Consider the following 72,089-nt stretch of genomic DNA (forward strand, 5'->3'; position numbering starts at 1 on the left):
GACTGTAGAAAATGAGAATCATTATCTACAGATCCAAAACCCAGCTAGAAATCCAGATCTAGATTTTGTCTAGCAACTGGCCGATGGAACGGTTAGACTTAGTTTTGACCAGTCTAGATTCAGGACACCTTTAGAATATGATGAACCAAGGTCTATATCCCCAATAGATCTACACTAACCCTTTAGACAACCAACTATCCTTCTTAGAGATAGACCTGCATCCCAGTGTAGCTCATTTAGAAATCTAGCACCCTTTCCCAGATCTAGGAGAGACCTAGGACCAGAGCTTCAAGGAGTAAAAACCCAATCCCAGGTTAGTACCCCTTATTACACAGCCAAGCAAGACTTAGTTGTTGATCAAGAAGAAGACAACACTAGCCAAGATAGTCAAAAGCCTCCTTCACCATCAGGAACTAACATGCGAGATCCATTTTAGCCAGAAACTGAAATTGATCATCAGCTCATGGTGATAAGAAAAGAGTTCACCCCTGATATGGATGCCTTAGGCAAAGAGTTTGACCTAGAGAAGAATAGAGTCAAGAGAGAAGCCTATAGAGCCAACCATACTAGAGAACAAAAGAAAGAAGTTTTGGAAAAATGGAAAGAATTCATGAAGGAGATATCCAGCAATGTCCCTTTCTTTGAATACTTTGAGAACCATTTTGAATGGCATAAAATGTCTTGTGTCATTACCAAAACCAACTGGACCACAGAAGACAACAAAGGAAATAAGAAAGTTGTTCGGTCTAGTCATCCTCCCTAGGAAGCCATAACTTTCAACCACCGTGATAGTGATATAGTTGCCTCCCCCTTTAAGCACCCAACTAGTGAAGAAAAGGTTGTCAAGAAGGTAATAGAGCAAAACAACTATACCAACCAGTGTCTAGGTGTTATCGGTAAACAACTTGATAGGATAGACAACAAGGTTATCCTTTAGCCAGGAAACCCTAGTAAACCTATCCAGACCTTAGAAAAACCCTTAGTCAAGCTTCCTACAACCAGACAAGCCAGTCTTAGACCTAAGGATAAAATAGCCTTAGAAATAGTCTCCTAAAAACTTGAGGAACTTGTCAAGAAGGAACCAGTCACCCTTCACCAGACCACACCTCAACCAATAGAGACCCCAAACTAGCCACCCTAGAAGCCTATACAGCCTTTAACAGTTCTAGCAGAATCTCCTTAGAAAGTGAAAAGGAGATAGAACACTTAGAAGAACAATTTCGAGATTTACAGGTAAATAGGCTTTACCAACCTAGGGTAAACCCAACCAGCCTAACCAAGAATTGGTATCCCAGACCTACACCCCCTGACCTCCAGTTTGAGAAAAGGAATACCCAATTCGCAGTATCCATAGGTAAACTCTATAAATGAAACATAGATGGTTTATCAAAACAAGAAATCCTAAACAAGATTCAGCATATGACCATGGTAGCGAATAACTACCTAAATGATGGACACCCCCATACAAAGGTCATAAAGCTCATGACTTTAGGATTCATAGGAAAACTTCTCGATTGGTGGAATAACTGGCTAACAAAAGAGTCTAAGGAAGACATTGAGAATGTTGTTCAAAAAGATAAGAATGAGAACCCCATCTTTGACGAACGCATAGGAAGAGGTGTTCCCGACGTAGTCAATACCCTGATCTATACGATCATGAAACACTTCGTAGGTAAACCCAACAACATCACATCTAGGATTTACGACCAGTTGAGTAACCTTAGATGTAAAACCCTTGGAGAATACAGGTGGTATGAAGATGTGTTTACCACCAGAGTCATGCATAGAAGTGATTGCAACTCTCCATTTTGGAAGGAGAAGTTCATCAATGGCTTACCCACATTGTTTGGTGAGAAGGTCAAAGAAACCCTTGCTAGCCCCTTAGGTGTCATAGATTATGATAACCTAACCTATGAAGACATCTCTAGCACGATCCAGAGTGAAGGAATGAAGATGTGCAGAGATTTGAAAATCCAAAGCCAAGCCAGCAAGAGTAAAGTCAAGTACGAAGTAGGAAACTTCTGTGCACAGTATGGTTTACCTTCTGTCATCCCCAAAAGAAAATCCAAGTATAGAGGAAAAGAACCCTCTGAGAAGTTCCATAGGAAAAGAACAGCCTCCAAGTATTATAGAAAATAGAAGTTTAAAACAGATTATTTCTATAAGAAAGGAAAGTCCAAATCCACAGGAAAGTTCGTAACCAAAACATCAGGAAAATGTTTTAAGTGTGGAAAAAGAGGTTATTTCCCGAAAGAGTGTAAAGCTAAGGCAGAATTGTAACTGTGCTGACCTTGGGGCCTTTCATAATTTGGTTTCGGAATGGTAGACACCAAATAACAATTGGCAACAATGGATGGTGACACAGGTAAGATTTTTGCCAGATTGTGAGGGAAGGGTACTAAAGGGCCAGGGTTCTTTGCCTGACTAAAACTGGCAGTAGTTTGCTGTTTAGGCAATTTTTGGGGCTGGGGTTGTACGGGTCTTTTCCCGGACATCTTGGTTTGGACTCTGCAAAAATTCACGGGTTAGGAAGTCAAGGATGCTGTTTTGAGTTCCTTCTATGAAGTCAATATCAAAATCAAAAAATGAAAGGATGGCTTGCCATCATGCAAAAATTTGTTTTGATGCAATGTTTTGAACATCTTTTTCTAAAACATGTTTTGCAGATTTACAATCAATCCATATTAAAAACTTCTAATTCAAAAGATCACTTTGAAATTTTGAAATGTATAGTACTATAGATAAAATTTCTTTTTTAATAGTACTATAATTAATCTGAGTGGGAGTCCAAATTTCAGAATAAAAACAGACAATCTGTTCGGAGGAAGTGGGACTGACATGTTGAAGGAGGATGCCACCATAATCAATGTTAGAGGCAATTGTTTGGACAATTTTAAAGGAATTTTCTAAGGGAATTCCTTAACAAGGGAGTGTCTTGACATATTTTTTGATTTCCTAGACAACAGAGGTATGATCAGGGGTCCAAGAAGGAGGATTGGTTTGAAGTCTATCAAAGAGAGGTTTACATTTTTGTTTGAGATTTTGATAGAAATCAGCAATATAATTTAGAGATCCTAGAAATCTCTGAAGCTGGGTTTTATCTAGGATTTCATCTGGAAACTTATCTGCAAACTGAATGGCTCTGTCCATGGGTTTGATGACACCATGCTTTATGTCAAAACCTAAGAACCGGACACTAGTTTGGAAAAGTTTGATCTTTGGGGCTGAAACAACAAGACCATTGAGCTTGATGGTATAGAGGAATGCTCGAAGGTGCTTCCAGTGTTGTGTTAGGGATTCTGAAAAAATGAGTACATCATCAATGTATACAATAATATGACTGGAGAATGGATTGGAAATTTCATTCATGATATTTTAGAATTCAGAGGGTGCATTTTTTAGGCCAAAGGGCATTACATTCCATTCATAATGGGCAAAGGGTGTGGTGAAGGCTGTCTTGTACCTATCCGACTCTCTGATTTGTATTTGCCAAAAACCACTCTTCATGTCAAACTTGCTGAAGACCACAGCTTTGCTAAGCCTATTAACTAATTCTCTTTTGTTGGGGATCGGATACCTTATCCACTCTAAGACTTTGTTAAGGGGCTTATAGTTGATGATAGGTCTAGGGACACCTCTCTCAATCTCAACATTTTTCTGGACATAAAAGGCTAGACAAGACCACGGTGACTTAGAATTCCTAATGATTCCTTTCTTAAGAAGACCCTCTATTTTTGCTTTACAAATATCCATAAGTTCCTGACTCATTTGAATAGGTCAAGCTTTGGTAGGGATGTTCTTTTCATGGAAGTCTTTGACATAAGGGAGGGATACCTCGTGTCTCCTTCTATGCCAAAAGGCTGTTGGTAGATCAGAGCAGACTTCCTGCTTAAGTTTTTCTTCAAACTTTATGATTTCTGCTTGGTAGTTTTTGCAGGCTAGCTGTTCATCGATTTTCCTGTAACTTAGTTCATTGCTTAGGTACTTAAGGTGTTGGGTTTTGGCATTGATGAGGTTAAGGTTCTTGGAGACAGAAACTTCTTGGAGACTCTCTATATTAATCATACTTGTATGACTGACCAGTAGGCAAGATCTATGAAGTTCTATTAGCAATCTGGTTGTATGTAGGTGGGCCGACCCCAGTGAAGGCTTCTAGCCAAAGGAAGGAATTGGACGACAGGGGAGATTTTAAGGTTATGAGTTAGTAGAGTAGGTGTTCAAAGGGGAATCGTTGGAGATTCATGGGACTAGAAAAACAAAACTACAATTCCATTTTTTTTTTTTTTTTGTGGTTGCTCGTAAGCTAGCCCCCTTAAAAACCCATTACTTTATAAGGATTTGTTACGCGCGATATGCCGACAACTTACTACTGGGAATCGTGGGTGCCATAGAGCTTCTCTCTAGGTTCTAGGTTCCTAAGAAATTTAAACTTAATTGGTTGACCAAAAGGATGGGTAGTGATTCCTTCACTATTCGTGATGAAAGGGTACAACAAACACATGAAAGGGTTTCCTAAGATGACCATATCTGTCATGTTCTTGAATATATGTGTGTGTGTGTGTGTGTGTGTAAGGGTACATTAGTTTTATTCCCACACTTCAATTATCAAACTTATAATAATAATAATAATAATAATAATAATAATAATAATAATAATAACTACCTTCATCACATGCACTTTGCGTGTGCGATGACTCTTTTTAATTTATTTGTTTATTGGGTTTAGTGTCTTGATATTTGAAAGTGAGATAGAGATAGTGTCCCTCTATGTGATTTTTTTTTTCTAGTTAATTATTTCATTATTTGTACATGAGTTAGTGGTTGATGTGAATGGAAGAAACTATTTGAAATTGAAACTCTTTTTCATTTTTTTACCAACTCTCACGTGGAGGCATTGGAATTCAAATAGGAGAAGTAATCTCCCTAAAAAAAAAGTTATAAATGCAAAACTGTTTAAAAGTGAGATAGAGATAGTGTTCTAATATTTAGAAAAAAGCCTAAAACTTAGGAAAAGTAAATTACTCTTTTAACCAATTTGTGTTTTTTTTTTTTTTTTTTTTAATTTAAAATTATCTAACTAAAAGATATGAGTATTTTAGAAAGTTTAAGAATTTGTGTGAGGATATTTTAATACGCAAAGTGATGAAACCCAAATAAGAAATCATGTTATTAGTAGTATAGATATAGATAATCTATAAGTTAGTTTTTATAGAAAAAAAATTAAAAATCTCAAAGTAGAAATGGTCTCCCAAACATCATTTTTTTTTCCTAGTGTCTTGAAAATTGTTCTTTAAAAAGGGAGCCAAACACATATTATATAAAATTATTCTTTGAAAACTAGTTTCACATTGAATTTTTTGAAATTTGAAAAAAAAAATCCTCCAACCAAATAGGCCCTTAATATTTACTAGTTAAAAGAAAATGAGAAAGAGATAAAAGGGGAAGTTGACACTGATGATGATATAATATTAGGAACAATAGTTTTATTAATGTCTGTCTAAACTTTCGTTTGATATCTTCTAGATATTGATGGTGGGAATCGCGATTCTAATCTTTGGTTTTTCCAATTACTAGTTGTTTGAAAGATGATAAGTGACGAATCTCTATATACATCTTAGCCATTATAAAAATAAAAAACAAAAATTAAGTTTTAATATTTACTAGTAAAAATAAAGGGAGAGGGATAAAAGGGGAAGTTGAGATTGATGATGATATAATATTAGGGAAAAAATGGGGTAGGAAAAAAAAATAAAAAACAAAAATTGTGTTTTAATATTTATTTGTAAAAAAAAAAAAAAAAAAAAAAAAGCAGAGATATTACAATTGATACACTAGTAAAATAATAATAATAATGATGACCCATTCATATAATACATTGTGATTGATAAATAATTAAGCTATTACGATTGATACACTTAGCTAAATAAAATATTATAAATTGATACGTGATCTAAAAAAATATATTGGTAACGTATGTAGGTGACTTTGATTTTTTTTTTTTTTTTTTTTTTTTGAGAAAGAAGACCGTTCATTAAATAAAATTGAAGCGCGGCAAAATCAGCCTGAACAAAATATAAGGTGTGAAACGGAATATCCTCCATCCACACGATACAATTTGATTATTATTTCATTGAAAAAGAATTTTATTATATCAATGTGAATAAAAAAAATGTGTGTAACATTATTGGTTGGCAATGGCAAGTGGTAATTTGGAGACAGGCGGCAGTAGTGGTGTTACATATAATACATTGTAATTGATAAATAATTAAGCTATTACGATTGATACACTTAGCAAAATAAAATATTATAAATTGATACATGATCTAAAAAAATATATTGGTAAGGTATGTAGTTGACTTTGATTATTATTTCATTGAAAAAGAATTTTATTATATCAATGTGAATAAAAAGAAAAATGTGTGTAACATTATTGGTTGGCAATGGCAAGTGGTAATTTGGAGACAGGAGGCAGTAGTGGTGTTACAAATAAGAATGAAGTTGTGGACACTATATTTTCACTGCAAAACTTAGATGGTAAGTTATTAATGGTAGATAAAAAAGTGATGTCAATGGTAAGTTCAAATGAAAACCATAAACAGCTTAACCAAATGATTGAAAGATGAAAAAAGCCTTGTAGCTGAATTGGCACCTCCCCATGTACAAAGTGCTTGGGGGTTTAGTGGGGAAAGGGTTCGAGCTGCGGGATTAGTAGCATGTTGTATTTATTTCTCAAAAAAAAAAAATGATTGAAAGATGCATGTGACATTTCTTATTCAGAAAGCTACCAAATGGATTCACATTTATGTCTTTGAAACACACACACACTTTGATGTCAAATCCGGCACTTAAATTTTTTTTTCACTCTCTCTTTTTCTCTCCCTTCTAGATGTAAAACCCATTAAATTTTAAAATACATGATAGTGTTCACAAAAAATACAAAACATCCATCCAATAGAGCATTTTGCAAAAAAATTTACAACTTGTTATAGTTGATATGTAAATATGAGAAGTGTTATATTTACAACAATTTCACAATAAATCTTAAGCGGTAAGTTGTTAATGGTTCAAATTTGAACTCAAGAGTGATATCACTTTTTTGTCCACCAATAACAACTTGTCAAGCTACCACTTAGGATTGGTTTTAAAAATGTTATAAAACTGTTGTAGACATAACATTTCTTATATATATTAGTATATATACTTGACCACTATAGTAGAAGCTGGAAGAGAAGTAGACGAAAAAAAGAGGAAAAATGTTTAGCATTTCTATTGTACCGTTCTATTAGTAGAATGTTACTGTAGATCCATGCTACATTTTTTGGTATTTGGCACATTTTATGCAGGTGCGTTTTGTGTTTAGTGTGCTAAATACTAAAAATTTATCATTTAGCACATCTAATGCTATTACTCTAATATTTGGAACATATCTATACCATATATAAGATGATTTTCTTCTTTGAATTGGACTTTTATATGGTTCAAAAATACTCTCATTAATGAAGGGTAAATTCTATTAGAAATATGGTCATAAATGTCATATAACAAATTTTATTTTGAATTCAAAAGGAGAATTCCTAAAATTTATGATTTTTTCCCCTTCACGTTCATCTTTTTATTCCCTTAAGTTTATCATTTTTATTTGTTTGAAAAATTTCTTCTCAAAAAAAAAAAAAAATTGTTTGAAAAAAAAAATTCCAAAATATATAGATGCAAATTATTAACATTTGTCCAAAAAATTAGAAGAGCCTCTAAGGCTAAGCACACGCAATGCACATGCTTAGAGACTAGTGTGTGTGTGTATATATATATATATATATATATTGAAAAGAACAATATATTTTATTGATAGCTAGCACAAGAGTGTCTGAAGTTTCATGAGTCAAGCCAATTTGATCCAAAAGCCAAACCAAGATGATTTTTAAGTCCAGCAAATAAGGTTCATTATTTTGAATGATTTTTCGCTCCAATTCTAAAATTTAATGGATTATTTTCCCCAAGGAACACAAATAACATTTATTTTGAGTTTTCTAGGAAATATTAGAGCATTTATGTTTGAGTTACCCTGGGCAGACAAGCATTTTATTTAGCTTATGGTTTCTATGAGTGTAGTTTCACTTTGTTCATGAAAATTTAATATTTTAATTACTATTTTCGTTCGCCTATTCTTAGAGACTTATTCTAAACTTTTATATAATCTATTTGGCTGGAATGACTTTCAGAACATTAGCCTTTGTGCCTTGAGAATAATAATGTCTTCTATTTTAAATCTTATCCCTTGAATGAGTTTGGATGCTATATCTCTTAGGTGGATTCAATTGGCTGGTGACATATTTGAGTCCTGTATCTTTAGTCGAATTATTTAGGTGGTAATATATGTATCCTATGGCGTAATATATGTATCCTATTGGATTTACGTTCGTGATGAGCATATCTATCATTTCATTCTTATATGTTTCATTCTTTTATTCCATCAATACAAAACTTATCTATCCAGCCATACATTTTCGGTATTAATTTAGTCAGTCGATGTTCCAAAAAGTCAATTAAAGAAAGAATTGTATTAGGTAACTTTTGGCCTGCTTTTCTTTGGATATTAATTTATTATGACGTCGGCCAAAGTTGGCTTGGATGGTCCAAATGGTTTTTTTTTTTTTTTTTTTTTTTTTTTTTTTTTTTTTTTAAGGGTGAAAACTCGAAATGCTTTAAATTAAATTGGCTAAATTAGCCTGTAAAACAACTACAAATTGTGGTGAAACATCCTCCATCTACACAAGAAAGTCCAGTATGTCTACTGCATATCTAGCCAGACTGTAAGCAAGCCTATTACACTTTTTTCTTACATAAGAGTATTGTTATTGAACAAAATCGGATGCTAGTAGTTTTGAGTCATCTATCCAAGGTCCAATCGAAGACAGTGTGCGCTCTGTTTGAGTGAGTGCTTTGATAACCTCCATTGAGTCACCTTCCAAAACTGCTTTATCGACGCCTAGCTCAGTAGCAAAAGACAACGCTGTGACTGCTACTAATGCTTCAGCCTTTGAACCTGTGAGAGCATGTGGAATTTTCTTAGAGCAAGAAGCCAACACCGAACCTGAGCTATCTCTGATCACCACTCCGATGCCCGATTTATTTTCTCCACTAAAAACCGATCCGTCGAAATTGATCTTCACCAGGTCTGATGGAGGTGCTGTCTAGAATGTACGTGTCAGTCCTGGCCTGTCAGTTAGTGCTGTCTGTGTGGCTTGGCTTGCTGTGAACTCGATAAGCCACTCTCTAGCACGTTGAGGGATTTGGTGGAGTGCTGTGGCCGTGTGGTTCAACCGGACCTGGTTTCTCTGAGACCAGATTAGCCACACTGTCATGGCGAAAAGTTCAACATCCTGTTTCTGCACAATCATCCACGATAGTAGCTCTTTGAAGCTCAAAACTTGAAGTTGTCTCCGATATGCCCACGACTCAGTATCCTCCCAAACAATGTCTATCTCCTTACACAACCATAGAGCATGTAAAAGAGTTTCATGAGCTTCATGACAGCGGTCACAGAGTGGTTCTTCGATGATTTTTCTTCGCACTAAGTTGGCTTTTGTTGGCATAGCATCGCGACAAGCGCGCCACAGCAAGTTTCTGACTTTGTTGGGTACCTGGAGAGACCACAAATTTTTCCAAAGTTGAGTGTCCGTGGCTGAGGATTGTTGGTTGTAGGACAGATCAGCCTCCTCTTTTAAAAACCTGTAGCCTGACTTGCATGAGTATCTGCCATTGCTAGAGTGTGGCCATATCAAAACGTCCTCTGAAGCTATTCGACCAAGAGGAATTTTTTTAATAATGGCTGCTTCATCACTTGCAAAGATGCCATCAATTAGCTCTTCGTTCCACTGCCTTGTTCTCTCATCTATCAACACTGCCACCTTAGCATTTTCCATAGAAGAGATAGGATAGGATAGTACCTGTGGAGGGTGTTTTCTAGGCAACCAAGAGTGCTGCCAGATTTTTATTGATTCTCCATTTCCCACACGCCATCTAGCACCTCTTTGCAAAACCTCCCTGCCTTTGAGTATGCTCCGCCAAGCATATGAGGCTGATCTTGAGTCGTGGGCCTCCATGATGGAACAAGTAGGGAAAAACCTTGCTTTGAAAACCTTGTAAAAAAGAGATGATGTGTTGTGTTGAAGGCGCCAAGCTTGTTTGGCTAGGAGTGAGTCATTGTATAGAGCCAAATCCCGGAAACTCATGCCTCCCACCATCTTTGATTTGGTCATTTCATCCCATTTTAACCAGTGAATTTTTCTTCGATCCCCTCTTTGACCGCACCAAAATTTTTTGATTAAGGATTCAATGTCATGACACAAACCCAATGGGATTTTAAAGCATCCCATAGTATAGGTTGGAAGAGCTTGAATTACTGCTTTGAATTGATGCACATGTTCAGGATTTTTAATCTTCGGAATGAGTGCAACAAAGGTATGATTTAAGGGGTGAGGTAGGATACCTGAATTCAACCATGATAAAATTGAAGAGGTGACATCCGATTTTACAATGTTCCAGAAGTGCTGGAAAAAAAGTGGAGGCATCCCATCTGGACCGGGGGCTTTCATTGGTGCCATTTGCTTCAAGGCAGCTAAGACTTCTTCCTCCCTAAATTCACCTGTGAGGGTTTGGTTCATCTCCTCTGTTATAACTTGGGGCACATGTTCAAGAACTATGCTAGGAGGATCAAGTACGGTGGATGTGAATAGCTTTTGATAATAATCTATTACAATTCCGGAAATGTCATCTTGACCAACCCTCCAAGAATCCTGTTCATCACGAAGTCCACAAATTTGATTTTTTCGATACCTTCTTGTTGCTTTACTATGGAAGTACTTGGTATTCTTATCCCCCTAGCTAGCCCATTGAATTCTTGATCTTTGTGCCCACATTCTGGCCTCTCTATCCAGAAGCACACTGATTTCTGAGTTTAACTCCCTAACCCGAGTATTTATACCACTGATCATAGCCTTATTTTTTGCCTGAAGCAACAACTTCTTCTTCTTAACCAACTCTTGTCGGACATTCCCAAAAACGTTTCTGTTCCACCAATCCAAATCTTTCCCACATTTTTCAATTTTTGTAAGGATCTCCCTATTCCCTTCAGCCCCACTTGAATGGTTCTAAGCGGCTTGCACTGTTTCCCCATAGCCTGAGTTTGATAACCACATTTCTTCGAATCTGAAGGGTCTCTTTCGTTGAGGCAGATCTAATGGAGCAAAGACAACAAGTAGCAGTCTATGATCCGAAGAATCACACTGTAAGTGATAGACCTTCGAACCTGGAAATTTTAAGAACCACCCATTTGTAGCTAGACCCCTATCAAGCCTTTCCCAAATTGAATTACCATTAGCAAAGTGCTTACTACAAGTAAAATTCAGCCCCACATAACCTAGATCCATGAAACTGCATTCATCAATCACATCACGGAATAGTTGCATCTGATTGTGCGGCCTAATGGCTCCACCTACTTTTTCCTCTTGTTTTGTGATCTCATTGAAATCACCCAGACACAGCCATGGAACTCCCAGATGTGAATTTAGTTGTCGAAGTTTATCCCATGCTTCCCATCTTCTAGTAGTCTCTGGTTCACCATAAAACCCAATCAGTCTCCATTCTCCCTCCGTACCCTTATCAATGGTTGCATCAATGAAATACCTATGTGAACTTTCAACCTTCAAATTCACTATTGACTTCCAAAATAAAGCCAATCCCCCGCTTCTGCCTTCTCTTGGTACCACCCATCTATGGTCAAAATCAATGTTTCGTTGAACTAGTTCTAGCCTTGCATCGTCTGTCAGAGTTTCGGCTAAAAAAACGACAGAGGGATCTTTTGCCCGTATGATATCAACGAGCTCTCTTCCTGTACGTAGGTTCCCAAGTCCACGACAGTTCCATGCTAGGCAACTCATTGCTCTTGGCGGGGCTGATGATCAGCCTCCACTAATATAAAAGACACGCCACCATTGTCATGAAGAACCTGCTGACGCTTTGAGGGTAAATCTTCTTGGGACTCAATTGTTTCAACAATACGTTTTTTGCCTAAGTGACTTTCAACAGCTGTGTTAATTGTGGGCTGCCCAGGTCTAGCACGGCGGCACCATGTTGGGAGAACACGTTGCTGACTAGGGTTGATGAAATCCCTAATCATCTCATGGGAAGCACGTGATTCACTAATTGGGGCATATTGTTTCTCATGAACCTGGTCAACATTGTGGGCTAAGTGGGGTGAACGGTCATTAGGCCTTGAATGAGAGGAAACGTGGGAGATAAAATTGGAAAGTTTGCTATCCAATTCCTTTAATTGTGAATAATTCTGACTTATTGCTTCATCTGAAACAGCTGTATTAATATTCTCATTTATTGCGCACTGAATCTCGCAATTATCTCCATTCGGCTGTGCAGATAACGGTTCTGCACTAGGAGTAAATTCAGGTTGTACGTTACAGCCTTGCTGTTTGTGCACTGGCCCAAATGATTGAACACGATAACGTGCATTTCATTTTCAATGATGTATCCTTATACAAGTTATTATCCTCAAAAAAATAATTAAAAATAAAAATCTCTCATACATAATGTGTACAATAAGTCAATAACCACTAGATTTAAAAAAAAAAAAAAAAAAAAAAGTCAATAACCACTAGTCACGAAAATTACATACCAAACTTCAATGTAATTGCAATATTTATTTCAGGCATTATAACGTGTGGATTTCGCACAGCAATTGATGACTTCATCTTCAACCAAAATCCCTCATTTCTCACCAACGTTTTGAATACTTCTTTCTTGCACATTAACTTTAATTTTATCGTTTGCAACTGCACCCAAGGTTTTCGGCATTTGAAGGAGGATAGAAATTTTGCCCCCATCTTGTGTTGACCCGTCCCACCCCGCTTCACCTTGCATATATGGTAGGACAGGGATAGAGTGAGATTTTGCCCTGCACCTTAAGGTTGGATTGTTTAGGCCCTTTAGCCCCACCACACAATATGGTAAAAGAAAGTGGAAATTATTTTTGATAAAATAGGTAATGTGAATTTTGTTATGTATTAAGAGTTTGGATAAGGTTGTTATGCATTAGACTATAGTATTAATGACGTTGTTTGTATTACTACTAAATATCTAAATGCATAGATATTAACGTTCTGTTTGTTTTGTTGGAAAACCTTTTATAAATATAGTTTTTTATATTTTTCAGTGTTTGGTAGAACAAAAAAAAAAAAAACCCTGATCAATGGAAAACTATCTTTGGTTAACGGAAAACTCTAATAAAAATTAGACTTATTTTCTATAGGTTGTTTTCCAAATTTTTTTTTGGAAAACAATCTCTCTCTCACGCGTTGCATCTCCTATAAATATTATCTTCGTCTATAGCTATAAGAAACATAATTTTTTGGCGCCTTCTCTCTCTCATGGTAAGTTTTTTCACTTTTTCTCTCTTCCCTTTACTTTTTCGCTCCTCACACCTTTACTATCACTAACTCTGGTCTCTCCTCTTCCCATAGATATTTCTCTCTCCCTCTCTCTCTAACTGTCTCTCTTCTCTCTTTTCTCCATGTTTCTCTTTCCCTCTATAACACAATTCTTTGATTAGATTTTTTTTTTCCTTTACTGATCGGTTAATACCTTTGACTTGCAAAGGAGAACAAATTTGCAGTGGTAATTATTTCATTCCTCTCTACCAAAATCTCAATTCTTTACTTTGAATTTCAAGCTCAATTTTCTTTTTTCTCTAAGAAATTTTCAGTTTGATGGATTCCAGGCAGAAGTTACTTCTTTTTCATACGTAAAGTGCAAAAAAAAATTATAAAATAAAAAATAAAAAAAAATAAAAAATAAAAGAAGAAGAAAGAATGAATGAAGTAAAAAATGAAAATTTTAAACATAGTACCTATATTGCTCTAAATTGGTTTTATATGGGACAATCATTCCATGGACTAATAATATTGCTATATAATGAATGATAATTGTTTAGGAGAATTACATTTGTTGGCAAATACCATGTAGTGATGATATATTATACAGTACTTTTTTTTTTTTTTAAGGAACAAAGTACATTATGTAAACACATAATTTAGAGTAATATTGAAGACTTGTGGTGAACCATAGTAGAAAATTAGTATAACAACAAAAAGAGTAGACAATTAAAAGTTATTATTATTTATACTTATTGAAAATGTGCGTATTCCCTGTCAAATATATATATAGACAAATGGTTGATATGTGTGTGTGTGTGTGTGTGTGTGTGCGTACGTACGTTACTGTCTATATATATGAGTAAGATGAGTGATAAAGATTATGAAAATTTAACAACTAATTAATTTTGATTGTATCTATTGTCAAAATTTTAGTATGAAAACCAAATTTATTCTTGGTTTTTTATTTATAATGATTATATTAGTAAGTTTACATAATAAACATGTTTTAAATTATACAAAAAATATTTTAAAAAAAATTGCATACCAAACATCAAAAAACATTCTCAAGGTCGTTACCAAACACTAGAAAATGAGACAGTTTTCTAGAAATACTCTTTGGAAAATGAACAATTTTCTAGAAAACATTAATACTGAAACAAACAGAGTGAAGACTCTTCGTTCTGTTGTGATATTTTCTTTTTAAACAATTTGGATAATATTATTTCTTCCTTGCTAAAAATTAATTTTATTTGATATGATAAATTTATTTGTAAGTTTAAGTATAGTTATGTTAATGAAATGAGTTATACATACATACATATAAATAGAGCAAATTATAACTTACCCACCTATGGTTTGCCCGAAATTTATGTTACTTATCTGTGGTTTGAAATCTCATTATGCAAGTGTTTCGCTATATTCTTTTTATCTTATTTGATTTTGTATTTTTATGTTTTTTTTTTTTGGGTGTTTTAAGAGGAGAGAAAGATATAAAAATAAAGCAAAATTACATATTTAGCCATATTTTTAACAAAGCTGAGTTACATAACTCTAATTGAGCTAATTTCAAGTGGTTAAAGTATCAAGTTTAAAGCACAGGTAAGCAACTTAAATTTCGGCCAAGCTATAGGTGGGTAAGTTATAATTTGCCCATATATATATATATATATGATGTAGGGCAAGGTTGGTCTTCATAGGGCCCTAAGGGGTAGGGATGGAGTAAGAAAGTTTGCTCCATCATACAAGACGGAGCAAGACAAAATCATGCGGGACAAGAATGAAAACCCCATCCTTTAGCCCTGCCCCACCTCCCTTTGACCCATCCTGCCTCACTGCCATCCTAATTTGAAGTAGTGTTTGATGGTTGCCCAGGAATATTGGCAAATAATATTTGGAATATGTATATAATAGAGAAAAAAAACAATGTTTTATTGATCGTTAATACAATAGTGTCTGAAGTTTTAGCTAGCCCAATCTAATCTAAAAGCCCAGCGAAGATGATTTTTACGTCCAACAAATAAGGTTCATTATTTTGAATGATTTTTTCTTTCAATACAGATGATTGATGAGTTAGTTTACCCAAGAAGTCAAAATATCATTTATTTTGAGTTTCCGAAGAAATATTATGGTATTTATGTTCCTGTCATCCTCAGAAAACAAGAATTTTAATGTGTTTCAACTTTAATTCTATAAGTCTAATTTAATTTGACTTTGGTCAAGAAAATGTAATTTTTTATAATAAAAAAAATGTAATGTTTTAATTGCATATTTTTTTTCTCCTAGTCAAAGTTGTTTTAAGCTTTTACATAATCTATTTGACTGGAATGAATAAAATTGCCTATGGTGCTTTGAGAAGAAGGATTTCTTCTATTTTAACTCTTCTCCTTTAATTTGGGTGGCAAGTTTGGTTTTGTATTTGTTTAGTGGATTCCATTGACTAGTAACCAATTTCAGCCGTTATCCTTGGTCAAATTCTTCGGGTGGTGATATCTGTATTGGTATTGTGTTTGCTTTTTGGTGGTGAGCTTATTTATCATTTCATTTCTTTATTGTGTGTTTTGTTCATTCCATCTATCCAAAAATTATCCATCCAGCCATACATTTTCTTCATGTCGGTATTAGTTTGGTATCACCACACTTTTTCTCAATCACTAATGTCAATGTATATATATTTTTTTGGAGCAAATATGCCAAATGATGGGAGTGACGAGAATGCATTATCCTGACGAAGTCAACCTAGTGACGAGGTCATCCCTAGCGACGAGAAGCCATCACTAACGAGGGAAGGAAAGTCATTCAATGATGCCAGCAAGTAGCCTGGGCAGTTACGAAACTAGCAAAACAGATCGTTGGGAGCCTAATAAAAGCCCCATAATTGGGCTGGAGGCGTTACTAAAGAGAGGCATTAACACCTCAACGGCTAGCAATCAAGATCACATATATAAAGCCCTTACATTGGCAGCACAAGGTACACACATACTGATACTCTAAGAAAATAACTATCACTTTCTAGTTTGGCGAATTGCTTTACTGTTCTAACTTTGGCATCGGAGGCGTTGTGGTAGGCACCACACCGGTGACCCTTTTAAAGGATACACTGGTGCTGATGGGGAGTTCCATCTGCCTATTTCGACTGACAAGTTTACACTTCATCAGTTTGGCGCCGTTTGTAGGAAACGACATTCTCAAATTCATATTTGAAAACGTAGTTTCCATCAACCCTCTACATTCAGATGGAATCCAACCCAGATTCAGCAGCCTTGGCCCAGCAAGTTCAAGCCCTTGCAGCCACCATTGAAGAACTCACCAAACAAAACCAGGAAATGAAGCTACGGCTCCAGCAGGTTCAACAGGCTCAACAGGAAGAGAACCAGTCCAAGGGTAACCTGGAAGGAAAAGGGGATAGCCACCGGAGAGGTACCTCTCAGAGGCCAACTACTCCAAACGAGTAGAACTCGAATCTCCTTCGAGAAATGAGGAAGGAAATGGACGAACTGAGGAGCACCATTAAGGAGAAGACGGACAAAAGCGTAGACAAAATGGTAAAGGCTACGGATTCGCCTTTCACCGCAGCAGTACTTGAATGCCCCGTACCGTCAAAGTTTCGCTTACCTCAACTTGAGCCATTCGACGGACTAAAAGACCCTTAGGATCATCTTAACACCTTTAAGATGACTCTAGGACTTCAACAACCACCTGACAAGATACTGTGTCATTCCTTCCCAACCACTTTTAAAGGAGCTGCAAGAGAATGGTTTACGAAGTTGCCAACCTCGTCCATAAACAACTTCGATCAATTAAGTAGTGCCTTCTTGTGCCATTTCATAGGGGGGCAATGTCCAAAGAGGCCAGTAGACTACTTACTCACCATAAGACAGGGAGAGAATGAAACTCTGAGGTCCTATGTCAAACGATTCACCCGGGAGACTCTGGAGGTGGACGAAGCCGATGACAAGGTGCAGCTGACGACCTTCAAGGCGGGGCTGAAGTCCAGAGATCTCGTGGCCTCCCTCGCAAAGAACCCCTCAAAGACGATGGCGAAAATGCTCCTGAAGGCACAGAAGTACATGAATGCTGAAGATGCTTTAGCTGCCATAAAGGATGCTGAGAAGCCAGGCGACAAGGCTAAGAGGGAAGACGGTCATAGGGGGCAGAAGAGAGATCGACCAGATCATCGAAACAATGACGGGAACAGGAGGAAAGATGATAAAAATCCTCGGACAGTAAGATTTACCCCTTTGGTTATGCCTGTTGACAAAATTTTCACGCAGATCAAAGATGAGCATTATCTCAAATGGCCTAGACCATTGCACTCATCCCCCAATGTCCGTGACAAGAACAAGTACTGCCGGTTCCACAGATATCACGGCCACAACACGGAGGATTGCAGAGACCTAAAGGAGCAAATAGAGGAGTTGATACGTAAAGGGAAGTTACAGAAATATGTGAAGAAAGGAGAACACAGCAAGTTCAGGGACGACAATAAAATCCAGCATGATTCCTTCTCCCGGGATGACGACCGTCCATCCCAGCCTCCACACAAGGTGATCAGGGAGATAAACACGATCACAGGAGGGTCGATTTCAGGAGAATCGTTTAAATCACTCAAAAAGGCATACCAGAGACAGGTGAACAGCGTCCATGCCATACCTCCGTCCAAGTACCGACGAACATACCATGACATGTCCTTCAGTGAAGGAGACGCCATGGGAGTGAAGCAACCCCACAACGATCCCTTGGTCATAATGCTGAATACAGAAGGATGCAATACCAAGAGGATCCTCGTCGATAATGGCAGCTCCGTGGACATCATCTACCTCCCAGCCTTTCAGCAGCTAAGACTAGATCCAAAAAGACTGCGCCCTTTTGACTCTCCACTCCTCAGCTTCAGCAGAGACAGGGTCTACCCCATGGGCATAGTGACATTGACAGTGACGGTGGGGGCCTACCCAGTGCAGTTGACCCGACAAGTAGACTTCCTGGTGGTAGATTGTCCCTCATCCTACAATGTCATCATTGGGAGGCCCACGCTCAACAAGTGGAAGGCGGCGACGTCAACCTACTATTTGAAGGTAAAATTCCCAACAGATAATGGCGTCGGTGAAGTGAAAGGAGATCAAGTCCTTGCAAGAGAATACTATCAAGCCATCCTGGCTGGGAAGGAGAACCACACATGGATGATTGAAGAAAAAGAAGAAGACGGGATAGAGGCCTTGGAGACGGTGGAATTGGTAGAAGGAGAAGCGAACAAAACGACCAAGATAGGAACGACGTTGAGCCCTTAGATGAGAACAAGACTCATAAGGTTCCTTAAAGAGAATCTAGATGTTTTTGCATGGAGCCACGAGGACATGTCGAGCATATCTCCAGAAGTCATCCAGTATAAGTTGAATGTGGACCCAGAACGGAAACCCGTCTAGCAATGACGAAGAACCTTCGCCCCAAAACGAGATCAGGCAGTTGCAGAGGAAGTTACCAAACTCCTGACGGCAGGGTTCATCCGGGAGGTGTATTATCCTGAATGGCTCACAAACGTCGTCCTAGTAAAGAAAGCAAACGGGAAATGGAGGATGTGTGTAGACTTCACCGACCTGAACAAGGCATGCCCAAAGGACAGCTTCCCTCTACCAAGAATAGACCAACTTGTGGACTCCACAGCCGGGCACAAGTTACTGATATTCATGGACGCCTTCTCAGGGTACAACCAGATAAAGATGACTGAGGAAGACCAGGAGAAGACCGCCTTCATCACAAGTCAAGGACTCTACTGTTATAAGGTAATGCCTTTTGGGCTGAAGAATGCTAGAGCTACGTATCAGAGGTTGGTGAACAAAATGTTCAGTTAACAGATTGACAGGAACATGGAAGTGTACGTTGACGATATGCTCGTCAAGAGCAAGGAAGAGCTCACACATCTGGACGACTTAAAGGAAATGTTTGCAACCCTCAAAAAACACCAGATGAGGTTGAATCCAAGTAAGTGTGTTTTTGGGGTAGCCTCGAGAAAGTTCCTGGGATTCATGGTGTCCTAGAGAGGAATAGAAGCAAACCCAGAGAAAGTGCGAGCCATCATCGACATGGCCTCACCCAAAACCATCAAGGATGTTCAAAAACTCACAGGAAGGATAGCAGCTTTAAACAGTTTCGTCTCTAGGGCTACAGATAAATGCCTGCCTTTTCTCAAGACCTTGAAGTAGGCTTTTGCCTGGACCGACAAGTGCGAAGCGGCGTTCCAGGAACTAAAGCGTTACCTAAGCAGTCCACCTCTCCTAAGCCCGTCCAAAGAAGGGGAAAACCTATACTTATACCTGGCAGTGTCACCCTTGGCAGTAAGTGCAGCCCTGATCAGAGAAGAGGGCAAGAAGCAGCTCCTGGTTTACTACGTCAGCCAAGCCTTCCAAGGAGCTGAGTCCAGGTACCCAAGGATCGAAAAGATCGCGTTTGCGCTAATAGTAGCCTCGCGCAAGCTAAGGCAATACTTCCAGGCAAATCCTATTCTTGTAATGACGGACCAACCAATCAAGAAATCAATGAACAAGCCTGAAGCAGCAGGAAGAATGGTCCAGTGGGCAATTGAACTTAGTCAATTTGGCATCGAGTACCATCCCAGAACGGCGATCAAGGCGCAAGCTCTGGCAGACTTCATCGTAGAGTTCACTCTTCCAAACGAAGACAGGATTACCGACGAGGTAGATAGATGGACAATACAAACTGATGGTTCGTCAGCCCAGAGGAAGGGGGGAGTAGGGGTCGTCATAACCACCCCTGACGGAGAAGTGCTGAAATATAGGGTCCAACTAAAATTTCCGGCCACCAACAACGAAACTAAATACGAGGGGATACTGACGGGACTGAGGCTTGGAAAGGCACTTGGAGCTAAAAACTTGTTGATCCAAAGTGATTCAAAACTAGTGATCGGGCAGATTAGGGGAGAGTACGAAGCCAAGTAAGAAAGGATGCAGAAATACCTCAAGCTGACGAAACATCTAACTCAGGAGTTTGATATAGTGGAGTTCGTGCAGATCCCAAGGAGTCAGAATATGGGGGCTGACGAAGTATCGAAGCTAGCGTCATCAGAAGAAGGGGAGATTAACACAGACCTAGCGATGGAGGTCCAGAAACACCCTAGTATTGAAGAAATTGCAACATTCACCATCCAGAGCACAGACAGCTGGATGACACCCATAATATCCTACCTCCAGGACGGGCGCCTTCCTTAGAACACAGAAGAAGCTAAAAAGATCAAGAAGAGGGCGGCCAGGTTCACGATCCTTAATGACGCCTTATACAAGAGAGGCTTCTCTATGCCTTACTTGAAGTGTGTCGACGAGGAAGAAGCTAGATACATCCTAGAAGAAATCCACGGAGGAATTTGCAGCGACCACGTTGGCTCCAGATCCCTGGTGAACAAGGTAGTACGAGTAGGGTATTTTTGGCCAACCATGCAGGTAGACGCTGCTGAGATCGTCAAGAGATGCGACAAATGCCAGTGATATGGGAACGTGCAACGGCTTCCAGCAGAGAGACTGACGACTATAGCTTCCCCATAGCCATTTGCATAGTGGGGAATTGACATCGTCGGCCTGCTACCCCAAGGTAAAGGTCAGGTAAAGTTCCTACTTGTTGCTATTGATTATTTCATGAAATGGGTTGAAGCAGAGGCTCTAACAACGATCATTGAGGCTCGAATTTAGAGCTTTATGTGGAAGAATATAATCTACAGGTTCGGGATTCCCTTGACGATCATATCAGATAATGGGAGGCAGTTCGACAGCCAAGGCTTCAAAGAATTCTGTTCAAACCTTGGGATCAAGAATCAGTTCTCATCCCCAGGGCATCCTTAGGCAAACGGATAGACAGAAGTGACGAACCGGACGTTGCTCAAGATTATCAAAACCAGGTTGGACGATGTGAAGGGTGCCTGGCCAGAAGAATTACCAAATGTCCTGTGGGCTTACAGAACCACAGCCAGAACCCCGACAGGAGGAACCCCCTTCAGGCTTACCTATGGCACAAAAGCAGTAATCCCAGTCGAAGTGGGGGTAACGAGCATCAGACGAGGAACGTTCAATGAAGGGATCAATGACGATGAATTACGACTCAACCTGGACTGTCTGGACGAAGTAAGAGACAACGCATCCAGCAAGATGACGAAGTATCAAAAAAAGATGGCCGAGTACTACAATAAGAGGGTTAAACTTAGACGACTGGACATAGGAGACCTCATCCTGCGCAAGACCACCATAGCAACTAAAGACCCTACCTAGGGAAAGCTAGGTCCTACGTGGGAAGGACTTTACCGAGTCATTCATTACTCAATACAAGGAAGTTACCACCTGGAAACCATGGACGGATAAAGGCTCCCTCGACCATGGAACATTGAGCATTTAAAAAAGTACCACCAGTAGATGTAATAGATGAATGCAGTCATTCTTGAATTTAATAAAAAAATTATTCCTCTGATGTCTTTGTGCAAATAGGTCTAGTCAATCATAAGGCATACAAAAACCACGTAATAAGATTCCGCCTCGACGGATGTAAGTTACTGACGACAACCCCAACGGGTAAAAGACAAACTAAAAGTAACAAGATTCCGCCTTGACGAATGTAAGTTACCGACGACAACCCCAACGGGTATAAGACAAACTAAAGTAACAAGATTCCGTCTTGACGGATGTAAGTTACTGACGACAACCCCAACGGATATAAGACCAACTAAAGTAACAAGATTCCGCTTTGACGGATGTAAGTTATTGACAACCCTTATAACGGGTACAAAGTATATAAAAGCTAAGTGATAAAATTCTGCCAAAACGGATGTAAATCACTGAGAAGCCTGAAGTGACGAGATTCCTTAAGTGGATGTAAGTCACCAAAAAATGGCCAAGTGATAAGATTCCACTTTGACGGATGTAAGTCACTAACGAAGATACAAAAAAAAAAAAAAAAATATCCCTAGAACAAGCCGATGACGAAGACACGATCCCTAAGCCTACACAAATGGCAAAATCCCGCTTGACGAAATCAGGATACTGACGAATCCGCAAAGGAAAGGATAAAGAGAAAAAGAAGAAGGACAAGAACCCTCCTTAAGGATAAGGTGTGACGAACAAATCACCGACACAACTAAGAAATTTATGCTAAGTACAAGGTATGGACGAATTTAAACATCACAAACACATGCACAGTCATAGGCACAAGCATAGTCATAAAAACAGGTAAGTTCAAAATCATAAAAAGCCCAAAAACAGCGAGCAATTATCCTTGTTCTTCCTACAGACCCATGAAACAGAGGGCCAAGAGACATTGTTCTGAAAATAGATAAAAATATATATATACATCACCAAAAAGCCCAAAACATAACGGGCATACATAACAGATAAATTTTCCTAAGTATCAGGTTCGGGTGTCAGGAGCGTCAGTAATGGGATCGTCAGCAGCAGCAAGAGCATCATCAGCAATAGGTGCGTCATCAGCAACGAGGGCGTCACCTTCAGGTGCCGATGACTGAGCAGCCTCGTCAGCAGCCATCTCCTGATCTACCACTTCTAGATCCAAATTCGACAGATCAACCCCAGTAGGATGCTTGACGAGGTACCTACGTATGAGCTCGAAGCCCTTGAAGTACCAGCTAAAAAGCACTGTGGAGTACTCCTCGGTTTGCTGGAAGGTTTCGACGGACCTAGCAGCGATCGTCTTTAGCTTCTCCTTTGCCGCCTGTAGCTGGTCGTCCTTCTCCAGGTTCAGCTGACGCTCGACCCTAAGATCGGAATTCAAAGACTTAATTTTCTCCTTCAAAGTGGCAGCATTGTCCATCGACTCTATGAGGTCCTTCTTCAGCGTGGAGTTCTCCTTCTCCAAATCCTCCATCCTGGACGCCAAAGAAGCCACCTTAGCCTCTTGAGTGAGACACTCAGAAGCAAGGTGAAAGCTCTCCCCCAACACCTGACAAAGTAAATTAAGTGCGTTAGTAAAAAGAAGGGGTGGGGAAATTTAGGTGAAAAGAAACCAAGGAAAATGCATAAATGGTCTTACCTGCACGATCTTATGAACATGCTGGCTCGCAACCACGTTGAGAGGCACTCCAGAAAAGACTTTAAGGTCCTCAGCCTTCACAACGTTATGTACCCGCTCCACGGCCACACCCTCGTCGTCCCAGATGGACGAACCCACTCTCTCCTTCTCCTTCTCTTTGGCTGACAGTCTCTACCTTTTTTATGATGGGGTGGGGATCTCCTCAACTGAAGTGGCCAACGAAGCCACCCGTAGACTTTCAACTCCCGAGACGATGGGAGTGGCATCGGCAGAGGGGAGGACGGACGAACCTTTCCCCGTGATGCGAACTCCCTTTTTACCAATGTTCGCCAAGGGTTCGTCCTTCTTGGACCTCATCTTGGCGTACATATCTTCGTTGAACCTGGTCATCATCTCTGAAGAAAAAAAAAAAAAAAAAAAAGATAGAGAAACTAAGAAATCCAAAGTACACAAGTGAAGATCAGTACTGACGAGGTAAACACTTACTCTTCTTCTCCTCGATGTTAATGCTGCGCAAAACGTAAGGAGATGGGTTCGGGCCTAAGCAGTAGAAAGCAAGCGTCAGTGGGTTAAGGAGGTCGTCCCAACACTCAATCGACTTTGCGTATTCAATTGCCTTCTCAACACGACCCTGGTACTTGCTCTTCAGTTTGGGGCGTCTTTTAACTGCAAAAGAAAGTGAACAAGTGGTTAGTGACAACCAAATATGCAAAACGAAAATAAAAAAACGAGGAGAAACATGGACGCACCTAAGTTTGGGGTTCCCCACCGACGAAGTAACTTTGGGATATCACCCCAAGCCTCGCTAGAAGGGATCTCAAAATCATCTTCGGACACGAAAAAGAAACGTGATTTCCAGTACCTGAATGACGAGGCTAAACCCTTAATGATTCTAGTCCTCCTCGTCCAAGGGACTAGTTCATAATACCCATACTCTTTCGATTCCTTTAAACGGTAAAGGTGAACGAGCTCACTCACTTTGATCATATCTTCGTTGGCAGCCAGCCAAATCTCCATACAGTTGATAACTATCCTCCAGGAGTTAGGCATTAGTTGCCCGGGGGCAATGCCAAAATAACCCAAGAGCTCCATCACCAAAGGATGGACGGGTAGCCTAAGCCCAGAAGTGAAAGCAGCCTCATAGAAGCATACTTCACCAGGAAAGAAGTGGTAGGCCCGATCCTTAGGACCAGGCCGACAAACGCGGACTCGCGCAGGATACTGGAACCTATCCTTGAACCTAGCCACAGTGTCAGCATCCAGCCCACACTCCTTGTTAAGAGCGTAAAAAGCCCTAACCTGACGAGGGGTGGAGACAGCCGTATCACCCTCAACCGGGCCGCCGCTAGACGACAACCCAGTGTCTAGTTCACTGGATCTCACCTCCGACATCCTCCTCGTCTCTCCCTCAAACCAAGCCAATGACTGACCTAAAATTGGAGACAGTTCCCCTAGAACTACACTCAACCCACAACCTTCAAAAAGATAGTCCCCAATCAAAGGAAAAAAGTCCCCGAAAACACCCAAAGCCGCCCCAAAGCGAGCAAAAAAGAAAGAAACTGAAGGGCAAGCTACCCAAACCTCAGAAGAACTAACCATGAAAAGGGGTACACAATCCTAACTGCCCACATATCAAACACAAAAACAACAAAAGTAAAAGACAAAGGAAAAATCAGGAATTTATAAGGGGACCATTAAGAAAAAGGATCTGAAAGAAATCAAAGGAGTAGCGTACCTTGAAAAGCGGAACGGTTGAAGCCGGAAAAATTCGTCACCGGAGCAAGGTCGAAGTCACCGGAGCAGAATCGGAATAATCGCAGAAACAAGCAAGAGAGACAAACACTCGGAGCAAAAAAAATCAAAGTGAAGGAAAAAGAGAAGTTTTTGAAACCAAAAATCCAAGGAAACTGAAAAGTAGTGGGAAACCCAAGGGTCATGCCATCAATGCCTTCAATCAGTATGTGCCACGTGGCCACGTTGCATACCGCGCCGCCATCATGCATTAAATTCGAAACAAAACCCCAAGCGTCACAAACAACTCAGGAAAAAACCTTTCACCTTCCGTGGCCCTCATGGCACGTCACTAACGACCACAAAACTTGGGGGGGGCAACTGATGGGAGTGACGAGAATGCATTACCCTGACAAAGTCAACCTAGCGACGAGGTCATCCCTAGCGACGAGAAGCCATCACTGACGAGGGAAGGAAAGTCATTCAATGATGCCAACAAGTAGCCTGGGCAGTTACGAAACCAGCAAAACAGACTGTTGGGAGCCTAATAAAAGCCCCATAATTGGGCTGGAGGCGTTACAAAAGAGAGGCATTAACACCCCAACGGCTAGCAATCAAGATCACATATATAAAGCCCTTACATTGGCAGCACAAGATACACACATACTGATACTCTAAGAAAATAACTATCACTTTTTAGTTTGGCGAATTGCTTTACTGTTCTAACTTTGGCATCGGAGGCATTGTGGCAGGCACCACACCGGTGACCCTTTTAGAGGATACACTAGTGCTGACGGGGAGTTCCATTTGCCTATTTCGACTGACGGGTTTACACTTCATCACCAAATAATGATGTTAATGTTTCAATAGTGTAGTAAAGAACAAATTGTATTTGGGTAAGGCAGATGTGCCATAAACAGAATTTGAAAATGTCAAATCTTTGATGATTTCATCATATCTGATTGAGTTGCGAAAACTTCTGGATAATAGGAATAAGGTTATCAATTGCAACTTTTAGCCAACTTTTCTTTGGTTATAAATCTCTTATCCATATAATAAGTACAATATGTCAAAAACCACTAGTCATACTATATGCTATATTTATTCTCCTACGCATAAATTCATAACAAACTTCAATGTTTCTCAAAAATAAAAATAAAAATAAAAAACTTCAATGATTACAATATTTATTTCATGAATTATAAGTTTATAACATGTATAACTGTGGATTTTGTGACGAAAATGGGCATTTGCCTCTTTTGTCTAAAAGATATAGCAAAATGCCCACCCATGTTCTGAAATTATCTAGTGAAATAACCTTGTTTTGAAACTCGATTTGATGAAAATCAAGTAATGTGAGAATTTTACATGGAACTCGAGTTCTCTTTTTTTATTTTTTCTTTTTTTTTTAAAGTTTAATTTCACATAACTCGATTTTTTTAAAGTTGAGTTTTTCATTGAAACTCGATTTTTGAATTTAAAATAAGAGCATTTTGATAGATAGTTTTAGAATAAGAGCATTTTACTGAAATTTTTGGCAAAAAGTCCAAATGTCCATTTTCGCCTTCGATTTTGCACCATATGACTTTTCTCCAGCAATTGATGTCTACATCTTCAACCCATCTCCCTCCTCATCATCAAAAATCCAATAATAATCAATATTCCTGCACAACATCAAACACTGCCCCAGATGCCAACAACTTTTGGGGCAGATGCAAATAATAATAAAATTAAAGTTAACGTGCATGAAAGAATAGAGAAGTATTCAAAATGATGACCAGAAATTAAGGATTTCAGTGGCTCAAAAGGACCTCTGTGGCATACAAAAACAAAAGCAACAGCCGAACTCTGACTTTGTGAGGAAGGATTACAATGAGACAAAATAGGGAAGAGTTCCAAATCAATCACATGGAGAAGAGAAAAAGAAAAAGAAAGAAACCAAAAGTCGGAAGAGAGAAGAAATAAAAAACTGCGGAAGAAAAAAAAGAAAGGGATTTTAATGTTAGTAACGTGTGTTTTAAAGTCAGAGTTAATTTATTTAATGAGAAAGGTTAGCTGTTGTTAAAGTTTTATTAGTAGAGTATGAAGTAGATCACAATTGATGAGACTTTAGACTAAAAAAAAAAATTGACATTATTAGCTGTTTTCAAGAGGTATATTCAAATAGTATGTGTAAATACTACCAAGGATTTGTAGTCAAAGCGCTCGGTGAGAACACATGTTATACCTTTCAACATCAGCCAATAGATTGTATCAAAAAAAAAAAAAAAAAAAAAAAAAAAACGTCAGCCAATAGAACTAGTTAGCCCAAGAACATCTATAAGACCAGACATGCTCCTACCCAAAACCAACAAATTCTTCATTCCTAAATCCCCTAACAATGTCTTCAAAGTCTTCCTCATCTCCTTCCAAACTCCAATCCTCTTCCAGTGATGACTCTCCCCCAACAGAGCTCCCTTTAAAGCCAATCCCAGGCAACTATGGCAAGCCCTTTTTTGGTCCCATCAAAGATCGCCTTGACTACTTTTACCACCAAGGAAAAGACACCTTCTTCCAAACCCGAATTCAAGAACACCAATCCACTGTCTTCCGAATCAACATGCCTCCAGGACCATTCATATCCTCCAACTCTAATGTCATTGCTCTGCTTGATGCTATCAGCTTTCCCATCCTCTTTGACACTTCCAAAGTACAAAAACTAAACGTTTTAGTCGGCACTTACATGCCTTCCACAGCTCTCACCGGTGGTTACCGTGTTTGTGCTTATCTTGACCCTTCTGAACCCAAACATGCCCTTCTCAAGCGCTTGATTTTCTCTATTCTCGTTTCTCTTCACGATAAAGTCATCCCACTTTTCAGAAACTGCTTGTCTGAGCTTTTCGTCAACCTTGAAGACCAATTCTCTGACAAAGGCAAAGTATACTTCAACACCATTAATGACAAAATGTCTTTCGACTTTATGTTTAGGCTCTTTTGTGATCAAAACCCTTCAGATACACGCCTTGGATCAAAGGGTTCAACAATGTCGGATAAATGGTTGTTTTTTCAACTTGCACCATTGATGACACTAGGGTTACCAAAGTTGTTGAACTTTTTCGAAGATGTACTACTCCATACATTCCCATTACCAGCTTTTCTTGTTAAATCTGACTATAATAAGCTTTATAATGCTTTTTATGGGTCCATGGCTTCGATTTTGGACGAAGCTGAGCAAAGTGGAATTAAAAGAAATGAAGCTTGTCATAATTTAGTGTTCATGGCTTGTTTCAACACCTACGGTGGATTGAAAACTTTGCTTCCTGCTTTGATCAAGTGGGTTGGCTTAGCAGGAGAGAAGTTACACCGTGAGTTGTGTGATGAGATCAGGACCATTGTTAGAGCTGAAGGTGGGGTCACTTTCTCTGCATTGGAGAAGATGACTTTAACTAAGTCAGTGGTTTATGAAGCACTTAGGATTGAGCCTTCAGTTGCGTTCCAGTACGCTAAGGCAAAGGAGGATTTGGTGGTTCATAGCCATGATGCTGCTTATAAGATCAAGAAAGGGGAAATGATCTTTGGATATCAGCCGTTCGCTACTAAAGATCCAAAGGTTTTTGAAGATCCTGAGGAGTTTGTGGGCCATAGGTTTGTGGGAGAGGGAGAGAAGCTTTTGAAATATGTTTATTGGTCTAATGGAAGGGAGATCGATGATCCTACGGTGGAGAATAAGCAGTGTCCGGCGAGGGATTTGGTGCTGTTGTTGTCTAGGGTAATGTTGGTGGAGCTTTTCCTCCGTTATGACACGTTTACGATTGAGGCTGGGACGTTGTTGTTGGGTTCATCAGCCACGTTCACTTCATTGACCAAAGCTACGAGCATTTTATTTTGATCAAATGGGAGGGAGCTAAGCGATGGTCTTATTGGTGGAGACTAAACAGTATCCAACAAAGGATCTAGTGATGCGGTCGTCTAGGGTATCATTGGTGGAGCTTTCCTTACGTGTTTGGATTTTTTTTGTTTTGTTTTTACCGACTTATTTGTCGAAATTGGAAAAAATATTTAGAAAAAAAAAATTGTGTTAAAAAATTTGTATATAGGGAAAATGTGAGGTTTAAAAACTATTTATTATATATGCAATCAGTTATTGTTTAAGGGACATGAGCGTGGAAATGGACATAAGCGTGGAAATTTAACTTTTATATATATATTATAAAAAAAGTGTGGAAATTTAAAAATTAATTTCCCTTTCAAAATAACATGATAATTGAGCACTTGAGCACCATTTGTTCAGAATGATAGTTGTGCTTGTCAAAAATAGTATAATCGTATCTCAATTCTCAAGTTTGAAAATTTATTCTTGAGTATTGCTGAGAGTTTCAGATCCATTCAAAGGTCGTAAATTGGGTTGGTATTTTTATTTTATTTTAGGAGCATCTCGTAGATTGGTACTTTTTACTTGTTTGGGAAAAGCAACAATAGATCCCAAATTGGCTCATATAATGATGCAAAACTAAAAAAATGGGTGAAAAGTTTTTGGCTCACCAGGCTTCGATTCCCAGACTTGTTTTGTTATAAGATTAATTTTGATGGAGCTGTATTTGAAAAGGAAAACAGTGCGGAAGTGGGGTGGTAATAAGGAATGAAGCAAGTTTGGTCATGGCTTCCTTGTCCCAATAGATTCCTCCTCCTTACACAATCATTGAGGTGGAGGCTCTAACAGCAAGACGAGCTCTTGAATTTGCCATGGAGATAGGTATTGATCGAGATATTTTGGAAGGAGATTCTTAGATCCTCATAAAAGATTTGGAGAGTGGTAGCAATTCACTAGCCAAGTTTGGCCATATTGCCAAAGATGTTTAGTACCTTGCATATGTTTTTACAGATATTAAATTTTCTCATGTATTGTAATACTGTTGCTTATTCACTCATTACGTGAGCAGTTTTGTCTCCATATTTGTTAGTCTAGATAGAAGATTTGTCATCAAACGTTGAAACTATATTAAATGCACTGAACTTATTAAAAAAATAAAAAATTAACTTCAATTCCCGACAGGAAAACGTCATCTATGTCCCAACTAACCAAATAAGTCGTCTAAATTGCTCATAATAAAGATAAACGTTATGTTCAATGTTGTAATCTAAACTTTTAAATATGTTGAAATCTAAAATTTTAAATATGTCTGGAACAAAATTTTTTCAGAAAATACTAAAGTACTAGTGTGCTGACATTAACATTCTCTTTAATCAATTGTGAAGAATTTTTTCCAAACCATTTATACATCTCAGCCTATTATAGCCCCTTTAACCAATCCCAACCCTATAGCCCAGTTACACATCCTCCTAGACACCTACTCCAGACCTATTCCAGTAATAGCTTTGTGACCATCTTCTTCAACATATGAGACTGGTTGGAGCATAGCAATTTGCGTTGGAAAGGCTGTTACATCTTTCTTTTTTGGAGGAGCTGCCAGGAATTTTGTCTCTACTTCACCATTTTCTTTTCTGATAAAAAGAGGATTCTTTGATTGAATTGGTTTGGCTGCTTGATGGAGCATCTCATATTTCATAATCCATGATTCTGGGAAGAGAGAAGTCATCTGCTCTCAATTGAGTTGTCTTGGAACAAACGTACACATAGATGTCATTCCAGGATCAACTTGAATTAGTAAGGCATCATTAGATTGAGCCATGTCTGGGACCGCCATATCAAAAGCATGATTCTGAAGTCTATAGGAAAGCTGGTAGTGGAGAGTGGCAGCAAATGTGTCTTGCACCTGAGAGGCTCCTGTAATTTGGACCTGTACCTTAAGAGCATCACAAAGATGGGGGTCTTTAAGGGACATGTTAAAATTGGGGAAAAGTGTGACAAAGACTGTTCTCACATTTAAGGTGGTTTGAACTGTCCCTATAACTGAATTTTGGTATTCCAGGAATCTGGAATCAAGAAGTGAAACTCTAAAGACTACTGGGAGTCCTTTTCTTCCATGGAAAGTTAACGCCAACCTAACTGCTCCAAAATGAAGGTGTGTATATCCTTGTTTCTGCCATGGGATTATAAATTCTTTGGGAAGGGCAAGGGTAATGAAGTTTTCTGTTTCACTTGCTGGGATATTATACTGATCAAACTTGGAGGGTTGGACGTATTCTTTTACAGTAGAAGGTTGAGAAGGGCCTAAGAGTTTTTTTTTATGGATTTTTTGGAAGAGACTTGGGGTTTATCAAAAATAGTATAAGGATTTACAATAGGAAAGTTAGTAATAGGAATTTTACTATCTTCAGGTACATGAGAGATTTCATACAAGTAGTCTAACCTATTTGTAGTGGATCTACGAAGGGAAAGATCAAAGGCAGGTTTAGTGGTATCAATAACTTTTGAGGATGAACTTGCCATGACAGTTTCTTTCAGATAGAACTATATACCAAAGACCTGACAGGACTAAGATGCCAATTCTAGGCTGAAACGTCCATAAGGTAACTATGGAAAAGTAGGTTCTTTGAAATTTTTGAAGGCAAACCCCTTAGTGTTTTATTTGATTATCAAATCTAGTGTTCTGATGTGTTTAATACAGAGGATCCACAAATCAAGGATGCGTTTATATTTAGATTTTTTTTTTTTTTTTGAAACAGAAGCATATCATTCATTTACTCAACAAAATTAGCATCTTGGTACAAAACTTCTCTAGCTATTGGAGGAACATCTTCCATCCAATACATATCCTCAGTAATATCCCTAGCAAATTGGGCTAATACATGAGCAACCCGATTTCCCCCTCTTCTAACACAATCAATCCTTACCCACTTCAAATTACAAATCAAATGTTGAATATCCCTAACCACATTCCCTAGCAAGGATTGATCAATCTTCAGTGATGAACTAGCTGTCATAGCTGAACTATTATCTCCCTCAATAACTAATTCTGAGAAACCCGCATCGACTGCAAATTCAATCGCTTTCCTACAAGCAAGGAGTTCAGCTTCTGTACTGCAAAACACTTCTAGACCCTTAGCTGCCATGGCTGCCATAACCTCTCCTTTCTCATTGCGTATAATAGCACCAAAACCAGAACTGTTGAGGCTTGAAAACACTGCTGCATCAAAGTAAGCTTGAAGACCGGCTGTGGAGGAGGCTGCCAAGTATCCCGAGCTGGCTGTCTAGCTGATTCAGTTCTCATCTGATCTTGGGCAGTCCGAAAGTCCTCTAATAGCTCCCTAGCTTGAGTGATCAACCATCCCGAGTCATGGAATTTCCCTCCATAGACAACCCGGTTTCTTTGATTCCAAATTTGCCAAGCTTGCACCAGAAACTCTTCCATGTCATGTAGCTCAATCCGATCTAGCAAGTACTCTATTAGGTGGGTAAAATCAGCCAAACTCGATACCCCCTTTTGCAGAATTTTCAAGCTACCAGCCCACACATCCTTGGCCACTTCACACTCCCACAAAGCATGGATTGCTGACTCTGGAAATCTCATTCATATAGGACACATCTCATCCTCAATTATTTTTCGTTTTGACAGATTTTGTTTTGTTGGCAATATATCATTGCAAGCTCTCCACCCAAACACTTTAATCTTGTTTGGAATCCAAAGTTTCCATAATGCAGCCCACACTTCTTTCCCTACGCAGCCCCTTGAGCTTTCAGCTAAATTTCCACCATGCAATACTTCCCTCGCCACCTTATATGCAGACTTGACAGTAAAAAACCCCTTTTTATGGTGCATCCAAATTAAAGTATCTTCCACATCTCGTTGGCTTAGTTGGATTCTACAAATGGCTTCCGCATCCGCCTGCACAAACATGTCCAAAATAAATTCAGACCTCCAAGCATGCAACTCTTGATCAATTAATTCAACCACAACCACCTCTCGGACCTCCTCCCTAAGTGGAAACAAAGGCGCATTTGTTGGATAATTCAGTATCCATTTATCCCCAGAAACTTGAATAGAAAAACCATTCCTAACTCTCCAACAGCACCCCTACTTCAGAATAGGCAAAGCAGCTACAATACTCCTCCACACAAAAGAACAATTTGGGGATTCCTTAGCCTCTAATAATTGAGTTCTAGGGAAATATCTAGCTTTAAGGCATTGATATACTAAAGAACTATTATCATGCAGCAACCTCCACCCTTGTTTAGCTAACATAGCTAAATTAAATGCCCTTAAATCCCTAAAACCCATTCCTCCATCCTTCTTTGATCTTGTTAACTTCTCCCATCTTTGCCAATGAATTTTCCGTTCATCCCCCACTTGCCCCCACCAAAATTTAGCACACATTGCATCAAGTTCATCACACAGTTTTAAAGGAAGTTGAAACACACTCATGGTATATGTAGGAATCGGCTGAGCAACAGCTTTTATAAGTATCTCCTTACTAGCCCTAGACAACAGCTTCCCTTTCCAACCTTGCAACTTCTTCCAAATTCTATCCTTCAAATATGAGAATGCATGATATTTAGATCTCCCTACTAAGGTAGGTAGCCCCAAATATGAGTCAAAATGGTATACCTCCTGCACTCCCAAAACCCTTAGAATATCATGCTTCTGGCTAGCTGAAGTGTTACTGCTAAAAAAGACTAAGGACTTCTCCAAGTTGATGCATTAACCCGAAGCATTAGCATAAGTTTGAAGCACCTCAGAAATTACTTCCACTTCATTTTGTGTTGCCCTGCAAAATAAAAGGGAATGATCTGCAAACAACAAGTTAGAAACTTTTGGTGCCCCTCTGCAAATAGAAGCTCCATGGATTTTACCATCATTCTCTGCTTTTGCCAATAAAGATGTGAAACCCTCTGCACACAACAGAAACAAGTATGGAGAAAAAGGGTCTCCTTGTCGGATTCCCCTATATGGAAGCACATTCCCATAAGGTTTTCCATTGAGTAGAATAGAGAATGATGTGGTAGTAACACAAGTCATCACTCTCTCAATCCACTTTTCTGGAAAACCCAACTTCTGCATTACTCCTTGTAAAAGCAACCATTCGACTCGATCATAGGCTTTGCTGACATTTAGCTTCAATGCCAACGAACCTGTCTTGCCTTTCTTCCTAACATGCATAGAATGCAAAGCCTCATATGCCATAATAACATTATCTGTAATAAGTCTACCTGGCACAAAAGCACTCTGGGTGGGGGAAATAATATTAGGAAGCACTCGTTTCAGCCTATTAGCTAGAGCTTTAGAGATAATCTTATAGACAACATTACAAAGACTGATTGGTCTGTACTCAGACATTTTCTCTGGATTCTTCACTTTTGGAATGAGCACAATATTGGTATGATTTAAATCAGGTCACATGACTCCATTATTTAAAAAGTCTAACACAGCATTCACAACATCATTACCTACTATATGCCAAAATTTTTTATAAAACAAGGCATTCATACCATCAGGCCCAGGTGCCTTTGTTGGTCCCATCTGGAATACAGCTTCCTTGATTTCATCAGCAGTGAAATCCCTAGACAACATGTCTTGCATGGCTGGACTTACTTTAGCTGAAACAGTAGTTAAGCATTCCTCCATTTGATTACAAGAACCTGCACAAAAAAGGTTGTCAAAATAATCAACTGTTACCCTGGCTACATCCTCCATCTCTTCCACCCACTACTCCTGTGAATTCATAACACCCTTGATGTGATTTCTTTGTCTCCTTTGTGATGCTTTTGAATGGAAAAATTTGGTGTTTCTATCTCCATATTCCAACCATGCAACCCTAGACCATTGTGCCCAGTAAATCTCCTGCTTCAGCAATAGATCATCCAATTTTTTACTAACCACCTCCTCCTTACTTTCCTCAGTAGTGTCAACTCTATTGATTTTATCAAGCTGATCCTGAAGGGCTTTAATTTCTTTCTCCTCATGTTTAGCCTTTGTATCTCCCCATGCCTTCAAATCATCCCCACAAGCCCTTATTTTCGCATGTAAAGCTGCTAGACCCTCCTCCCCACTACCTGACAAGTTCCAGGCTTGCTGAATCTGTGCCTCACAGTCATCCCATAACAGCCAGCTCTCCTCAAACTTAAAACCTCGGTCTGCTCTTCTATTTTTCTTCCTAAACTTATGAACATGAATAGTAATAGGAATATGGTCCAAAGCATGAGGAAGAAGATGCACCACATTACTAACTGGAAAGTTATCTATCCACCCCTTTGTTGCCACAGCTCTATCAAGTCTCAGCTTGGTATTGGCATCACTGGGTCTCTTGTTAGTCCAAGTAAACGGGTAGCCTTTATATCCTAGATCCTCCAATTGACAAACTTCCAAAGCTTCCCGAAAAGCATCTATCTGAGCAGTATGGGGAATGGAGAATAGCATTAAAATCTCCAAAACATAACCAAGGCCCCTCCACAAAGGTCTTCAAATGTTCCAATAACTTCCAAGACTTGAATTTTTGCTGTGACTCCGGCCACCATTTATATTTAGATTTTAGACTAATGAGGGCCATGCCCCTGCCAAAAGTTTTAATTTATTTTTTACAAATACTAGAAATAAGCACATAAGAATGTGAGGTGCACGAATCAATAAAAAAAAAATTATATATGAACTATAAAAAAAATAGATAATAGAAATAGACTAAAAAAAACTACTTCAAGTTACGTGACTAAAAGTACTTTGTGTAAAACCAATTTTTTGAAATCGAAGTAGCATTCTAATTTTTTGAAATCTTCTTAATCTAGTTTTAATGAGAGTACACTATGTTAGTGATAAATTGTATTTACAGTGAATTACACGGCCAAATTATGTTCTATAACGAGACCTACATTTAGTTAAATATTGCAATCATAACATATAAAACCCAGATTTTATTATTAAAAAATAAAAAATTATGGTAGATAATTAAAGTAATATTGAATAAATAATAAACTTTAAAAAAATTAGAAGCTCTTGAAAGATTATATTATAATATCAAAATTAATAAAATAAATTTTACTAACTCCTTAAGCTTTTTTTTCTTTTTTTTCTTTTTGTCTTTTAGCTTATGTGCTTGTGTGTTACTTTATAAATCCTAACTATTTTTAGGTATAATTGTATTTTTGTCAACTTTCAATAAATAAGTAAATAAGATTTGATGAGTTCCAGTTAACTCAATTGGTAAAGTCTCTGATGGTTATATAAGAGATCTGGGATTCAATCCCCACCTATAACAAAAACTGATTTGATGTCTTAGTCTAATGATAAAGAGCTATCATTAAAAGCAGACGCCATAAGTTGAAATTTTCTTTCAAAAAAGAAAATAGTAAATAAGATTTGTTTAAAAAGGTAGGACCATCAAAGACTTTTTATTTTTAGAGAGAAAATATTTTATAATTTTCTTTCACAAGTATTAGGGTGACGAGTGGAAATTAATGTAACATGAATCCACCATTAACATTATCTTTATTATATGTCAATCACAGCGTACTACCTCAAGCATTGTTACAAGTGACAGAGATTGAGCCTCACCCCGGCCAACTAAACCTAATCCACAGTTTGGTATGCTAAGCATCATAACACATTTTCACACACCCCCCCCCCCCCCCCCCCACCCTCCACCCCACCCCCAAAAAAAAAAAATGTATCATAACACATGGCTTGAATTGTGTTGACATGAAAGTCTGGCTAAGAAAACTAAAGGCCCATTTTGGCTTTGTCTATTCTATTTGGTTTCGTCTCCACTACAAAAGGCCAATTGGGCTAATGACTGTATTCTAACCTATATTTACTCATTTGTATTCTAGCCAATTGGGCTAATGACTGTATACTAGCCTTTGTTTCTTAATCCCCTCTATATTTACTCGTTTTACTTTCTAGGAAAATAAAAAGAGACAAGAACTTTAATGTTTGAACTATTTATTTATTTATAGGTTTTAGTTAACTCAAATGGTAAAATTTCTGGGGGTTGAATAAGAGAACTAGGATTCAATCACTGCCTACACCAAAAACAAATTGATATCTTGATTTGATAATAAAGAGTTATCATTAGGAGGTGGACGTCATAGGTTGAAATTCTCTAAAAAATAAGAACTATTTATTTATTTAATTTTAATTGGATCTGGAAGTCTTTTCTATACGAAGGGTTATTGATGAAGTTGAGAAAATATGCTAATAAGGTTGGGTTAAAGGTTATGCAAAATCAATCATGCTTTAATTAAGTTCGTGACAATTGTTGTTAGCTTTGGATTTCTCAACTGGACGAAAATTTGCAAATCATTCTTTGTACCAAGGAAAGCATTCCAAGACATAGGTTCAACTAACCTTTAACTCTTTGTAGTTGCAAGTGCTAGGGATGTGTATTTTAGGTTTGACATACGCACATAGAATTAGTTTATTTGGAGGTGGTATACCATATATTGGATATATGAGTTCTTCCCTTTTAGGGTTTACCCTCATGCGAGGGGCAGGACTCATGTATTCGATACATAATGTATTTTTTTTCGTTTATTTGTGCTTTTATTTCAATTGATTAGATTAGTGGCCTCCTCGGCCCCTTGGAACAAGCTTATTAAAAATAAGTACCAAATAAACTAACAAGACTAGTGATTTGAAGTCTCTCTGCTTCACTATTTCCAAAGAAAATATAAGGGGGGAGTAGAGGGAAATTTTGCATAGTTCATTATCTCTTGAACTATTAATAAATGCACACTGTTTAATTCATACAAAATTTAAGCACCTCTTCTTCCTGAAAAATGTTTTGCTAAAACTTTCCTTCCTTAATTTGTGGGGGTCACTTTATTTTTGCAAAACTCCAGGCTTTTTGCTTTGTGCAGTTCACTTATTTCAGTATATTCTTTGAACGTTGGCCTTTGTACATAAAGATTTTGTAAATCACATTGTCCAACAAAACACCAGTTCATTAGCAAGAGGAGAATGTTGAATAAATAGTTTCTCATAATTTAAGAATTGTATTAAGAAGTGTGAGATTGTAACATGAGTGAAACCCACATAAAACAAAAATCTTCTTTTTAGTAAACATTATGAGCAATTCCTTCAAGTAGATTCACATACATTTGAACTCATGCATTGCCATGATGCGGCTTTTGAGATCAAGAAAGGGGAGTTGATCTTTGGATATCAACCGTTCGCTACTAAAGATCCAAAGGTTTTTGAGGATCCTGAGGAGTTTATGAGCCATTGGTTTGTGAGAGAGGGAGAGAAGCTTTTGAAGTATGTATATTAGTCAAATGGGAGGGAGATTGATGACCCTAAGGTGGAGAATAAACAGTGTCCAAGAAAGGATTTAGTGTTGTTGTTTTCTAGGGTAATGTTAGTGGAGCTTTTCCTTCGTTATGATACGTTCACGATCAAAGCTGGAACATTGTTGTTGGGATCATCAGCCACACTCACTTCATTAACCAAGGCCACGAGTATTTGATCTTGGTCAACTATAGATCCTTTCATTCATTACACATGTTTGGATTAGTTTATTTTATTTATTTATTGAAGTTGGATAAAAATGTATTTATATGTAGAAGAGGTAAGCTTTTCAAAAAACTACTTGAGTAATATATATGAAATTGGTTACTCTTTGATGGATTTTTTTTGGTTAAATAGTATGAGGGGACTATAGATAAGGTTTGAATCGCAAATATCGAGGCTGGAACATTATTGTTGGGATCATTTGTTACATTCATTTCGTTCGCTAAAGCATCAAGAATTTGATTATTGCTAATTATAAATCCTTTTATTGTATGTTTGGATTTTTTTTATTTATTTGTTTGTTTGTTTATTTACCTTATTTGTTGAAAGTGAGAAAAAATATATAGAAAAAAAAAAGTAAAGTGTTAAAAAATGAATATAAGAAAAAAGTAAGGTTTGAAAAAGAGCATTAGATTTTGCACCAATTGTTATATATGCAATTGAAAATTGTTTAAAGGACACAAGTGTTGGAATTTAATTTATAACTAAAATAAAATAAAATAAAAAGTTTGTGCTTTTCAGAATAGTATGATTATGATCGTATCTCAAAGATTTTATTATAAGTAAATAGATTAATTTTCTTTTGCAATTATTAAGGTGATAAGTGGAGATTAGTGTAACATGAACCCACCATTAACATTATCTTTATTACATGTCAATCACAACATACTATCTCAAGCATTGTGTCCAGTGACGAGATTGAGCCTCACCCCTCAACAAAACATAATTCATAGCTTGGTTTGCTAAGTATCATAACACATGGCTTGAATTGTGTTAACATGAAAGTCTGGCTAGGCAAAGGCCCATTTTGGATTGTCTACTATTTTGGTTTCGGGCTCGACAGCAAAAGGCCAATTGGTCTAATGACTGTATTCTAGCTTTTGTTTCTTTTGCTGGTTACTTTTGGGCTGCCCGTTGAAATGTCATAGTGCTCTTAATTGCTCTATATTTACTCTTTTGTATAACCCACTGATGGCCTAGTACTACTCTGTATTTTTTCTGGGGAAAATAAAAATAGACAAAGAACTAATTTATTTATTTTTGGTTGGATCTGGGAGCCTTTTATCTGCTGAGGGTCGTTGATGAAGTTGTAAAAATAAGCTAATAAGGTCGGGCTTAAGGGAATTGCAAGCCCAATCGGAGGGTTGAGTGGACTTCTTGTGGGCTAAACTCTAAGGGACCTAGCTTATGACCCTTTTCCTTAAGAATTGGGCCTTAGTGTTGGGTGGCTATTACGGCATGGGCTAGTAAATTCTTAAGGGTCCCTTCAAGTTCATTTATAATCCATCGAGTTTCTTGTGAGTTGTGAGACAACCTCATATAACATCTCTCTCAGATTTGGTGAATTCCATACCATTATGGAATTCATATGTTCTGATAGGGGTGATGTATAGGTTGATTTTATCATATAATTTTTCAAGTTAGTAAATACTGAGCAATATATATTCATTTGGAAACAACTTATTTCATTTTTTGTTGAAAATCTGTTAAAATATACTTATACTTTGAAAAAATTGAGAAAAGTAAGAACAAGTGAGGACTTAAAAAGTTATACGTAAAAATTAAAAAGCAAAAAAACTAACTTATAAGCCATACCCAAACACACACACAAGCAATTAGCTTTCTATACACAAAGAAAAGCAAAAATAACTATAAACTTATTAAAAGCAAATTAGGATTCAAGCCCGAAGAAAGGGGTGAAAAAGGTAATGGGGCTTAAATTTTTTTTTTTCTATTAATTAATGAATTTATTCATGGATTTGAGCTTTATTTATAAATGATTTGCTGTAAAATATTATTTCAAATTTATAATAACACAAATGTTTTTGTTTGGACAAAATCTTCAAAAGTAAAACTATTGTGTCACTAATTTTATTTCAAGCATTTTATATTAATGATTTTCTTTTATATATCTTGATTATAAATCCCCAAATCCAAAGGTACATACATCGCAATTCATATTTTGAAATTAACAATCAATCTTAAAGTACACACAATCTCAAAGACACAAGCTCTCTCTTTTTTTTTTCTTTTTTCTTTTTGGTTTTTTTGTAGAGAGAGAACGAGAGACTCATTTTAGAAGAAGATTAATGTTAAGGACACAAATTTTTATAATTTTGTTTCTCATAGTATGTAATCTCAATCATTATAAAAATTATAAAAAAAAAAAAAAAAAAAAACAAACAAACAAACAAAAAATTGTGTTTTAGGTGTTTGGAAATTATAAAATGGTGGGTCCCACACTTGAATCTATTATTTGGTTGATGTTTTCTATATAGAGTTTTCATTATTTCCTATTTTCTTGTTCAAATCAGGATTTTGAAAATAGCCAAAAAGATGTTTTCAAGATACAAAAAAAAAATATATATATATATATATATATATTTTTTTTTTTTTTTAATGGCATGACTGTAAATAAATTGAAAATAGTGGACTCCATCAATTTGCCCAAACTTTTCTATCTTTTAAATTAAGGAGCTTATCTTTATCACAAAGAGGTTCTCACGTTTAAAATTTGAAGCATATCAAAATAATATATATATATATATATATAAGGGTACATTAGTTTTATTCCCACACTTCAATTTTCAAACTTATAATAATAATAATAATAATAATAATAATAACTACCTTCATCACACGCACTTTGCGTGTGCAATGACTCTTTTTTATTTATTTGTTTATTGGGTTTAGTGTCTTGATATTTAAAAGTGAGATAGAGATAGTGTCCCTTTATGTGATTTTTTTCTAATTATTTGTACATGAGTTAGTGGTTGATGTGAATGGAAGAAACTATTTGAAATCGAAACTCTTCATTTTTTTACCAACTCTCATGTAGAGGTATTGGAATTCAAATAGGAGAAGTAATCTCTCTAAAAAAAAAAAGATTTTTACATGAGTTAGTGGTTGATGTGAATGGAAGAAACTATTTGAAATTGAAACTCTTCATTTTTTACAACTCTCACGTAGAGGTATTGGAATTCAAATAGGAGTAATCTCTCTAAAAAAAAAGATTTGTACATGAGTTAGTGGTTGATGTGAATGGAAGAAACTATTTGAAATTGAAACTCTTCATTTTTTAACCAACTCTCACATAGAGGTATTGGAATTCAAATAGGAGAAATAATCTCTCTAAAAAAAAAGTTATACATGCAAAACTGTTTAGAAGTGAGATAGAGATAGTGTTCTAATATTTAGAAAAAAGCCTAAAACTTAGGAAAAGTAAATTACTTTTTTAACCAATTTGTGTTTTTTAATTTAAAATTATCTAACTAAAAGATATGAGTATTTTAGAAAGTTTAAGAATTTGTGTGAGGATATTTTAATACGCAAAATGATGAAACCCAAATAAGAAATCATGTTATTAGTAGTATAGATATAGATAATCTATAAGTTACTTTCTATAGAATTTTTTTTTTTTTTTAAATCTCAAAGTAGAAATGGTCTCCCAAACATCATTTTTTTCCCAGTGTTTTGAAAATTGTTCTTAAAAAAGGGAGCCAAACATATATTATATAAAATTATTCTTTGAAAACTAGTTTCACATTGAATTTTTTGAAATTTGAAAAAAGAAAAAACCCTCCTACCAAATAGGCCCTTAATATTTACTACTAAAAAAAATGAGAAAGAGATAAAAGGGGAAATTGACACTGATGATGATATAATTTTAGGAATAGTAGTTTTATTAATGTCTGTCTAAACTTTAGTTTGATATCTTCCCGATATTGATGGTGGGAAACGTGCTTCTGATTTTTGGTTTTTCCAATTACTAGTTGTTTGAAAGATGATAAGTGATGAATCTCCATATACATCTCAACCATTATAAAAATAAAAAATAAAAAACAAAAATTAAGTTTTAATATTTACTAGTAAAAGAAAAAGGGAGAGAGAGATAAAAGGGGAAGTTGAGATTGATGATGATATAATATTAGGAAAAAAAATGGGGTAGGAAAAAAAAATTGTGTTTTAATATTTACTTGTAAAAAATAAAAAAATAAAAAAAAGCAGAGATACTACAATTGATACACTAGTAAAATAATAATAATAATGATGGCCCATTCATATAATACATTGTGATTGATAAATAATTAAGCTATTACGATTGATACACTTAGCAAAATAAAATATTATAAATTGATACGTGATCTAAAAAAATATATTGGTAACGTATGTAGGTGACTTTGATTATTATTTCATTGAAAAAGAATTTTATTATATCAATGTGAATAATAAAAAAAAAAATGTGTGTAACATTATTGGTTGGCAATGGCAAGTGGTAATTTCGAGACGGGAGGCAATAGTGGTGTTACAAATAAGAATGAGGTTGTGGACACAATATTTTCACAGCAAAACTTAGATGGTAAGTTATTAATGGTAGATAAAAAAGTGATATCAATGGTAAGTCCAAATGAAAACCATAAACAGCTTACCCAAATGATTGGAAGATGCATGTGACATTTCTTATTCAGAAAGCTACCAAATGGATTCACATTTATGTCTTTGAAACACACACACACACACACTTTGATGTCAAATCCGACACTTAAATTTTTTTTTCACTCTCTCTTTCTCTCTCCCTTCTAGATGTAAAACCCATTAAATTTAAAAATACATGATATTGTTCACAAAAAATACAAAACATCCATCCAATAGAGCATTTTGCAAAAAAATTTACAACTTGTTACGATCAATATGTAAATATGAGAAGTGTTATGTTTACAACAATTTTACAACAAATCTTAAGTGGTAAGTTGTTAACAGTTCAAATTTAAACCCAAGAGTGATATCACTTTTTAGTCCACCAATAACAACTTGCTAGGCTGCCACTTAGGATTGGTTTTAAAAATGTTATAAAACTGTTGTAGACATAACATTTCTTTTATATATATATATATATATATATATTAGTATATATACTTGACCACTATAGTAGAAGCTATAAGAGAAGTAGACAAAAAAAAGAGGAAAAATGTTTAGCATTTCTATTGTACCGTTCTATTAGTAGAATGTTACTATAGATCCATGCTACATTTTTTGGTATTTGGCACATTTTATGCAAGTGCGTTTTGTGTTTAGTGTGTTAAATGCTAAAAATTTATCATTTAGCATATCTAATGCCAGTACTCTAATATTTGGAACATATTTATACTAAATATAAGATGATTTTCTTCTTTGAATTGGACTTTTATATGGTTCAAAAATACTCTCATTAATGAAGGGTAAATTCTATTAGAAATAAGATCAAATATGTCAAATAACAAATTTCATTTTGTATTCAGGAGAATTCCTAAAATTTACTATTGTTTTCCCCTTCACGTTCATCTTTTTATTCCCTAAAGTTTATCCTTTATATTTGTTTAAAAATTTTCTTCTAAAAAAAAAAATTGTTTGAAAAAAAAAATCCAAAATATATAGATGCAAATTATTAACATTTGTCCAAAAAAATAAAAAGAACCTCTAAGGATAAGCATACACAATGTACGTGCTTAGAGACTAGTGTGTGTATATATATATTGAAAAGAACAATATATTTTATTGATAGCTAACACAAGAGTGTCTGAAGTTTTCGTCAAGCCAATTTGATCCAAAAGCCAAACCAAGATGATTTTTTAGTCCAGCAAATAAGGTTCATTATTTTGAATGATTTTTCGCTCCAATTCTAAAATTTAATGGATTATTTTCCCCAAGGAACTCAAATAACATTTATTTTGAGTTTTCTAGGAAATATTAGAGCATTTATGTTTCAGTTACCCTGGGCAGACAAGCATTTTATTTAACTTATGGTTTCTATGAGTGTAATTTCACTTTGTTCATGAAAATTTAATATTTTAATTACTATTTTCGTTCTCCGGATCCTATTCTTAGAGACTTATTCTAAACTTTTATATAATCTATTTGGCTGGAATGACTTTCAGAACATTAGCCTTTGTGCCTTGAGAATAAGAATGTCTTCTATTTTAAATCTTATCCCTTGAATGAGTTTGGATGCTATATCTCTTAGGTGGATTCAATTGGCTGGTGACATATTTGAGTCCTGTATCTTTAGTCGAATTATTTAGGTGGTAATATATGTATCCTATTGGATTTACTTTCGTGATGAGCATATCTATCATTTCATTCTTATATGTTTCATTCTTTTACTACATCAATCCAAAACTAATCTATCCAGCCATACATTTTCGGTATTAATTTAGTCCGTCGATGTTCCAAAAAGTCAATTAAAGAAAGAATTGTATTAGGTAACTTTTGGCCTGCTTTTCTTTGGAGTTTGGATATTAATTTATTATGATGTCGGCCAAAAGTTGGCTTGGATGGTCCAAATGGTTGAACAGGATAACATGCATTTCATTTTCAAGATGTATCCTTATACAAGTTATTATCCTCAAAAAAATAATAAAAAACTAACCTCTGAGCACGCGCTCACGCGCGTGCTCAGAGGCTCTTCTATTTTTTGGGTAAGAGTTAATTTAGAGCATTTATTATAATTTGGAATTATTACATTTTTCAATCACAAAAAAAAAAACCTAGGGGTGTGATGAGTGTCATGTGTGGAGAAATAATTTTCCAATCACACATAAAATTTATTTGTTACTAAAATTTTGATCCGCCTTATATTTTTCTTTTTCACAATCTCCCTACTAAAATGTTTGGATAATCAAATTTAATGGTTACTAAAATATACTCAGAATTATCTATATCACTCTTAGCTAACTTGCACTATCAAATGACAAAAAATAAAAAAAATAAAAAGGGAATAATATAAAAAATAAAAAATGAAGAATATAATGCAACATAAAAAATGAAAAGAATTCTAAAATGAAAGAAAGAAAATAATCAAACAAAATGGTATATGCCATTCAGTTAGTAAAATGTAAACAAAATGATTTCAAAAATTTGTTTGTGCCCTCTACCAAGTCCACAATCAAAAGGTAGTTTCTCAATAAAACGAATAAATGGTAAAAAAAAGTCAGCTACTTACAATACATAATATTTACTTAAAAAAAAAATACATCTCTCTTATATCAAAAGCCAAGGCAGTCAATTGTTCTCCCATCTTGCTAATATCCTCATGTTCTTTGCACATGTACATAACATCTGCAAGAAAAAAAAATGGTAAGACCTGGGCTCCACACAAAGCACAAAATGGTGTTGTAGAATAGAGGCCAAAGATGCAAATGTTCAATCCGAAATAAAAACCAAATAAATTGTGCAAGCAAAGGAATGATCAAGTGGCACAACTATCCATTGAGTTCCATTGATTTTCTTATGAAATCAAAGAATTAATGGGATTTTGAGGAATGCTCTGCATATTGGGTTCCACAGTTTGCTAACAGCACCACACGTGGTCTTGCCTAGCTTGCAATTGAGTTTAAATCCATTTAAATTTTTGTTCAAAAAAATTCTAAAATAAATTTATTACAACATAAATAAAAAAAGAAACCCTACTCACCATATATTCTGTATGACAATGGTTGCAACCCGAGGCATTAAAAATTGGATAACAATGAATGGAACTCAAGAGAAGACACGTTGAGAGCAAAAAAAGATACAATATTTTAAAGCATCAATTGAATGTAAGAAATAGAAAACTAAAAAACATGATAAGTAAAATAAGAATATTTTCTTATATACTTATCCCGATAATCTTGGAAGTTAAGTAATGAAGTCTTTTGTTATTCCAGTGCAGTAATATTCTATTCGGTTTTTTTTTTTTTTTTTTGATATATCCAGAAGAAGAAGAAGAAGAAGATGAAAAGGAAGGAGGATATAACATGAAACTTAAATAAAATAAAATAAAAACTGGATAAGCAAAAGAAGTTAAAGAGAAGTTAAAATTTTTAAATTTGATAGTAAAGCAGTTTCTTAGGAGTAAAACATGGGAGAGTGGAATTCAAACAATTTGTTAGGAGTAAAATGTGGGAGTGGAATTCAAACGTGTTAAGGGTTTTTTTTTTTTTTTTTTTTTTGAATTTGAAAAGAAAAAGGGTCGGCCAGAGTTTTTTTTTTTTTACAAAACGTAGGATTTTTTTTTTTTTTATACAACGTGGCTTTTTTTTGTTTTTAGTCACCACCAACATTTCAAAATTAAATTTTAAAAAAAAAGAAAAAAAAGAGAGAGAGTTAACGTGATACATATATATATATATATATATATATATATATAAAAGTAGAACTCAAGTTTGCTACATACCTAAATAAAAAAATTTAACGCGAAAAACATATACATTCAGTCACCACCAACATTTCAAAATTACATTTAAAAATAAAGAAAAAAAAAAGGATAGTTAATGTGATACATTAAAAAAAAAAAATGTAGAACTCAAGGTTGCTACATACCTAAATAAAAAAATTTAATGCCAAAAACATATACAATGATGGTAAAAAAAAAATATATATATATATATATATATATATATGAAGAAGGAAAAAAAAAAGTGAAGTGAGGAAGGAGAAGGAAATAGTAATTGATCATCTATATGAAACTATTTTGATTTCAATTCAAATTTTTTAAATAAAATGTAAACAAAGGCTATTAAAGGAGGTAAGGGAAGCCATACTGTTTAACTGTTTACGAATGAATTTGAATGCTTCTTTTGTAGCATAAGGCAGCCCTGTCTTTGGATCACAATACCTACAACATGAAATGACAATTCATTAAGAAGTACAATGGTAGAGTATATGAAGGAACCATTTATTTCAAAATTACATTTAAAAAAAAAGAAGAAGAAAAAAAAAAAAAAGAGTTAACGTGATACATATAAGGAAAAAAAAAAAAGTAGAACTTAAAGAAAGTCAATCATAAACAAAAGAAAAGAAAATAAAGAGAAACTTGCAAAAAATAGAACCTGAAAATTTGTTGAAACCTCTGACAGTAAATGTCTTTAATCTAAAGAAAAAGAAAGGAGGATGTAGAGCTAAACTAAATGTCTTCAATCTAAAGAAAAATGAGAGAGAGAAAGTGAGATAGAAACTACAAAGCGTACGTGAGTTTGTGGTTTTAAAATGTAGGAGTTTTAATTTACATATCTATACCCGGTAGTTGAAAACTTGTAAGTGGGTATGATGAGGGTATCTTAGGCATAAAAAATGTGGAATCCAAACAGGGAAACCCCTTTAAATAGTAGTATAGATAAAAATCTCTCATCCACAATGTGTACAATAAGTCAATAACCACTATTCTCAACAAAAAAAAAGTCAACAACCACTAGTCACGAAAATTTCATTTCATACTTCAATATAATTGCAATATTTATTTCAGGCATTATAACGTGTGAATTTCGCACAGCAATTTATGACTTCATCTTCAACCAAAATCCCTCATTTCTCACCAACGTTTTGAATACTTCTTTCATGCACATTAACTTTAATCTTATCATTTGCAACTGCACCCAAGGTTTTCGGCATTTGAAGGAGGATAGAAATTTAGCCCCCATCCTGTGTTGACCCATCCCACCCCGCTTCACCTTGCATATATGGTAGGACGGGGATAGAGTGAGATTTTTGCCCTGCACATTAAGGTTGGATTGTTTAGGCCCTTTAGCCGCATCCCACAATATGGTAAAAGAAAGTGGAAATTATTTTTGATAAAATAGGCACTGTGAATTTTGTTATGTATTAAGAGTTTGGAAAAGGTTGTTATGCATTAGACTATAGTATTAATGACTTTGTTTGTATTACTACTAAATATGTAAATGCATAGATATTAACGCTCTATTTGTTTCGCTGGAAAACCTTTTGTAAATATAGTTTTCCACATTTTCAAGTGTTTGGTAGAACAAAAAAAAACCTGGTCAATGGAAAACTATCTTTGGTTAACGGAAAACTCTAATAAAAATTAGACTTATTTTCTATAGGTTGTTTTCCAAATTTTTTTTTTTTTTTTTGGAAAACAATCTCTCTCTCACGCGTTGTATCTCCTATAAATATTATCTTCATCTATAGCCATGAGAAACATAATTTTTTGGCGTCTTCTCTCTCTCATGGTAAGTTTTTTCACTTTTTCTCTCCTCACACCCTTACTATCACTAACTCTGGTCTCTCCTCTTCCCATAGATCTTTCTCTCTCTCTCTCTCTCTCTCTCTCTCTCTCTCTCTCTCTCTCTCTCATTGTCTCTCTTCTTTCTTTTCTCCATGTTTCTCTTCCCCTCTGTAACACAATTCTCTAATTAGATTTTTTTTTCCTTTACTGATCGGTTAATAGCTCTGACTTGCAAAGGAGAACAAATTTGCAGTGGTAATTATTTCATTCCTCTCTACCAAAATCTCAGTTCTTTACTTTGAATTTCAAGCTCGATTTTCTTTTTTCTCTAAGAAATTTTCAGTTTGAAGGATTTCAGGCAGAAGTTACTTCTTTTTCATACGTAAAATGCAAAAAAAATTATAAAAAATAAAAAAATAAAAAAAGAAGAAGAAAGAATGAATGAAGTAAAAAATGAAAATTTTAAACATAGTACCTATATTACTCTAAATTGGTTTTACATGGGACAATCTTTACCATGGACAAATAATATTGCTATATAATGAATGATAATTGTTTAAGAGAATTACATTTGTTGGCAAATACTATGTAGTGATGATATATTATACAGTATTTTTTTTTTTTTTAAGGAACAAAGTACATTATGTAAACACATAATTTAGAGTAATATTGAAACTTGTGGTGGACCATAGTAGAAAATTAGTATACCAACAAAAAGAGTAGACAATTAAAAGTTATTATTATTTATACTTATTGAAAATGTACGTATTCCCCTATCAAATATATATATATATATATATATAGACAAATGGTTGATATGTGTGTGTGTGTGTGTGTATACGTACGTTACTGTCTATATGTATGAGTAAGATGAGTGGTAAAGATCATGAAAATTTGACAACTAATTAATTTTGATTGTATCTATTGTCAAAATTTTAGTATGAAAACCAAATTTATTCTTGGTTTTTTATTTATAATGATTACATTAGTTAGTTTACATAATAAACATGTTTTAAATTATACAATAAATATTTATAATAAAACAATCAAACACCAAAAAACACCAAAAAACATTCTCAAGGTTGTTACCAAACACTGGAAAATGAGACAGTTTTCTAGAAATACTCTTTGGAAAATGAATAATTTTCCAGAAAACGTTAATACTGAAACAAACAGAGCGAAGACTCTTCGTTCTATTGTGATATTTTCTTTTTAAACAATTTGGATAATATTATTTCTTCCTTGCTAAAAATTAATTTTATTTGATATGATAAATTTATTTGTAATTTTAAGTATAGTTATGTTAATGAAATGAGTTATACATACATACATATATATAGAGCAAATTATAACTTACCCACTTATGGTTTGCCCGAAATTTAAGTTACTTATCTGTGGTTTGAAATCTCATTGTGCAAGTGTTTCGCTAGATTCTTTTTTATCTTATTTGATTTTGTATTTTTATGTTTTTTTTTTTTTGTGTTTTTAGAGGAGAGATATAAAAATAAAACAAAATTACATATTTAGCCATATTTTTAACAAAACTGAGTTACATAACTCTAATTGAGCTAATTTCAGGTGGGTAAAGTATCAAATTTAAACCACAGGTAAGCAACTTAAATTTCAGCCAAACTATAGGTGGGAAGTTATAATTTGCCCATATATATATGATGTAGGACAAGGTTGGTCTTCATAGGGCCCTAAGGGGTGGAATAAGAAAGTTTGCTCCGTCATACAGGATGGAGCAACACAAAACCATGCGGGGTAAGAATGAAAACCCCATCCTTCAGCCCTGCCCCACCCCCCTTTGACCCATCCTGCCCCACTGCCATCCTAATTTGAAATAGTGTTTGATGGTTGCCCAGGAATATTGGCAAATAATATTTGGAATATGTATATAATAGAGAAAAAAAAATGTTTTATTGATCATTAATACAAGAGTGTCTGAAGTTTTAGCTAGCCCAATCTAATCTAAAAGCCCAGCGAAGATGATTTTTACGTCCAACAAATAAGGTTCATTATTTTGAATGATTTTTTCTTTCAATACAGATGATTGATGAGTTAGTTTCCCCAAGACGTCAAAATATCATTTATTTTGAGTTTCCGAAAAATATTATGGTATTTATGTTCCTGTCATCCTCAGAAAACAAGAATTTTAATGTGTTTCAACTTTAATTCTATAAGTCTAATTTAATTTAACTTTGGTCAAGAAAATGTAATTTTTTATAATAAAAAAATGTAATGTTTTAATTGCATATTTTTGTTCTCCTAGTCAAAGTTGTTTTAAGCTTTTACATTATCTATTTGACTGGAATGAATAAAATTGCCTATGGTGCTTTGAGAAGAAGGATTTCTTCTATTTTAACTCTTCTCCTTTAATTTGGGTGGCAAGTTTGGTTTTGTATTTGTTTAGTGGATTCCATTGACTAGTGACCAATTTCAGCCCTTATCCTTAGTCAAATTTTTCGGGTGGTGATATCTGTATTGGTATTGTGTTTGCTTTTTGGTGGTGAGCTTATTTATCATTTCATTTCTTTATTGTGTGTTTTGTTCATTCCATCTATCCAAAAATTATCCATCCAGCCATACATTTTCTTCATGTCGGTATTAGTTTGGTATCACCACACTTTTTCTCAATCACTAATGTCAATGTATATATATTTTTTTGGAGCAAATATGCCAAATAATGATGTCAATGTTTCAATAGTGAAGTAAAGAACAAATTGTATTTGGGTAAGGCAGATGTGCCATAAACAGAATTTGAAAATGTCAAATCTTTGATGATTTCATCATATGTGATTGAGTTGCGAAAACTTCTGGATAATAGGAATAAGGTTATCAATTGCAACTTTTGGCGAACTTTTCTTTGGTTATAAATCTCTTATCCATATAATAAGTACAATATGTCAAAAACCACTAGTCATACTATATGCTATATTTATTCTCCTACACATAAATTCATAACAAACTTCAATGTTTCTCAAAAATAAAAATAAAAATAACAAACTTCAATGTTTCTCAAAAATAAAAATAAAAATAACAAACTTCAATGTTTCTCAAAAATAAAAATAAAAATAAAAATAACAAACTTCAATCATTACAATATTTATTTCATGAATTATAAGTTTATAACATGTATAACTGTGGATTTCGCAACCAAAATGGGCATTTGCCTTTTTTGCCCAAAAGATATAATAAAATGCCCATGTTCTGAAATTATCTAGCAAAATAACCTTGTTTTGAAACTCGATTTGATGAAAATCAAGTAATGTGAGAATTTTACATGAAACTCGAGTTCCATTTTTTTTTTTTAAGTTTGATTTCACATAACTCGAAATTTTTAAAGTCGAGTTTTTCATTAAAACTCGATTTTTGAATTTAAAACAGGGGCATTTTGATAGATAGTTTCAGAATAAGAATATTTTACTGAAAATTTTTGACAAAAGGAACAAATGCCCATTTTGGCCTTGGATTTTGCACCATATGACTTTTCTCCAGCAATTGATGTCTACATCTTCAACCCATCTAATTCCTCATCATCAAAAATCCAATAATAATCAATATTCCTGCACAACATCAAACACTGCTTCAAATGCCAACAACATTTGGGGCAGATGCAAATAATAATAAAATTAAAGTTAACGTGCGTGAAAGAATAGAGAAGTATTCAAAATGATGACGAGAAATTAAGGATTTCAGTGGCTCAAAAGGACCTCTGTGGCATACAAAAACAAAAGCAAAAGCCGGAAAAGAGAAGAAATAAAAAGCTGCGGAAGACAAAAAAGAAAGGGATTTTAATGTCAGTAACGTATGTGTTAAAGTCAGAGTTAATTCATTTAATGAGAAAGATTAGCTATTCAAGTTTGATTGGTGGAGCATGAGGTGGAATACAATTAATGAGACATTAGACTAAAAAAAAATTGATATTATTAGCTGTTTTCAAGAGGAATATTCAAATAGTATGTGTAAATACTACCGAGGATTTGTAGTCAAAGCGCTCGGTGAGAACACATGTTATACCTTTCAACATCAGCCAATAGATTGTATCAAAAAAAAAAACGTCAGCCAATAGAACTAGTCAGCCCAAGTACATCTATAAGACCAGACATGCTCCTACCCAAAACCAACAGATTCTTCATTCCCAAATCCCCTAACAATGTCTTCAAAGTCTTCCTCATCTCCTTCCAAACTCCAATCCTCTTCCAGTGATGACTCTCCCCCAACAGAGCTCCCTTTAAAGCCAATCCCAGGCAACTATGGCAAGCCCTTTTTTGGTCCCATCAAAGATCGCCTTGACTACTTTTACCACCAAGGAAAAGACACCTTCTTCCAAACCCGAATTCAAGAACACCAATCCACTGTCTTCCGAACCAACATGCCTCCAGGACCATTCATATCCTCCAACTCTAATGTCATTGCTCTGCTTGATGCTATCAGCTTTCCCATCCTCTTTGACACTTCCAAAGTACAAAAACTAAACGTTTTTGTCGGCACTTACATGCCTTCCACAGCTCTCACCGGTGGTTACCGTGTTTGTGCTTATCTTGACCCTTCTGAACCCAAACATGCCCTTCTCAAGCGCTTGATTTTCTCTATTCTCGCTTCTCTTCACGATAAATTCATCCCACTTTTCAGAAACTGCTTGTCTGAGCTTTTCGTCAACCTTGAAGACCAATTCTCTGACAAAGGCAAAGTATACTTCAACACCATTAGTGACAAAATGTCTTTCGACTTTGTGTTTAGGCTCTTTTGTGATCAAAACCCTTCAGATACACGCCTTGGATCAAAGGGTTCAACAATGTCCGATAAATGGTTGTTTTTTCAACTTGCACCATTGATGACACTAGGGTTACCAAAGTTGTTGAACTTTTTCGAAGATGTGCTACTCCATACATTCCCATTACCAGCTTTTCTTGTTAAATCTGACTATAATAAGCTTTATAATGCTTTTTATGGGTCCATGGCTTCGATTTTGGACGAAGCTGAGCAAAGTGGAATTAAAAGAAATGAAGCTTGTCATAATTTAGTGTTCATGGCTGGTTTCAACACCTACGGTGGATTGAAAACTTTGCTTCCTGCTTTGATCAAGTGGGTTGGCTTAGCAGGAGAGAAGTTACACCGTGAGTTGTGTGATGAGATCAGGACCATTGTTAGAGCTGAAGGTGGGGTCACTTTCTCTGCGTTGGAGAAGATGACTTTAACTAAGTCAGTGGTTTATGAAGCACTTAGGATTGAGCCTCCAGTTGCGTTCCAGTACGCTAAGGCAAAGGAGGATTTGGTGGTCCATAGCCATGATGCCGCTTTTGAGATCAAGAAAGGGGAAATGATCTTTGGATATCAGCCGTTCGCTACTAAAGATCCAAAGGTTTTTGAAGATCCTGAGGAGTTTGTGGGCCATAGGTTTGTGGGAGAGGGAGAGAAGCTTTTGAAGTATGTTTATTGGTCTAATGGAAGGGAGATTGATGATCCTACGGTGGAGAATAAGCAGTGTCCGGCGAAGGATTTGGTGGTGTTGTTGTCTAGGGTGATGTTGGTGGAGCTTTTCCTCCGTTATGACACGTTTACGATTGAGGCTGGGACGTTGTTGTTGGGTTCATCAGCCACGTTCACTTCATTGACCAAAGCTACGAGCATTTGATTTTGATCAAATGGGAGGGAGCTAAGCGATGGTCTTATTGGTGGAGAGTAAACAGTATCCAACAAAGGATCTAGTGATGCGGTTGTCTTATGTGTTTGGATTTTTACTTATTGGTGGAGAGTAAACAGTATCCAACAAAGTATCATTGGTGGAGCTTTACTTATGTGTTTGGATTTTTTTTGTTTTGTTTTTTATCGACTTATTTGTTGAAATTGGAAAAAATATTTAGAAAAAAAAAAATTGTGTTAAAAAATTTGTATCTAGGGAAAATGTGAGGTTTAAAAACCATTTATTATATATGCAATCAGTTATTGTTTAAGGGACATGAGCGTGGAAATGGACATGAGCGTGGAAATTTAACTTATATATATATATATATATATAATAAAAAAAGTGTGGAAATTTAAAAATTGATTTCCCTTTCAAAATAGCATGATAGTTGAGCACTTGAGCACCATTTGTTCAGAATGATAGTTGTGCTTGTAAAAATAGTATAATCGTATCTCAATTCTCAAGTTTGAAAATTTATTCTTGAGTATTAATGCTGTGAGTTTCGGATCCATTCAAAGGTCGTTGGGTTGGTATTTTTATTTTATTTTAGGAGCATCTTGTAGATTGGTACTTTTTGCTTGTTTGGGAAAAGCAACAATAGATCCCAAATTGGCTCATATAATGGTGCAAAACTAAAAAAATGGGTGAAAAGTTTTTGGCTCACTAGGCTTCGATTCCCAGAAATCTTTTGTTATAATATTAATTTTGATGGAGCTGTATTTGAAAAGGAAAACAGAGCGGAAGTGGGGTGGTAATAAGGAATGAAGCAGGTTTGATCATGGCTTCCTTGTCCCAATAGATTCCTCCTCCTTACACAATCATTGAGGTGGAGGCTCTAATTGCAAGATGAGCTCTTGAATTTGCTATGGAGATAGGTATTGATCAGGATACTTTGGAAGGAGATTCTTAGATCCTCATAAAAGATTTGGAGAGTGGTAGTAATTCACTAGCCAAGTTTGGTCATATTGCCAAAGATGTTTAATACCTTGTATATGTTTTTACAGATATTAAATTTTCTCATGTATTGTAATACTGTCGCTTATTCACTCATTAGGTGAGCAGTTTTGTCTCCATATTTGTTAGTCTAGATAGGAGATTTGTCATCAAATGTTAAAACTATATTTCATACTAATTTGAACAACCATACTTAATAAATGCACTGAACTTATTAAAAAAATAAAAAATTAACTTCAATTCCCAACAGAAAAATATTATTTATGTCACTTAATCCAACTAACCAAATAAGTAGTCTAAATTATAATAAAAATATACGTTATGTTCGAGGTTGAAATCTAAAGTTTTTAATATGTTTGTCAGAAAATACTAAAGTACTAGTCTGCTATGTCAAGGTTTTTGTATTATAAATGGTGGGTGTATGCTGTATAGGTGACTTGTCAATGTAACCCATGAGAAGCAAACAAAGTGCTGACGTTAACATTCTCTTTAATCAATTGTGAAGAATTTTGTACTCTCTCCTTAATTTTCACTAGTTTTATTAACAACTGGACAGGAAGTGGCTGCTATTCTGTATTGTTAGAATACTATTATTTTCTCCAGCCCTTTATTGACCCTACAGGACACAGTCGCTTTCCCTCCCCAACCTCCATCAACTAGTACCCTTTTTTAATCCCACGAGCTATAATTTGTCTAGAGTAATTTTAAGTTTTTAACTAAACAAGTTTTTTTCATAACCAAAAGTTATTAAGCGTAAATGCACTTTTAGTTTCTATATATATATATATATATATATATATTTTTTTTTTTTCTTATTTTGATTCCTACATTTTAATTTTACCACTTTTAATTTCTAAACCAATTAATGCATGTTATTTTCGTTCTTTTCGTCAGTCAACTGATGAAAATAACTAAGGTGGCTGCCGGAAGAATTAAAATATTATAAAAAATGCCACATTAGCATCTAATTTTTTTTAATAATTTGTCAATTTTAACTAAATAAAAAAAAACAGAATTAAAAACAATAAAATACATAAGTTTAGATCTAATTCATTTTGAACAAGAACACACAAGAACATAATCACAGAGTTAAACATCAACACAAGAACATAAGAGCACAAACCCAAAACCAAACACAAACTCAAATTTAAAAACACAAAGAACATAATAACAAACATAAAGGAAATAAAAAATTTTCCATTTAAGGAATTTCAACAACAAATCAATAAAGCCCTACCTCAGTAGTGATCTATACAAAGAAATTAGAACTTGAAAATGAAATCTCAGATCTAAAAAGACGAAGAAAAGCTTTAACACGGAGACCAGCTCAATGTAAACACACAGATAAATACTAATACACACAAATCTCTACATCCATCATCAGCCCACAACCCAGAAAATCAATTACCAAAAAAATCAAACCCAGAACAAATACCCAAACCTAGAAAATCAAAACCGAAAATCAAATACCCAAACCCAAAAAATGAAACTAAAAAAAGAAAAAAAAAATCAAATCCAAGAAATAGTAAACTTTTCTTGAAATAGTGGAGGAAAGAAAGGCAGGGAGAACCCCTCAGCAGTAGCAATAGAGGGCTTTGTTGTTGACGATGACGACAATGATTATGAGGGCTTGTTGTTCGTCTTCTTCTTCATCATTGTCTTCAACCTCCTTGTCTTTGTCGAAGTCAAATTGTTTGGTGGTTCCGGATTCGGACAAGCCAAGCATTAAAGATAACAACACCTCTCTCTTTTTGTCTCACAATGTTGAATCTGTTGGAGTTGTGGGATCTATGATAGCTATTGATTCATTATTTTTCTCAATCTTGACTCTTGATTGTTTAATTTAATAAATACATTTTTTAGCACACATTGAGTTATAAAATATTTAACTTATATATTGAATTGTATTTACATTACTATTTGAAACTATTATACATAATATGAATATTATTAATATATACAAAGAAAAAAAAATTATTTGGCCCCCTCAAAAATAAATTCCTAGCTCCGCTCATGCCTATTATATCTCTCTTATTGTAACTTATTATAAATATATTTTTTTATAAATAAAAAACAGGTGATTAGGGGTGTGCAACCAACCCGCCAAAACCGACCCGATCCAACCCAACTTATCGGGTTGGATTACAAAATTTTTTTTTATAGTGGGTTGGGTTGGGTTCGGGCTGGTCATAAAATTTCAAACCCGCGAAACCCGACCCAACCCATTCATATATTTAATATATATTTAAAATATATTATATAATTAATAAATTTTTTTAAATAACCAGCTCTTCCTCATATCCTATATAAAAGCCAATATTAATGTATATTAGTTCATATATTAATGTATAACTGAGTTTGAATATTAGTTCATATATTAATGTATATTTTATTTATCAATTCAAGTGATAAGTGTAATATTATTTTTTCTGCTCAATTTAATAATAATATTGATAAAAAAAAATTATCCAACCCATGAGTTCAACCCGACCCATGTGGGTTAGGTTGGACTTATGTGATGGGTTGGGTTGGGTTGACTTTTTTTTTAACTTACCATGGTAGATTGGGTCAAAAAATCCCCTTAACCCGATCCATGCACACTCTTAGATGATATTTAAGGATCGAAGGGTTCGACAATGTCCAATAAATGGTTGTTTTTACAACTTGCACCATTAATAAAACTAGGGTTACCGAAGTTGTTGAACTTTTTCGAAGATTTACTACTCCATACATTCCCATTACCAGCTTTTCTTGTTAAATCTGACTATAATAAGCTTTATAACGCATTTATGGGTCCATGGCTTCGATTTTGGACGAAGCTGAGCAAAGTGGGATTAAAAGAAATGAAGCTTGTCATAATTTATAGTTCATGGCTATTTTCAACACCTAAGGTGGATTGAAAACTTTACTTCCTGCTTTGATCAAGTGGGTTGGCTTAGCGGGAGAGAAGTTGCACCGTGAGTTGTGTGATGAGATCAGGACCATTGTTAGAGCTGAAGGTGGGGTCACATTCTCTGCGTTGGAGAAGATGACTTTAACTAAGTCAGTGGTTTATGAAGCACTTAGGTTTGAGCCTCCAGTTGCGTTCCAGTACGCTAAGGCAAAGAAGGATTTAGTGGTCCACAGGCCCATGATGCGGCTTTTGAGATCAAGAAGGAGGAAATGATCTTTGGTTATCAACCGTTCGCTACTAAAGATCCAAAGGTTTTTGAGGATCCTGAGGAGTTTGTGGGCCATAGGTTTGTGGGCGAGGGAGAGAAGCTTTTGAAGTATGTTTATTGGTCAAATGGAAGAGAGATTGATGATCCTACGGTGAAGAACAAACAGTGTCCGGCAAAAGATTTGATAGTGTTGTTGTCTAGGATAATGTTGGTGGAGCTTTTCCTTCGTTACAACACATTTACAATTGAGGCTGGAATGTTGTTGTTGGGTTCATCCGCCACGTTCATTTCGTTAACTAAAGCCACAAGCATTTGATTTTGATCAAATGAGAGGGAGATTAATGATCTTACATGGAGAATAAGCAGTGTCTAGCGAAGGATTTGATGGTGAGATTGTCTAGGATAATGTTGTTGGAGCTTTTCCTACGTTAAGACATGTTTATGATCGAGGTCTGGACGTTGTTGTTGGGTTTATCGGTCACATTCACTTTGTTGACTAAAGCCATGAGCATTTGATTTTGGTCAATTATAAATCTTTCGCTTGTGTGTCTGGATTTTTATTGTTTTTGTTTTTGGTTCATTGTTTTATTGTTGAAATTGATAAAAAAAAATATTTAGAAAAAAAAAATGAAGTGTTAAAAAAAACTGTATATAAGCTGAATTAATAGTGAGGTTTAAAAGCCATTTATTATGTATGCAATTAATTGGAGATTGTTTAAGGGACATGAGCTTGGGAATTTAATTTATATAAAAAAAAGTGTAGGAATTTAAAAATAGTTGTCTTTTTCAAAATATTGAAATAAGTTGCGTTTGACATTGACTTAAAAAGCTAGCTTTTTAACTATTTAACTCTTTTTTTTTTTTTTTTTTTTGAGAATCTCGGAGATTGGTAATTGTTACTGTTAGAGAAAAGCTACAATAGATCCGAAATTGTCTCTTATGATGGTGCAAAAAAAAAAAAAAAAAAAAAAGGATGGAGAGAGCTTGTCTCCTTGGGATTCAATTCTCAATAGCTAGGAAAATGCTACGAGTCTTTGCAATGTATGGAACCAAATGTAATTAACCAAACAAGTTATCTGAATTGCACATGATATGGATATATTTCATCTTCCTATTTGAGGTTGAAGTCTAAGATTTTAAACATGTATGAAACCAAATATTGTCCAAAATGAATTAGTGTATGGCATCACCTTTGGAGGGAATGAAAATACCCTTCCCTTGCTTGAGAGTTTTAATAGAGAGAATAGAATGGGTGGACCATAGAAGGGAATAATTATTCTTCCATTTTCTCTCAAAATCTCAAATTTTCATTCTCCCAAAATTATGAAAAATTAGATTTAATAAAATTTAAACTAAAACTCTCAAAATGCACCTACACATTTAACCTTTTATTTTAAAATTGAGATATTATAGATTATAATAATTTTTTTTATAAAATGATTTTATTTAATTCATTCTATCTTACTCTAAAACAAGATTACTTACATATTTTATTTATTTTCATTCTTTTATTTTAAAACATGCAGATTATAAAACTTAATTCATTTCCATTACTTTAATTCATTTCATTTCATTCCTTTATGATTTACTTATTCCATTTTTTCCTCAAAAAAAAAAAAAAAAAATTATTCCATTTAACTTCATTTCTCTATGAGCTTCTAAATAAAGTATAAGAGTTTTATGACATAATAATGCTAGTTTCAAATCCCTAAGGAAAAAAAAAAAAAAAATGTAATATATATATATATATATATATCATTGACTAAAGAGATGCAAATTTTTTTTGATTCACCTCTTAAAATTGATGAGCTTGAGCCTTGAATTGGGTGCCGCCCTCATTTTCAAACAAAGAATAATCCAAGAGTTTCTTGTGATAAAGTGTTATGGGCCTTATGGCGCGGAGAGAATTGGGCGCCGCCCTCATTTCGGCTTATCACCACATGGACAGAGGTTGGGACTTGGAAATTTGTTTGCCGACTTAAAAGAGGTTGCAGCTTTATTTGACGTACTCTTTATTTTTTGTTTTTTGTTTATTTATTTATTTTGTCATGACCTATGACTAGTGACCACAAAATTAGGTAAAAAGTATTTCTTATTTAAGTTATGCTACGTTTACAACATTTTTACAACAAATTATAGGTAGTTAGGTGTTATTGGTTCAAATTTGAAACTAACACTAAGATTACTTTTTTGCCCTAACAATAACAACCAGTAACAACCTGCCACTTAGAATTCGTTGTAAAAATATTGTAAAATTGTCATAGACATATCATTTCTCTTCTTATTTTGTCGTTTTCTTGTGTTAATTATGAAAAACAGTTTGGGTGTGATTTTGTTTTGGAATTTTTTTTATTATTTTTTTATTTTTTAAAGGAAGAGTCTTTGTATTACTATTATAATTACTATGGTTGCTTTTTTTTTTTTTTTTTTTTTTGAATTCTTGACAATGTTATGAAAAACATTAAGATTTATAGTTGAGTTACAAAACTCTTAATATATTCATTTATCTAAGAATAGAAAATTAACTTATCAATAGAAATAGAATAATAACCTTACCCAAACACCTTTAACCTTTAATATTTCTCACTTTATATTAACTTTAAATTAATTATGAAATAATTTCTTATTTAATTGCTAAAGGATTTTAATGGCATTAAACACCGAAAAGTTAGAAAATTTGTTTTATTTTAAAAAGTCCTTTTAGAAGGACAAGGACCACCCAGTAGGCTTTTTCATTTCTTTTGTGAGCTCTTTAGAGCATTCACAGCTAGGCTTGCAAATGCTATATGTAGTACCCGTTTGGTTCAACTTTTAGAGCCTAAAAGTTGCGTTTTGCAAAACGCTGGCCCAAAAATTGCGTTTGGTTATTACAAAACGCAACTTTGGGTCAAAAGTTGCGTTTTAAAAAACGCCCAAAACGCGCATCAGCCCTTATGCGAAGCATCAGGTCCATTTTCCAAAAGTCCTTGGGCGTTTTGGGGTATCCGTTGGGGTGAGCAGGCAATTACGAAATTACCCTTCAAATGCTCATGTCTTCAGAGATCGCACAGGCACTTCATTTCACTTTGGGTCTCTCTGCTCTGCGCAAGCTCCTTCGTTCCTCTCATCTCTGTGTTGCTACAAGTAACAACTTTCCGCGCGTAAGTCTCTCTTTTCTTTTGTCATCCGTTGGTCGTCTTCTTCCTCTTCTTCTTCTTCTTTCTTCGTCTTCTTCAACGGGCCTTCCTCTGTAATTTTTTTTTTTTTTTTTATTTGTCTAATCTGATCTGAGAAATACATTTTGCAGGTAGAGTTTTGATCAAAAAAACCCCAAGCAACACGGATCTGCTACCCAAAGCCACCAGGTACCAACATTGATCTGGAATTTTTTTTTTTTTTTTTTACCAAGCTGAAAAAAAGAATTTTCAGATCTTGCATGCTTTGTTCTTGCTAAAGATATATTTGTTCTCTTGCCGGGTACTGAAAAAGCTTTATGGGTATGCTTCGTAATTTATTTATTTTTTATTTGTGTTTTTGTGGATGCTCTGTCTCATGCGATATCTGATTTGGGTATTTTATTAGTATGATTTGGGTATTTTAGAAATATAAAGAATGAGAAGGAAAGAAGAATTTTCAGAAGAAATATAAATATTTTTGATACTGGTTGATATGGTTCGTTGTGTATGTGACATTGTGGAATATTGGCTTTGTTGGTTGCTGCATGGTGAAGTGCTGATGGGGTGTTGATTGGAAATGGATGGTAGAGATGTTGTTGTTGCTGGATGCATAATATTTTTATTTATTAGTTATTAGCATGAACTGAAATTAGTTTTGTGTAAATTTTAGTTTTTGTTTTTATCCTTTTTGGGTCTAACTTGTGATTGGTTTTAAGGAATCTTTCTAATTTTGGTCCTTGAATTTAACATAAACTAGTAAGGTTTTTTACTAAATTTGATATTTCGTATTCATTAATGGCCGTATAGGAAAGGTAATGGAGCCAAGGAGGTTGTACAGAGTAATCACGAAGTAAAAGTCTATAATGGTGTGGACAAATATTACAAATTGTAATAAAATGATAAGAATTAACCTCTTGGACATTATTATAGCCTTGCACTAGTATTATTTCATAGTGCCTTGCAAACTAAAATGAAATAATTATAGTCAGTAACTTAAGACAACTCCCTTTTTTTGTTAGTAATTATAGATGGATGATGATGAAGAAGAGGACCCGCACACAGTGCGGCAGCTGGTCTAGCTGCTGCACTGTGTGCAGCTTGGGCTGCTGCACTGGGTTGCACACAGTGCAGCAGCTAGACTAGCTGCTGCACCTGTGTGCAACCCAGTGCAGCAGCCCAAGCTGCACTGGCTGCTGCACTGTGTGCAGCTTGGGCTGCTGCACTGGGTTGCACACAGTGCAGCAGCTAGACTAGCTGCTGCACCTGTGTGCAACCCAGTGCAGCAGCCCAAGCTGCACTGGCTGCTGCACTGTGTGCAGCTTGGGCTGCACACTGCACTGGCAGCTAGTCCAAGCTGCAACATGGATGATTATAATTCTATTTTTTGCATTCTATTTTTTGCATTCCCGGCTGGAATTCTATTTTTTGCATTTCTTATGGTTGGTTAACTTTATAGATGGGTAAAAAGACTACTTCCAACTCTGAGGTAAAAAAGGCTAGAGCAGACTGGGATATTAATCCAACGTGGACAACTACCTTTTGTAACATTTGTGTGGAACAAATTCAAGCCGGGAATAGAACAAAAGGTGCTGGCTTTAGTACCAAAGGTTGGGTCAATTTGGTGACCAAATTTTGTAATGAGACCGGTCTAAACTATGATAAGGACCAATTAAAAAGTAGGTGGGATGTATTGAAAGGTGACTGGAGAGTGTGGGAAAGATTGAAGAATCTTGACACAGGTTTAGGTTGGGATGCAGAGAAGGGAACGATTGCTGCTCCTGATGAATGGTGGGACCTAAAGTTGAAGGTGAGTTGAGTATTTTATTAATATGTAGTTAGTTGAAGATAGTTTTTTTTATATTATTGTTATATGAGTGAAATTACAATTACATATTGTAGGAATTACCCAAAGCCAAAAAGTTTCGAGAGAAAGGTCCACAGAATCTAGAACAACTTGATATAATGTTTAGAGATGTTGCAGCAACTGGGGTAGCTGCATGGACCCCTTCTTCAAATACACTCCCTCCAACAATGCCAGAAGAGGGTGCTGGTGATTCAGATGGTAGCTCCGAATTTAAGGATAACCAATGTGACATGAGTTTAGACATTGATAGTTTGCAGCAAGGACAAACTAGTCAATCACGTAGTTCAGGACAAAAGCGAACTAGTGTATCAATACCCTCACAGAAGAAAAAGAAGAAGATAGGAGGAGCTGCAATGTTGGACGATCGTATGTGTCAATTAATAACTGCATGTCAAAATAGGTCTGAAGGTACTTCTCGAGAGTCACCATGTGATGGCGGTTGTACCTACTGAGAAGTCCATTCCGTACTTTGGAAGAAAGGGATATCCAACCCAAAATGTGATGGCTGCATGTGACTTTGATATGTTATTCACATTTGTTTTGCCTGGATGGGAAGGTGCAGCACACGACACCTCTATTTTTCTTGATACTATTCGTAAACAAAGTAACAACTTTCCGCACCCACCACCAGGTTTGTGCCATGGTTAATCAATTCTTCATTATAATGACATATTGTGTGTGTGTTAATACAATTGAATTTTCTTTTCTAGGAAAATATTATGTAGTTGATTCTGGATACCCAATGATGAAAGGCTATTTGGCACCATACAAGGGGATATCATACCATCTTCAGGAATTTCGAAGGAGAGGTGGAAGCCCTAGAACTAGACATGAAAAATTTAATCATGCTCACTCATCTCTTCGATGTACGATTGAGCGCACTTTTGGTGTGTGGAAGAATAAATGGAGAATTATCAGAAACATGCCATCTTTTCCATTCCATATCCAAATACTTATTGTATCTGCTACTATGGCTCTTCATAATTTTGTTAGACTAAATGATAGGGATGATATGGGCTTTATAAACGCCACTCAAGATTCAATTTCTAGAAGAGAACATAATAGTGAAGCAGGTAGCAGTTATGAGCAGAATTCAGGAACTTTAACAGACCCTGCGATGGTGGTTCTTCGTGATTCCATTGCTAATTCCATTTGGGAGGATAATAATTAGTAGTTGTCTTTTTTTTTTTTTTTTTTTTAATATTATGTAGTACAATTTAAACTTGGGTTATTGGTATGTATTTTATCATATTTTTTTACATTTTTATGTAGTACAATTTAATCTTGGATTATTGGTGTATATTTTATCTTTTTACATTTTTATTTTGTGCTTCATGATGATGAAAATTATTTAGATTTATAATATTGATAAGAAGTCAATAATGGTAATAACAAATAATTATGACACTAAAAAAGAAAAATTACCTAAACATTATTAAAATAATACCAATTATATATATTATTATTATTTTTTTTAGTAAGTATATGAAATAGTTGATTTAAGTATGAAATAAACTCCTTATATATACATTGTCCTTTTTGGTAATTTACCTCTCAAACTGCAACTTTTATAGTGCTAGCCAAACACTCAGCTTTTTCAAAAAGCACTTTTTAACAGTTTTTACCAAACACTCAGCTTTTTGAAAAAGCACTTTTTCATTATGCACTTTTTGAAAACTCAACTTTTTAAAAAAGTTCAACTTTTGAAAGTCGAACCAAACTCACCCGTAAGCATATTTTAACATTAAGGCATTAAAAGTATGCAACATTCGATCTTGTAAAATTGCAAAAAAATTTGACATTGTACTGTAGTGTCATTGTTAATGTATGATGGCACTGTAGCACTATTGTATCTTTTTTTTAATCAAATTTATTCTCTCTCTCTCTCTCTCTCTCCTCTCTTCCGTCCCTCCTTTTCATTCTCAACTCTCTCTTTCCTATCTCTGTTTTGCTCTCCCCTCTTCAAGCTCAAAATCCATGGTGGACGGTAACACCATCACCAAGCCACCATGGGTGTTATCGTGTGAAATCAAAATTCTCAATTTATTCTCTATGTGAAATCATCTTGATGAGGATTCATCAAAGCGCTGCCGAAGAAGCCGAAGTCATTTCCTGCCTTCTGTTCGGCGGCATATATGCAAAAGCCAACAAGCCTCACTCGTTCCGCGGCATTCAAATTCAATCTCATGCCTTGGCTAAACAAGCCAAAGCCAAGGCCTATGCAGCCTTCTCCGCTGGCGACTTCTCCACCGCCTAAGTGGGTATGGGTTTTGGTCATGGGTATGGGTATGGTCGTGGGTATGGGTATGGTGGTGGCTTTTTTCTTTTCTTTTCTTTTCTTTTCTTTTCCTAGTGGTGGTGGGTTTGTGACTGATGTGGTGGTGGTGGTGGTGGTGGTGATTTTTGGTGGCTGTGGGTGATGTTCATGGGTGTAGTTATGTTGTGTTTTGGCCGTGTTTTTTCCTGGTGGTGGTGGGTTTGTGACTAATGTGGTGTTGGTGGAGGTGGTGATTTTTGGTTGTTGTGGGTGATATTCATGGGTGTGGTTGAGTTGTGTTTTGGCTGTGGGTGATGTTCATGGGTTGCTTGCTAATGAGTTGTGTTTTGGCTGTGGGTGATGTTTTGGTCGTGGGTGGTGGCAGTGGTGGAGGTGATGGGTTTGATGAGTGTGGGTGTGGTTGGGTTTTTTCTGGTGTTGCTAATCGGTGTTGTGACTGTTGGTTGCGAGAGAGAGAGAGAGAGAGAGAGAGAGAGAGAGAGAGAGAGAGAGAGAGAGAGAGAGAAATAGTAAAAAAAAAAGAATAAAAAAGAATATTTAAATAAAGTTGCAAAAAAAATAGAGTTTGGGATGTTATGGACGTTGAAAATGTTATGGTATAAATGATAAAATAACTTTTAAGATGGTAAAATAGAATTTTGTTTAGATATGGGATGTGAATGCTTAGACTAATGGAATTCTTAGAGGCTAGCTACAAATTGTTGGGACTGAACTTTATATATATATATATATATATAGGGTAAAGTACGTATTTGGTTCCTATCCTATACATCATATTTCAATTTGGTCCCTAACCTTTCAGTACTGTGTCAATTGAATCCTTACTGTTATTTTTTGGATGATAATTGATAACATGTCTAATGGTCAAAATAAAAAATTAGCTTTCGTTGATGTGACAATACACTAAAATATTATTTTGACTGTGGTTGCACGATTTTCCTGGCCCAACTCGTGTTGATCAGGCCCTGGCCCAAAGCGCAACCCACAATGATTATTTGTAGAGAATGGGTTAAAGAACTTGGCCTCAGTGAAACTAACAGATCCAATGCATGTCGTATACTGTTTGCAGAAAGAGAAAATAAGAACGTCAAGAAGGACTCCTCCAATCTGATTTTATTTCTTTTCTTTGTTTTTCTTTCTACAGTTCCATCCGTCCTTCTCTTTGAGGGACTCCCCTACATTATATATTTTCCTTCTTTTCATCCCAGCCTTACATCTGTTAATCATCCAAGCACCCACTCGAGCACCTGTCCCATCAGACGCCCTCATCAGACCCTTTGTGAGTTGCAGAGGCCAAGGCGGTACTGTTCAGGGGTCTTTTCCTCATTAATGCGGCCAAGAGGGTGGTTGGGGCGCAATTAATGTGGTGGTAGCCTTCCGTGAGATATTTCGAATTTAATTCATTTTATATGCTGGGAAGACGAGCTGGTGTGGCTGGGGCAAGTCTCTAGTCTGGGCTTCACGATGTCCGAGGAGGAGTTACTCCTCGGAAAGTTTTCCTTGGCGCTATTGGGGTTGAATAGCGCTTCATACGAGGCTTTTCGTTGGACAGGACGCTCCTCGGACGGGCCTGAGCTTGGAATAGCCCATCATTTTTGGGTCGGGCCCCACAATAGCCCCTCAAAACTGCGGTTTTGACCTCCTTCCGAGGAGAAAAGCGGGGTTTTGATATTTGTGAGTGGAGGGAAATAAGGAGATCGTGGGGCGCGCGTGCGGACCGTCACTTTTGACGCGCTATAATTTACGAGACGTGGTCATTAACTTCTGGAGGCGTTATGTTCCCTTCATCCAACGGCTAGGCGTGGATCGAACGGCCCTCGTTTCTTCCCGTATTTCTAGACGGGGATGATCTTTTCTCTCTCCTCCTGGCTATATAAGACGTCAGCGGGGTTCAATTTCTTCTTTCATCTGCATTTCTCAAACCCTAAAAGACTCCAGAGAACTCCACCGAGTCCTAGAGACATACGAGCATTTGCGTCCGTTACGCCGCCGTAGCCGTTTTTGTGAGGCGTTTCTTCCAAGAGAGATTTCCAGGCGTCCCTTTGAGCGTTTTGTGAAGGTACCAGTACATTTCGCTTTTCTTCACCGTTTCAATTTCCTCCTCGGACTCTACTTTTCTTTTCAGTCTTTACTTTCATTTCCTCAGTTCAGTTCAGATGGGTAGATTCGAAAAATTAGTAAAAACTCCTGCCGCTATGGAAGCCTTTAGGGCTAAATACCACATTCCCCCGAGGGTTGGGCTGCGGCACTGTCCTCTTGAAGGAATATTGACCGATAGAGGTGAGGGAGAAGTCGTTATCCCCATGATTGCTTTCATAGAGGGAGGGATGACACTTCCCATGCGCAGGATCACAAGGGAATACCTGTTCAACCATAGGTTGACGCCGTATCAATGTGCCCCAAATATGTTCAAGATATTAGGCTGTGTAGACGTTTTAAACGAGCGGATGAATCTAGGCCTCACTTGGCACGATGTGGCTTATTTGTACGAATGCCACCGCCTCGGGGATGATGGGTATTATCTTAAATCCCGGAACGAGGACGTTAGGTTGATCTCTTGTCTTCCAGTTTCCAATAAGACCGTGAAGAATGACTTCCTCATTGCTTCTGGGGAGTGGTTCGACGGTATTCCCTGTCCAACTCGGGCAGGAAGACCAGGTGCGGCGCTTTTAGGATTGATCCTTTTTGGGGAAAGGATTGAGTGTTGAGGGGTTATTTTTTCTGGCTTTCTTTGTAATTGGAAAATTTCATGATCTGACATCACTTTTCTTGGTTTGTTTGCAGACAAAAATCACGTTGCTCCTCGGATAAGACTTGTGAATGTGCCAGCGCTGAACTATCTTCTCAGGTCGGAGATTTACGTTACCGGGAACGGACAGTTGCGTGCGGCCCACCTGGTTTTGGGCTATCAACCTCTGAGCAGCGCTTTCCAGGCAATCGGTCACGCTATAAGGGCTGGCAGCCCGAGGCTTGCCAGAATTGACGTGTCCCGGGACGGATTCCTAGCTGACCACGATTTGCCACCAGTTGTGTTGCCAGGTGTCAGAAATCCCTACTTAGCGGAGCAGTTTCCTCCGGTAAACGAGCCTGTTGCTGCTGTTTTGGTTGAAGAAGAGGCTGAATCATCTCGTCTTTCCCTTGAAGAGGAGATAGATAAGTTTTACTTCGAGGAGGAAATTCAGCAAGACCCTTTGGTGGAGTCTTCTAATCCCGAAGTAGAGCAGGACCAACATTCCGCAGTTGGTGTTCCCTCCATTGTTATCTGCTCGGACGATACTTCAGACGAGGAAGTAGAGCCCATGGCAGGAAAAGGAAAGTCTCTAAAGGATCTGATGACCTCTCGGGGGAAAGGTCAGTCATCAAAGGTTCAGCCATCGAAAGGACCAAGTCCATCAAAGGCCAAAACCCTTCCCCTTGTGGTCCCCCATGGCGTCTCGGACCTTGGCCTTAAGGTTATCCCAGACCTGAAGAAGAAGAGGCCGGTGGACACCCCTGAGGAGGGTGAGATGGCTGTCCAGCCGGCCAAACAGCAAAAGACTACGCGGGCGCCGAGGAGCAGAAGGGGTAACTCCTCGGAGAGCCGGGATGAGGAGAACCTTGCTGACGTTCGCGCCTCCCCCCGTGTATGGAACCCCAAGCTGGAGCTGGATGGGGTCGCCATTCCTTACACTGCTTCGGTCCGAGAGTATAATCGTGGCCGGGCAGGGTACGTGGCGGAGGCCTTAGAGCAGCCCCTACTTCTTCCTCGGGACATGGAGGCCTACAGGCGGTGCACTCAGTCCGAGCTCTTCCTATCCCTTAAAAGGAATCTCGCGCTGGTAAGTAAGCCTTTTACGGTTTTGTCCATTTACTTGCTCCTGTTGGAATATATATTTTTCTTTTTAAGGACACTCTTGTTTTGTCTGCAGATTACTCAGCAGGTCTTCGTGGCTGAGGAGTTTTGCCGTAATAGCCGCAATCTGGCTGAGGCTGAGACCCAGGCTCGGACAGAGGTGGAGAAAGCTTTGGGGTCCCTCAAGCATGATCACATTAAACTTGCGGCTGAGTTCAAGGATTCGGAGAACCGACGTAAAAGTGCAGAGGCTGGCCTGAAGAGTGCCGAGGATCAGGCGGAGGACCAGCGCAAACAACTGTACACGGTTCAGCTCAACCTTAACACCGAGAGGCAGGCAGTGCAGGATCTTAGGACTGCCCTGCAAAAGGTGGAGGATGAACTGAGGCTGGCAAGGGAGGAGGCCCAACTGATCCGAGAGGCCACAGAGGCTGAGAAGAATGCTGCTCGTCAGCTCGGGGTCGAAGAGACGGAGGCCAGGCTGTCTGAGGAGATTCCTGAGGTATGCAGAGAGTACTGCGACATTTCATGGGCTCATGCTCTCGACGCTGCAGGAGTTCCTGCGGATTCGGCCCTAAGACTGCCCGAGAGCGTCTTCTATCCTCCGGAGATCCGAGCTAACCCTGAGGAAGCCCAAGTCGCTTCGGAGCAAGACCTGGCGGTGCCTGATGCCGTCCTTGTGCCTGATGTGGCTAAGGATCCTGTCACAGACTCTACCATTGAGGCTCCTCTTCCTCAGCCCGAGCAGAAAGAAGATCCTCCCGCTAAGGCTTAGCCCCCCCTTTTTTTTTTTTTTTTTTTTTTTTTTTAATGAGAGTTGTCTTGTTTTTTCATTCTTTTGTAAGGACCTCTCTTTTTAATGTACTCGGGATATTAATATAGAATGTTTATTTTGCTTACTAAGAATGTATGTCAATAACGTTCTTTTTTTAAACATTTGCAACGAGGTAGATACAAGCAAACGGTCAAAATGAAAATGGGTTTTTGGGTTGCTCAGTTGAGGGTCGCGATGGTGCTAGACTGTGCGCATGTATTAAAAGTGATTTTCTTTAAGTAATAATCTCCCAATCTATCACAAGTAATAATCTCCCCAAAAGTCTGTGGTCCGAGGAGCCAGGCAGGACTTAGGTTCTGCTTAAAACTATGACTTGTCGTGAGTAATAATTTCCCCTAGAGTCTGTGGTCCGAAGAGCCATGCAGGACTTAGGTTCTGTTTAAAACTATGAGCTGTCATGAGTAATAACTTCCCCGAAAGTCTGTGGTCCGAGGATCCATGCAGGACTTTGGTTTTGTTTAAAACTTATAAATAGTTGGCTTAAGTATTAATTTCCCCCTAAGTCTGTGGTCCGAGGAGCCATGTAGGACTTGGGTTCTGTTTAAAACTTATAAATAATTGTAATGTAGACTGGCAAGCGGCAAATAATCATGAGAGAGAACGTATGCTAAGCCATTCTTATTAATAATAATACCTCCTGAGGTTATTTACATTCCATGGTCGAGGTACAGCTTTTTCATCTAAATCTTCTAGGTAGTAGGCGCCTATTCCGGCCACGGATGTGACACGGTATGGTCCCTCCCAATTGGGCCCCAACTTGCCCCAAGAGGGGTTCTTTGCGCTGCCAAGAATCTTCCTCATCACGAGATCCCCTGGACCCAGGGGCCGCAGTCTGACGTTAGCATCATACCCTTGTCTTAGCTTCTGGTGATAATAGGCCATGTGAATCGTGGCCTTCTCCCTCCTTTCCTCGGTTAGGTCCAGACTTCTTCCTAGCAACTCATCGTTATCGCTAGGGGTAAACGAGCTAGACCTCAACGTGGGGAAGTTGTTCTCGATCGGAAGCACAGCCTCAGCCCCGTAAGTCATTGAGAAGGGGGTCTCACCGGTGGAACGCCGCGGCGTTGTCCGATAGGTCCATAAGACGTGCGGGAGTTCTTCTACCCATCTCCCCTTTGACTCATCCAATCTTTTCTTCAATCCGTTCACTATGACCTTGTTTACTGCCTCGACTTGCCCATTTCCTTGGGGGTATGCGGGGGTGGAATATCGATTAATGTTCCCAAACTCACGGCAATACTCCCTAAAATTCTTGCTGTCAAACTGAAGACCATTGTCGGAAACGAGTGTTCTCGGAGTTCCGAAGCGGGTGATAATGTTCTTCCAGATGAATTTCTGGGCGTCCACGTCCCTGATGTTGGACAAAGGCTCAGCCTCCACCCATTTAGTGAAATAATCGGTTCCGACTATTAGGTATCGCTTGTTCCCCGCAGCCTTGGGGAAAGGTCCGACAATATCAAGACCCCATTGCGCGAACGGCCATGGACTGGAGAGTGGGTTGAGAACCCCTCCGGGTTGGTGGATATTTGGGGCGAATCTTTGGCACTGATCGCACTTCTTAGCGTATTCCTGGGCTTGTCTCTGCATGTTCGGCCACCAGTATCCTTGGGTGAGTGCCCTGTGCGCCAGAGATCTTCCTCCGGTGTGACTTCCACAAACTCCCTCATGCAACTCTTCAAGAAGAGACTCGGACTCCTCTGGATGTACGCAGAGCAGGTACGGTCCAGAGTAGGAGCGCCGATAAAGTTTGCGGTC

At 36.7% G+C, this 72,089-nt stretch overlaps 4 protein-coding genes across 4 annotated transcripts; 3 read left to right on the forward strand and 1 right to left on the reverse strand.

Annotated features, from left to right (window-relative positions):
- Window positions 1-11,150: 11,150 nt before the first annotated feature.
- On the reverse strand, window positions 11,151-11,939 carry LOC126705053 (uncharacterized). The gene has a single exon (XM_050404011.1). It carries the CDS (start codon window positions 11,937-11,939, stop codon window positions 11,151-11,153), a length of 789 nt encoding a protein of 262 aa, XP_050259968.1.
- Window positions 11,940-27,497: 15,558 nt separating this feature from the next.
- Window positions 27,498-29,429, forward strand: LOC126705557 (allene oxide synthase 3-like). Its single transcript, XM_050404611.1, has one exon. It carries the CDS (start codon window positions 27,592-27,594, stop codon window positions 29,077-29,079), a length of 1,488 nt encoding a protein of 495 aa, XP_050260568.1. The 5' UTR covers window positions 27,498-27,591; the 3' UTR covers window positions 29,080-29,429.
- Window positions 29,430-52,678: 23,249 nt separating this feature from the next.
- On the forward strand, window positions 52,679-54,423 carry LOC126705558 (allene oxide synthase 3-like). The gene has a single exon (XM_050404612.1). The coding sequence runs from the start codon at window positions 52,723-52,725 to the stop codon at window positions 54,202-54,204; it is 1,482 nt and encodes a 493-aa protein (XP_050260569.1). The 5' UTR covers window positions 52,679-52,722; the 3' UTR covers window positions 54,205-54,423.
- Window positions 54,424-63,819: 9,396 nt separating this feature from the next.
- LOC126706887 (protein ALP1-like) lies at window positions 63,820-64,689 on the forward strand. The gene is made up of 2 exons (XM_050406461.1): window positions 63,820-64,020; window positions 64,100-64,689. The coding sequence occupies exons 1-2, from the start codon at window positions 63,822-63,824 to the stop codon at window positions 64,558-64,560; spliced, it is 660 nt and encodes a 219-aa protein (XP_050262418.1). The 5' UTR covers window positions 63,820-63,821; the 3' UTR covers window positions 64,561-64,689.
- The last annotated feature ends 7,400 nt before the right edge of the window (window positions 64,690-72,089 follow it).

The sequence above is a fragment of the Quercus robur genome, chromosome 11 (assembly GCF_932294415.1).
Source record: "Quercus robur chromosome 11, dhQueRobu3.1, whole genome shotgun sequence".
In the NCBI taxonomy this organism is placed as follows: domain Eukaryota; kingdom Viridiplantae; phylum Streptophyta; class Magnoliopsida; order Fagales; family Fagaceae; genus Quercus; species Quercus robur.

Excerpts from the sequence above, each read along its gene's own strand:
- LOC126705053 (XM_050404011.1), bottom strand. The coding sequence starts at position 11,939 with ATGAGTTGCCTAGCATGGAACTGTCGTGGACTTGGGAACCTACGTACA.
- LOC126705557 (XM_050404611.1), top strand. The coding sequence starts at position 27,592 with ATGTCTTCAAAGTCTTCCTCATCTCCTTCCAAACTCCAATCCTCTTCC.
- LOC126705558 (XM_050404612.1), top strand. The coding sequence starts at position 52,723 with ATGTCTTCAAAGTCTTCCTCATCTCCTTCCAAACTCCAATCCTCTTCC.
- LOC126706887 (XM_050406461.1), top strand. The coding sequence starts at position 63,822 with ATGGCGGTTGTACCTACTGAGAAGTCCATTCCGTACTTTGGAAGAAAG. Across the intron at positions 64,021-64,099 it reads CTTTCCGCACCCACCACCAG|GAAAATATTATGTAGTTGAT; the intron begins GTTTGTGCCATG and ends TTTCTTTTCTAG.